General features: G+C 37.9%; 4 protein-coding genes and 1 pseudogene across 5 annotated transcripts; 4 read left to right on the top strand and 1 right to left on the bottom strand.

The window, feature by feature from the left end:
• The first annotated feature begins 36,469 nt into the window (after window positions 1-36,469).
• On the top strand, window positions 36,470-48,511 carry LOC110909288 (annotated as a pseudogene).
• A 3,698-nt stretch (window positions 48,512-52,209) lies between these two features.
• Window positions 52,210-53,889, bottom strand: LOC118486549. The gene is made up of 2 exons (XM_035983069.1): window positions 52,881-53,889; window positions 52,210-52,772 (listed from the first exon to the last, which is right to left on the bottom strand). Exons 1-2 carry the CDS (start codon window positions 53,887-53,889, stop codon window positions 52,210-52,212), a joined length of 1,572 nt encoding a protein of 523 aa, XP_035838962.1.
• Window positions 53,890-58,953: 5,064 nt separating this feature from the next.
• On the top strand, window positions 58,954-63,309 carry LOC110909290 (esterase AGAP003155). 2 transcript variants are annotated; one of them, XM_022154321.2, is made up of 5 exons: window positions 58,954-59,252; window positions 59,361-59,459; window positions 61,201-61,387; window positions 62,338-62,439; window positions 63,102-63,309. In XM_022154321.2, the coding sequence occupies exons 1-5, from the start codon at window positions 59,034-59,036 to the stop codon at window positions 63,158-63,160; spliced, it is 666 nt and encodes a 221-aa protein (XP_022010013.1). In that variant the 5' UTR covers window positions 58,954-59,033; the 3' UTR covers window positions 63,161-63,309. The 2 variants fall into 2 exon arrangements, with proteins under 2 accessions (XP_022010013.1, XP_022010014.1); XM_022154322.2 differs by lacking the exon at window positions 59,361-59,459.
• An 853-nt stretch (window positions 63,310-64,162) lies between these two features.
• On the top strand, window positions 64,163-69,173 carry LOC110909292 (GLABRA2 expression modulator). The gene is made up of 4 exons (XM_022154323.2): window positions 64,163-64,698; window positions 64,877-64,978; window positions 67,794-68,065; window positions 68,158-69,173. The coding sequence occupies exons 1-4, from the start codon at window positions 64,356-64,358 to the stop codon at window positions 68,347-68,349; spliced, it is 909 nt and encodes a 302-aa protein (XP_022010015.1). The 5' UTR covers window positions 64,163-64,355; the 3' UTR covers window positions 68,350-69,173.
• A 169-nt stretch (window positions 69,174-69,342) lies between these two features.
• LOC110905844 lies at window positions 69,343-71,292 on the top strand. Its single transcript, XM_022151300.2, has 2 exons — window positions 69,343-70,133; window positions 70,222-71,292. Exons 1-2 carry the CDS (start codon window positions 70,073-70,075, stop codon window positions 71,076-71,078), a joined length of 918 nt encoding a protein of 305 aa, XP_022006992.1. The 5' UTR covers window positions 69,343-70,072; the 3' UTR covers window positions 71,079-71,292.
• Window positions 71,293-72,089: the final 797 nt, after the last annotated feature.

The raw sequence follows: 72,089 nt of genomic DNA, 5'->3' as shown, positions 1-72,089 counted from the left end.
ACACAAGATTCATACATTCGTACCCGTACGCAAGCGTAATCCGAGGGATTCGCTTACGTGGGTCCCATACATACTTAAGCTTGGACTTGTTTATATACTATATTCTTATACGTACGCATCCTTATTTTAAATTATGTATACCCTGATTCATACACAACTAGTACAAGCTATGTGGATCATGCGACGATCAATATAATCGCGGGTGCACACGGGATTATAGTGATAGGCGTATGAAAACCATAGAGTGTACTACTGCGTATGGTGAGACACGGAACGTAAAATGATACCAAATACGAAACGGACGTCACTTGGTCAAAACATGGTGGATACGCCGCTGGTACATCCTATATATAAGTGTTTTCACCATGCTACCAAACTTTCGTAAAACGTGCCATGAGAAATTCAGTGTTTTGCAGACCTTTTAGACCTTTTACTAACTTTAAACAACTCACAAACGCGTTATATCCGATTATCCATGACGAAACTTCATTCTTAGCACGCTACTTTCGTCTACCCAATACTTATGTCATTCTTATACTTGCATACATTAAGAGTTACTCATTCACTTCCATACTCCTATTATGCTCCGTTATTCTGTCTTTATACGAACCCCGTTTACAATCTAGTTCGTTTAAACGTTCGAATCCTAATCTACCTCTAACTTTTGAAACTATCTTTCTATTCTTTATTCTTGTGCAAACACCCGTAGTTGGTCGTTACCTCCAAAACCATTTTTATACTAAACATTCCCTCTTAAATGCGCTACATTTTTAATACATATCCAATTGGGTTACTCTAAACTATTTAAGCTCACTTTGTCTTACATACATACGTATGCGTTTAAATATCTCAATCTTTTTAGGCAAGCGGAATCTTTTACAAATCTAGCTTTTCTTTCTTCAGATTTCTTACTTTTCAAAACGTCTCAAACTTCAAAGCCCCAATTTGTTTTGCCAAAACCCTTTCGAGCCTTCCTTCTGAATAAATTTCGGGACGAAATTTCCTAAAGGAGGGGAGACTGTAACGCCCTGCTTTTTCGTACTATTCAAATGAGAAAGTCATGTCTTGTATTTCTATTTTTGGAAGCTTGTTCCTTTTGTATTTCGTATTAGTTTCAAACCATTGTAAATCCGAGACTTCGATCGCAATGAAATTATTTTTTCTTATGTACATGCTTATACGTGTTGCAACACTTGAATTATACGTTACCAATCTCAAATGCATACGCGCAACCAATACCCGACATACTGGTACTCATAACTTATACGTGCTTGTTAGCTATTAAATACGTGGTTAAATAATAATAATAAATCTAGTAATAATATAATAATAATAATAATTTTAATAATAAGATAATAATAATATTTCTTTGATAAAAAGAAAAAAAAATACTTTAAGAACTCCTAAAGGCAGCGAACAAAACAAATGAATGTTATAGTTTGCTGCAATTAAAAGAAATCCCTCTTTTCCAAGGTTGCCGCCCAAAATCGATTATATCAATTCCAGATCCCACCTCGACCTCCACACGATCCCACAGCCATCTCGATTTCTTTTCTTCTTTCTTTGAACCGCCACAAACATCACGACAACAGCATCCTTCACAGAAGTCTGACACCCTTGCCGGAGAGGAGATAGTCGCCGGAGAGAACTCGCAAGTCGCCGGAGAAGAAGCCGACGTCGCCGGAGATCGAGATGGCGACCGGAATTCTAACATCAGATCCTCGTTTGTTATTTCGTTTCGGTATACATTCCTCCCACTGGTTCCATTCCATTTTTTTTTTCGTATTATTTATAAACTGATGTTGATGATGATCGGCGGACCGGCGGTGCTGCGGCTCGGTTCAGTTCTGACAGGTGGTTCAGGTTCGCGTCCGGCTCCGACGTCAGTGATGGTGATTAACGGTTTGAGTAGACTCGGGTTTGGGTTCCGTCACGGTACGGGTCAGATTCAGGGTGCGAGTCAACGTTGAGTTTCGGTTCAGTCAGACTTCGACCCGGGATTCCCGTCGAAGATTAACTCGCCCGTTCGGTATACTTTCAATCCAACAAATCCTTTTATTCGTTTTTTTTTATATAACTAAAATAGAGATCATGAACTGAACGTTAAAATAAATGTATATAGTGTCAGTTGATGTAATGTTCTATTAATTGAAGATGAGGAACACAGTGGGTTATGTTCATCTTTTTGGTGAAGATGATGGCCTCATGCTTCTGTTAATGTATATTGTTTTATATATATATATATATATATATATAATCATAACAAGACAAGTTGCTTAAATAAACTATTTAAACATTTGCTTTAAATAAGAATTTCATGATACATACTGTACACATTTCTAAAGTTTTGTGCAAGATTCTATATGTGATATATAAATTCACAAAACTACATGCGTTTTATATAAAAAAAAAGAAGAAAAGAAATATTATACAATTAACCATTATAATATGGCTGAACTCAAATAACTAGCAAATTATTTTAAACCCTTTTAAGTTTCTTTATTTTTTTTTATAACAATAAAATCAATCATGAGTTAATTATAAAAGCAATTATTACGTAAATCCTAATTATTAGGATTACTTATTTAATCCATAAATAATAATGATCTCTTTATGTGCCATTTTAAGCATCTAGGCTAACCTCTCTCGTTCGTTCTTCTAGAATTCCATTCACTCATGCACCATCGTTTGCCCTTATGAGGTGACCTCGGTGTTCCATTCTCCTAATTTCATACGCTCGTCAACACTTGGATAATCGGAAAGCATATGCAAATTAGTGAGTATACTCGTACTTCCCCTTTTTTTTACTTTTACCACTTTTGGGGTGTAACATGTTTACCTATTGAAAAACTTACACATGAACACTTTGTTAAACACATGAACGTTCCTATAACATGCTTGTATACGTGATGACTTGATACTTTAAACTTGGGTTATTCTTATGTGTTGAACTTATCATTAACTTCGTACGAGCCAAACCTTGACATATGTAGCGCTATAGGATTAACGACCCGCCCGTAAACTTGAGGTTATGTCTTGAGCATATTGCGTTTTCTTGGTTTGATATGTTAGACACATGCCATATTTAATGTTTATCTTGAATCATATGCTTGCCATGAGGAATTGTTCACACTTTTTATCTTATGCTATGTACGTACCAAACTTGTATACTCGCCTTTGCTTTTGCATTGAATTGTATTTTAAACATGTTACAGGTTGATGATGATGCTATAAAAGAAGTAGCGTTGATGCCTAGATACACATATAGACGTTAGGGTTGAATATGTTGTATCAAATTTTGTTATGTTATCATGTTGTATTGGTTAAACTTGTTGTATTTGGAATTTCTTGTAATGTTGACTAGTTGAAGTTATGAAATGAAACTTGGATTATTAAATTATTGTCACAAATAGTGTTATGATGTCTCGAGCAATCTTCACACTTCGTCTCATCCCGATGTTTCCGCCATTGGTTGGGGTGTGACAGTTAGGGTTTTAGGGCTAAATTGATACATGTCACACCCCAACCGATGGCGGAAACATCGAGATGAGACGTACAAACTGTTCAAAGACATCATAACACTAGTTGTGACAATAATTAAAGTTTATTTCATTGATATTCATAAGTTTCATACAATACATGGAAATGAAAAAGTACATAACATAGATTGTAAATTTAAATAGTTGATGGGTTTCTAAGCCATCCTAGCCTTTTCTTGTTTTTCTTGGATCCTCAACCTGCAGTATGCATTTAAAATACAATCAACAAATAATTGCTGGCGAGTATACAGGTTTGATATAGCATAATAGAGTTAATAGTTTATCAAATCTAATCCATGTGAACAACTGATATTCAATTAGCTGTCATACTCGTAACGATGAAATCCACATGTCCAAACCATAGTTACGCAATTAACATAGCCTAACCCCCGAAAGGGTGGTAATAGAGTTAATAGATTAAACCTAACAATACCCGTATATACGGGAGGGGCGTTACAACCTACAGCTCTAAAATTGGCGGATGTTACAGTCTCCCCTACTTTAGGAGATTTCGTCCTCGAAATCTAAGATTAACGTATTTCATAAAAATTTAGAACAATCCACATGCCATACTTAGTTAACAAGATTAACGTATCCCTGGCATGTGAATACACAGGTCAACCCATCGAGTATGTTAAGGTGTGGCTTCTTACGAAGTTAATGACAAGTTTATCACATAAAGTTTAACCCAAGTAACACGAATCCAGTATATCGTATTAGCATGCACGTGAAATAAATTCTAAAATTTTTGAAAAGGAACGTTCAATCATAAAATTTCATTGAGAACGAATAAAAGTTGGTAACTACCTCCGAGGTAAGAGAATCACCTCTAGCTCGTTGGTGAAGTTAGAAAGTGAGTGGAGCTAATCATCAAGGTTTGGGAATCACCCCTATCTTGATGATAAGTTTCCATTTTTTTTTTTTTGGGAATATGAGTATTAACAAGCATCAAGATGTATCAAAGTATTCATATATAATGTATTATTTTGTGCATTGCATAAGAAAATGTTCATGTTTAAATGGATAGATTGTGCAATGAAAGTGTTTATCATTGTGTTTTTGATAAGGAAATGCATACTACACCCAAACGTGTAAAAAGAAAATGGGTCAAGTATACTCACCTTAGGTTGCGTTGCGTATATTGGAAAAAGATAATAGAATCAGGGATTTTCCAAGAAGATCGTGCACAAGAGAATTACCCTATTAATTTGAGGATTGGGTTAATTATTTGGGAATTTGTAGAATTAAATACATGCATAAATAAAATAAATGAACAATATAAATTTCCAAGGTGTTAAATAAATAAAATACAACAAAAGGAAATTTAAATAGGTGCATAATTATTTAACAATCTAAATAATTATCCAACATTTTATAAACAACCTATTTATAAAATTTCTAGTTTATAAAATTAAATAAATAAATCTGAAAATAAATTAAATAAAAATTCTGATATTTAATTATATAATTCAGAAAATAATTAATTCTGAATTAATAATATACCTGATTTTTTATAAATAATTCTGTTTTTTAATAAATAGATAATAATTATAAATCTGATTATTTTAAACAAATAAATCTGTTTTATAAATTTCTGATTTTAAATTAAAACAGAAATAAAAATTCTGCTTAAAATAATATTCTGAATATAAATAATCTTATAAATAATTCTGATTTAATATTATTTCAGAAAAATAATTCTGATTTAAAAATATAAATTCTGAATATTATTAAATAATAATTCTGATTTATAAATTCTGGAATAAATAAATAAATAATTTCTGATTTTATAAAATAAATATAAATTCTGTTTTTATTTAATTTCAGAAATAAATTCTGAAATAAATAAATAAATAAAATGTAAATTCTGTTTTATTAAATCTGAAATAATAATAACATAAATCTGATTTTAATATAGATAAATCTGATATATATATGTATATATATATATATATGTATTTTATAAAACTGTTTTTAAATAAATAATATTGATAAATCTGATTTTAAAATAAATAAATCTGATTTTTAAATAAATTCTGGAATTACAAATCTGATTATATAATATTTACATATAACTAATTCTGATTATATTTATAATATAATAATACTAATAATAATAATAATAATGATAATAATAATAATATAACAATAATAATAATATATATATAACAGTTATATATAATCGGAGAACAAGAATCGGGTCGAAACGTTTACCGGGTCGGAACAAGACGGTGGTGACCGACAATGGTGGCGGTGGCAGCGGCGGAGATGGCGGCGGCGGTGTCCGTGCTGGTCCACAGCGAGGTTCCGGCGACGAGATGATAACAGTGTAACGGGTTTGCGTTTGGTTTCGGGTTTGATTCGTTTGAAAGGAACGATAAGATGAAGTTTGATTGGGTTTTATAAGGACACGGAGGTCGGTTACACGAATGATGAACAGTCGGAGACGAAGCAGAAGGGTCGGGAAGACGATCAGCTTCATTGGCGGTTCTTTGATTTAAATTAACGTATTTAATGCGAGCTTAAATACAAAACAATCTCAAATCACTCACATGTTGCATGGTAGTCCAGTTGGTTGTGTTGCTGTTTGATTCGTCGTTGGTCGCGGGTTCGAATCCGGGATGAAGCCCTTTTTATTTGAATTAATTTTATAAGCATTTAATGCGAGTATAAAACGAATTAGGTTACTGGTTTGTTTGGATGTGGCATGCCCGGCCGAGTGGTTAGTGTGTTGCTTGTAAACCGTGAGGTCACGAGTTCTAGTCCCGGCATGCGCATAAAAATCCCATTTTTTTTTTGAGAGTTAGTTTTGACTAACTGGGTTAGTCACCAACTAAGTTTTCTAACTCAGTTAGTGCTGCCCTTTAATAAAATTAACCAGGTTAGGCTGATTTAACCTGGTTTTCACTAACGGGGTTAGATTCGCGAACGGATTTGCTTAAAAATCAATAAAAATTTAGAAAATGATTATTTATTTAATTTAAAATGTTATTTTACTCATTTAAAATAATAATAAAATAATATATTAATCAAATTTAACCCAAATTTCAATATTTTTACCGAATTAGCGTATAAATTCCCAATTTTGTACGGTTTAGGGTAATCTCTTGGCAACGATGAATTAAAGAGTCGAAATTAAGATGGAGTTCCTCTGTTTTTACGTGTTTAACATAGTTTCAACGTGTTTAACATAGTTTCAACGTGTTTAACATAGTTTCAACGTGTTTAACATAGTTTCATAGTTTCAATGATTCATAGTATTCAAACACAAAATATGGATAAAATCATGCAATTTTATTATGATTTCAAGTCTCGAGTAAAATTTTGGAATTTGAATCAAGTACAACATAGGTACAACTTACAAAAGTAGAAAGTACAAGTAGACTTTCCAAAAATGGAAAGTTTGAAAATACGAAATGTTACAGTCTCCCCTACTTTAGGAGATTTCGTCCTCGAAATCTAAGAGGAAGACTGTTGAAAAGATGGCATCCAAGGATTCCACAGAGGGAATAGATGAAACTTGATTGTGAATGGGAGTCATATCAAAGACATGGAATAATAGAGAATAGTGGGAGTATGGAAGTGAACGATTGACTCTAAGTGGATGCAAGTATAAGAATGGCATAAGTATTGGATATACAAAAGTTGCGTAGTAAGAATGGAGTTTCGTCTTGGATAATCGGACATAATGCGTTTGTAAGTTGTTTAAAGTTTGCATTAGGTCCAAAAAGGTGTGCAAAACACTGAATTTCTCATGGCACGTTTCACGAAAGTTTGGTAACGTGGTGAAAACACTTATATATAGGATGTACCAGCGGTGTATCCACCATGTTTTGACCATGTTACGTCCGTTTCGTTATTCGTGTCATGTTACGTTCCATGTCTTACCATACACAGTAGTACACTCTATGGTTCTCATGCGCTTATTACTATAATCCCGTGTGCACCCGCGATTATACCAACCGTCGCATGATCCGCATAGCTTGTACTAATTTGCGTATGAATCAAGGTATACATAAATTTTGAAAATAAGATTGTGTGCGTATAAAAATGTAACATGTAAGCATGTTCGCGTTCCAAATAGTATAAGACTAACGTAAACGAATCCTTCGGGTTTCGCCCGTGTACATGTGCGAATGTATAAATTTTGAGTAAAAAGCATGAGCATAGTATAAGTTTAAATTTGAACACGCACGTGAGCATAAACATAAAACGCATGCCAGGAGTGTGAGCAAAAGTATAAGCATAACGTGTATTAAAATGAGCATAAATGTGAGCACAATTTGAGCACAAACGAATGACGTGAGTATGGACAAAATTCGTATAAATGAGAGTACAACAAAAGTACGTGTATAACATAAATCGTATAAATGAGAGTATGAACACAAGTATGAGTGTGAATACGAGTATAAATATGAGTATAAACATAAGATGCATGAGTATGGTTGTAAATGTGAAAATTAAGTGTAAAACATGAATGTTTAAGTACGAATGGAATGTATGAGTGTATATATATATATATATATATATATATATATATATATATATATATGAGTGTAAACGTGATCGTATAAGTACAAGTACAAGTATGTTGTTGTGACTATGAGTATAAATATGAGTACAAGTGTAAGCATACGAACGTATTGTGGGGAGTAGGTGTGTAAATATGAGTCAAAGTATAGACACGAAACGTGTCGTGGTAGTTATGAGTATATAAATACGAGGATCATAACAGACGTGAGAATGTGTCTGAATATAAATACAAGTATAAACATAGCGGTATAAGCGTATACGCAAATTGCATACGTATGAATGTGTATATGATTATAAGTAAAACGAAGGTGTATGAATATGAATTTAAGTATCACGTAAATGTATAATTGTGAGTGTGTGTATAAACGTAAAACGTATGAGTTTTGAATCGTGAGTATAACATAAATGCGTAAGTGTGAACATAAGTGAAAGCATAAAATGTATAAGTATGGACGTAGGGATTAATGATTTTGTTTATAATATAAAATTAAAATACATGAGTTTATGCGCATAAAAGGTTTAAAGTTTTGAATATGAAAGGAAAAAGAGAACGAGTGACACGCGTGAGATTGTTGTGAGATATTGACTAAAACGTGTAAAATGATATACATATATAGTTGTTTGTGCAAAACGTGAAGTTAAATTAGATTGAGTTGTCAGGAATGTAGAATCAAGTTTGTGAATTGTAAAGAGAATATAAAGGAAAACATCTTTTGATTATGCGAAAGGATACTTTGTAAAAGAATGGAAGTGCTATTATGGTTTTAAAAAAAAAAATTTCATAGCTGAAAATTTGTCGTCCTTATAAAGTTTCCTTGCCCACGTGTTTTGAATTTAATTAACGTATCAAGCGAGGTTTTGAAAAGTTCTTCGAATTAAAAAGTTTGCATCGTTTTAAGAAGTTTTTTTTTTTTTTTTTTTTTTTTTTTTTTTTTTTTTTGTATTACTAACTTCGAAGTTTACAGATTCTAGTGAAAAGGTTTAACCTTAGGAAAAGGAATTTTGGTATATGAACCTGGTGATCGTGAAAGGTGTCCTTAATAAAATGTTTTTGTTGATCTTGAAAAGAGTTTTGATAACTGATCGGATAATATTTGTAATATTCTGTATGAAAAGTTGGTTTGATTCTCAATTGGAAATTTAGAATTCTTTAGTATAGTGATGCGAGATGAGTGCGTTTTAGTAATTACGTGGAATACGAAATTTTGTGGGCAATAGATTTATTAAACTGATTAGGGTGACAGTAGTATTTTGTGAAATTTTTGAAATCGAGGAATACGCGTTTTTGGTAACATTGAAAATTTTTGTGTATGCGAGCGATGTGAAAATAGATTATAGAATAGGAGATACGTCTAAATAAATGAAGCATTTTGAAATACATGATAAATGATTTAGGTATAAACATGATCGTGTTTACGCAATATAATCTATTAAAGAAAGTATTGGTAACGATCACCTAGGTAAGGGAATCACCCCAAATCCGTTGGTGAGGTCGTTGTAAGATGAGAAAAGAAGCGAAGTTAATCGTCAAGGTAAGGAAATCACTCCTATCTCGATGATATGTCTTCACTCGTTGTTACGAAAGTGTAATTAAAATTAAGTGAAATTATGCATGCTAATGATGTATAATCGTATGATGTATGCGCAAAAGTGAAATCCTAAAAATGGTTCAAAATTGACAAGGAAGAGTTTCATCATAAAAGATCGAAGATAATAAAGTGTACATCTGATAAAAAGGAACTTGGATTTTCTGGGAGAGTGAGAGTACTGACGAGATGATGACATCTAGAAATTCAAAACAAGAAATGGATGAGACTTTTAATCATAATGTTTTTGTTTAGGAAAATTGATTTCATGTATGCATCACATAGCACATAGTTTCTCACATGGATCACCAAATAGTTTCACATAGTTTAACATAGTATTACACATAGAATGATGTTTCACATAGAATAATGAAAGCAATATAAATTTAGTTTGTTCACGAAAGAGAGTAGTTATTAATTGTTTTGGATTGCGATAATAACGTGCTTCGTGTTCCCAAATTTGAATTGAAGATAACGCTCAAATATAAATCACATGATAATTGAGATATAGCATAAAAAGAGATTTTATCAATAAATATGGAGTGTCACGGAACGTAACATAGACTATTCCAAAGTGAATCGAAGTCCTTTTCGAATTAAGGAAACGTGCTTTGGCCTAATAGACAAACATTCTCATCGAGGAGCGACTAACGATGTTTGTCCTTCCAGTTACTACACGTCCTTAATCGATTGGGTAAATCGAAACTTTGGCGAGATCGAAAATCAAGGAATGGGACTAGTTAACAAGATGCGAGTTTCACCTCTAACTTGATAACATCGTACCCTAACGTGGTTAGTACCCATCCAAAGATGAGGGTCCACTAGATTAGGAAATGGAAAACTCCCATCAAGATTTGGATATCACTCCTAACTTGAGGGTAGATTTCGTGCAAAATCAAAGTATAGCTGAGTGAAAATCATCACCAAGTGTGGGAATCACCCCTATCTTGATGAATCATTTCGATTGTGCTATAAGAGTGTCTTCAAAGCTTCCAAGTGTGTATTGTGTTAGCCTTAGGAAAGGCTTGTATATTAGAAGTCCAAAAGAATAGAGAGAAGCAAAGGAGAAAGCAAAGGATAATGTCTTTAACAGCAAGTAAGTGAGAAAGCTCTTAAACTATAGACTAGGTAAAGCAAGGCAATCCTAATTCCCTATAGTTATGGCTCTGATACCAATCTGTCACACCCCAACCGATGGCGGAAACATCGAGATGAGACGTACAAACTGTTCAAAGACATCATAACACTAGTTGTGACAATAATTAAAGTTTATTTCATTGATATTCATAAGTTTCATACAATACATGGAAATGAAAAAGTACATAACATAGATTGTAAATTTAAATAGTTGATGGGTTTCTAAGCCATCCTAGCCTTTTCTTGTTTTTCTTGGATCCTCAACCTGCAGTATGCATTTAAAATACAATCAACAAATAATTGCTGGCGAGTATACAGGTTTGATATAGCATAATAGAGTTAATAGTTTATCAAATCTAATCCATGTGAACAACTGATATTCAATTAGCTGTCATACTCGTAACGATGAAATCCACATGTCCAAACCATAGTTACGCAATTAACATAGCCTAACCCCCGAAAGGGTGGTAATAGAGTTAATAGATTAAACCTAACAATACCCGTATATACGGGAGGGGCGTTACAACCTACAGCTCTAAAATTGGCGGATGTTACAATACATGTGCGTATGTTTTGTGTCTGATGTGGTCTAAATAGTTGATGTTTTAAATGGTGTTTAATGTTATGTTTGTCTGGTATAAAACACACTTGAATCCAATTTAAAACAATCACCGGAAATAACTTAGAATTGACCACCGGAATATCGCCGATGAACAGTGTTGCCGGAAGTCAGCACGAAGGATGTTGACTCTCAACCTCGATAGATGTGCTGCACAACATCTTTCGAACTGAGACTCGAAAGATGTTAGATTTCTCGAAGGATCATCCTTCGATTGATCAAGCCTTCGAATGATCAAGATATCTTTCAAAATTTTTGATCTCCCGAAAGATGATCTTTCGATAAGGTTGTCATCCTTCAAGGAAAGTGACATCTTTCGAACAATCTGTCATCCTTCGAGCCATGTTTCAATCCTTCGATGGATAAAAGGCATCCTTCGAGGATTCAACACTTAGTAATTTTTCAAGAAATTGAAAATTTTCTAAGTGTGAAATCCTGTTGACTATTTGACTTTTTCTTATTACGTGTCTATGTTTCATGAACAGAAATGGCACCGAAAGTGAGAAAGGAACGGGCAAAGCCAACAAAGAAGGAGAAATCTGAGGTTGAATCTATGTCTGAATCTAGACATAACATGGCTGCTTATTTACAACCTGAAGGCAAGATCAGTCCGGAATTCACGGGAATTATGGAGTATCTTCATCGCTCTCGTATCAATTATGCTATCACAACACAGCACATTGCCTATCAATCTCACATCAAGGAGTTCTGGAATTCGGCTGCGATTGAAACAGTGGAGAACAAGGAAGTGATTAGGGGATCAGTTGCTGAAAAACCCGTGGTTATTACAGAAAACACTATCAGAGCACGTCTACAGCTTGGAGATCAACCAGAAGATCATACTTCTATTGATTTACAATGTCAACGGGGTTTACTGATGAGGCTACGGTACAGCGACAACGTTCTTGCAAATCAGATCAACAAGAAGTACATGCCGCTTCGATACAAGTTCTTGTTGCATATCCTTATTCAATGCCTGAGCAACAAGCGTTCTGGATATGATCTGTCGCCGATTGATTTAACTGGTTTGTTTACGGCTTTGATTCTGAACAAGCTGTTCAACATATCTCGCTATATCTTCGACAACCTGAAGGAAAATGCTCAAAGGCCACTCCCATCAGCAACACAGCGAACATCTACCAAATTCTGGCTATATCCCAGATTTCTGCAGATGATGATTGATGATCAGATTCCTGATCTTCCAAAGGCTGAAGCAGATGTTCTACCTGTCAATCCAATGAATGAGCGTACACTGCTGATATTCAAGTCCATGTCCGCCTATAAGGAATCGGATCCAATTAGAAAGATGATTGGTCATCTTGATATTCCTAACTACGAGGCACCGCAGAACAATAAATGGCGTCGAGACGCGAGTGATTCTGATAATGAAGAGCCAAAGTTAATCGCTTTGGCTGACACGCAGCTCGGGGCTAAACATGGAATCAAAGCAACAAGGAAGTCTGCTGGCAGTTCTAGTGCTGCAGCACGTGTTGAGGTTGATGTTAATGTTGCTGCTGAAGAAGTTCAGGGAGAGTTTGTAGATCCTGATGCTCGTATTGGTGCAGGTGGTGATGGTGGTGCTGTAGTTGTTGAAACAGGGGGTAGTGCAGGTGGAGATGGTGATCCTGCGAGTCAGTCAGGTACTGTTGCGACTGACAAAGGCAAAGGAAAGGTAGATGAGCCGAGGAGACAAGCGGATGATAGTAGTTCGTCTTCTGAAGAGGAAGGAGGTTCTGGTGACGATGGTTCGTCTTCTGAGGATGATAATCCTCCTCCTCCAGGGATGAAAAAGGTCTATGATAGTCGCGGGAATCCTCGTTTTGAGCGAATAGAGAAGACGGTTAGAACTGGAGAATCTGACAAGGATGAGGATTATATCCTTACTTCTCCGGGTTTTGTTAGAAAGAGGAAAGCAAAAAGACAGGGTGTTCGTTCATCAAAGAAAACTGCTGGTGATTCCTCTATTCCAGTTTCTATTCAGCCTTCATCTGCTCCTGAGCAACAGCTTCCTCCTGTTAGTGATCAACTAACTGCATCAGAGACGCTGGAGCTGATGTCTTCTCCTCAGAGGTCTTCTGGGACGCGCACGGTGACTGTTGATCAACAGCCGCCTGCAACTCCCGCCTCAGGTACACATGTCCGACCCCCTCTCGTTATTGCTGGTCCTACAGGTGCTCCTGGTCAGGCTTGTCAGTCCGGCTCCTCAGGACCTGAGCCTTCACGGCCGACTCTGGCAGAAACTTTGTCGGGATTTTCTGAAGCTGACAAGATTCAATTCCTGATTGAACAAGTCAGTGAATTGGGTTCGATAATCGGTCGGCATACAAAAATAATTGAAGAGTATCGCGCTCAGCGAAAACAGGACGTGGTGGCACACAACACGCTGTGTTCAATTGTTAACGCTCAGAATATCAAGATTAAGGAACAGGCCGAGGAAATTGAAAGGTTAAAGGAAGCGAACAGGGCTCGAGACAGGGAGGTTGAAATAATGAAAAGGCATAGTACTGTGTTGGAGAATGAGGCAAAAGCACTAAGGCAGAAGCATGAAGAGCTGTCAGAGCGCTATAAAAATCGTGATGATCGATTAATAGAAAGCTTCAAGCCTGTGTTCGCAAACTTCAAGAAGACTAATCAGAAAGTGGGTACGCTGTGGAATGAAAGATGCAATGCATTAGGCATTGTACCCTCAAGGCGTGAGGATGACAAGGATGATGATGCAGCAAATCCGGATCAACCAGCTGCCTCAGGTTCCGGTGCAACTGTATCCGGGGCTGCAGGTGGGTCTGGTACATCTCAAGATGCTCCTACTGCTCCTTCCACAGCTACTACTGGCCCATCTGAGTAGACAGAAACACTGGGAACTTCTACAGGGCTTGAGCATGTTAGTCTGGAAGCAGAAATGTTTGCAGATCTCCCTGAATCCTCAGGTGTTCTTCAGTATCATCCAGTCACGGGTGAACTGTTAGAAGAGGGAGAACATGTTACCGAAATGTCTGATGAACAGGTACTGGCTCTGACGGAATTGGATGAGGTTGCTGTGAGCATGATTGATGCTACTCCGCTGGTTCAGGACCAAACCGATTTCTCTACAATTGATGAAATCTTCATCGGTTCGGATCCTGAACGTCCTGTCTATGTTGGGCAAGATAATACAGAGGTTAACGCTCTTGATGATGAGCATGTGGCAGAAAAGACAGCAGAATTTGCCAATCTTTCTTCCGATTCTCTGACAGCTCAAGAAAACCGTGAGAAAACAGTGAATGAATGGCGAGCGGATTTCCTAGCTAGGAATCCTCCTCCGCTCGCTCCGTTAGATCAGGTTAATTACATGAGTCTGGAGAAGAATAAAGCTCAGGGTCGCATTATTAGTTGGATGTTTGTTAAGGAACTTCACTGCATGGTCGTGAAACGAGAAAATGGTCTTCAGTATTTCAGAACTCTTCTCAGTATTCTCTCACTTCCGTACTATGATGTTGCAATGTTAGCTCAACTAGATGTTATCAATCGAGACGAAGAAAAGATGGTGGATCTGTTTGCAAAGAAGATCAGATTGGAAAGAAGAAGGGGTTGGAAGGATCCGTTATACAAGCCTCAATTTCCTAGATACAAGCAGATAAGGTTTACACTTGATCCAGAAACAAACACTGCTCGCTATCGTTTGGTTTATGATCCTCCAAAAGTGATGAAGAAGATACCTTTGTTGAAAATGAAGACTGACTTTCTAGGAAACTTTCGTTGCTGGGTCTACGATGCGGATACTGGAGAAGCCGTGATCCTATTCAGAGATAGTCAAGAGAACTTTAGAATAATAGATCCGATGTGGATTACTAACATGTCCAGATCGGATATTATTGTTCTGAAGGATCATGAGATAAACTACTTGGTTCGGGATCGGGAACAGGCAATGAAGTTTCAAAAGATGGCCTTGTACTGCTTCAATCTCCTGGTCAACGCAGGAAGTGCATGGTTATCGCATCATTTGACAGTGGAAAGGACGTCCGAGACTTAAAGACACGAAGACCGAGACAAAGCTACAGCCAAGGGGGAGTTTGTTGGTGCACTTGTGTCTGTACTTTGTCTGTATTTTGTAATGTTATAAACGATGTCTTTTGTTAGTCTTGTTTACGTTTTGTGTTTGATTTGTATATGTGTTTGACTGTATGTTTGACCAAGTCAACCATCCTCCTGGTTTGACTTGGCCAAACAGTCAACACTTAGTGTGTAAGTTTACTTGTGTTCGAAGGATGTCATCGAAGGATGGTTTGTATCCTTCGATGACCTCGAAGGATAACCTTCGAAGGAAACATATGGACCTCGAAGGATATATCATCCTTCGAGGTATGTATGGATCCTTCGGAGTGTTTGTGGTCGATAGATGATCCTTCGACAGTCTTTCTGATCCTTCGACACATGTTATCTGTTATGGGTATATATATCCCATGTTGGTTTCACTTCACAGTAAGTCTTTCAAGTGTTGTTGATAGTGCATGTGAGTGAACCAAGGTCTTGTAGAGAGCATTTCAGTTTGGTCAAGGGCTGTAACCGTGTCCACTGAAATACAAGAGAAAACTTTGATATATTGCGTGTCTACTCTTTCTCTTTGTAACTTGTGCTTTCATCTAAACTATCGGTTTGCATTCTAGCTTGGATTCCGCACTTGCTAGAGTGTTAAACATAACAAGGATAAGGTTTAACCTCAACCTCTGAGGGACCTACAATGTGTTTGGTGGTAGAATGGGAAACTGGATTTTTGATGATATTTTCTGCTGCCTGGCTATCCAGCATAAGTGGTGTCTTTAAGGCAGTGATACCAAAATCCAGTAACTGATTTTGAAGCCACAGGAGTTGGGCTGTACAGCTTGCAACAGCAATGTATTCAGCCTCAGCAGTAGATGTTGAAACTGCTGCTTGCTTTTTGCTTTGCCAAGAAACTAAGCAATCACCTAGAAACTGGCACCCTCCTGAAGTGGACTTCCTTGTTGTGTGGCAACCAGCAAAGTCACTGTCTGAGAAACCTGAAAGCTTGATATTCCCATTAGCTGGATACCAGATACCAAGTGTGGGAGCACCTTTTATGTATCTGAGAATCCTTTTTACAGCAATGAGATTAGATTTTCTGGGAGCTGATTGACTTCTTGCACAGACACATGTTGCAAACATGATGTCTGGTCTAGATGCAGTTAGGTACAGTAAAGACCCAATCATGCTTCTATAAAGTGTTTGGTCAATCAGCTCATCCTTTTTATCAGACATGACCAGCTTATTTGTGGCCATGGGTGTGCTGCATGGTTTACAATCATTCATATCAAATTTGGTTAAAAGTTCTTTAGCATATTTGCTTTGATGAATGAAAGTTCCATTTTGCATTTGCTGTACTTGGAGACCAAGAAAGCATTGCAGCTCACCCATTGCACTCATTTCAAACTCAGCTGTCATGAGTTCTCTAAACTCTTCATACATTTTGGTACATGTGCTTCCAAAAATAATGTCATCCACATAAATTTGGACAATCATTAAATCTTTCCCTCTCCATTTAAGAAACAGTGTTTTATTAATGGTACCTCTTTTGAAACCATTTGAGAGTAGAAAGTTGGAAAGAGTTTCATACCAGGCCCTTGGTGCTTGTTTCAGGCCATACAAGGCTTTGTTTAGCCTGTAGACATGATCAGGATAAAATGGATCCTCAAAGCCTGGAGGTTGACATACATATACCTCTTCTTGCAATGTACCATAGAGGAAAGCACTTTTGATATCCATCTGAAACACCTTCATGTTGTGGTTGACAGCAAAGGCCAGGAACAGTCTGATAGCTTCCAATCTTGCAACAGGGGTGAATGTTTCATCATAGTCAATCCCCTCTTCCTGTCTGTAACCTTGAACCACAAGCCTGGCTTTGTTCTTGACAACAATGCCCCTTTCATCTGTTTTGTTCTTGAAGACCCACTTTGTGCCAATGGGACTGACCTCTTTTGGCAGTGGTACAAGCTCCCATACTTGTTGTCTCTTGAACTGTTGGAGCTCCTCTTGCATGGCTTCTACCCAGCTGTTGTCTTTCAGTGCCTCTTGGTACTTGACTGGCTGGTGGAGTAATAGAAAGCCAGCAAAAAGACAAATGTTTTGGGTTTGGCTTCTTGTGAGCACCCCTTCATTGATGTTGCCAATGATTTGATCAGGTGGATGAGATCTCAAGAAGATTAAATCTCCTTGATATGGTATGATGGCATTTGTTGGTGAAGGCTGCAAATGTGTATCATCTGAGCTAACCACTGCTGGTGACTTTGATGACCCAGCAGTGGCTTCAAAAGGTGGTGGAATGGGTGGTAATGGAGTGGACCACTGCTGACTTTTATCCACTGTTTGAGGACTTTTGTCAGCAGTAGTTGAGGATATGGAAGCAGTGGTGGATGGGCTACTTTGATCAACAACTGTTGATGCAGCAGTGGTTGAGCTTTGACAGTTGTTTTGAACAACTGATGCTTTCCCTTTTGTGTCAGACCTTTGAGGGATGATGACTTCATACCCATAGTCTGGTGTTGTATCCTCTGATGGACCTGCACTGTTAGTCTTGACAGCAGTATTTTCAAAAGTGAATTTTTCAAGATCAAACAGTTCAGCAGGATTTGCTGGGATGTTCATTGATGAAAGTTCATTGAACTTTACATCCAAAGTCTCCTCCACTACCTTGGTCCGTGCATTGAACACTTTGTAGGCCTTGGCAGTGGTTGAGTATCCCAGAAAATAACCACAATCAATTTTGGCTGCAAATTTTGAAATGGAATCTTTTAAATTCAAAATAAAGCATGGGCAGCCAAATACCTTGAAGTATGAGATCAGTGGTTTGATTTTATACAGAATTTCATAGGCAGTCTTTTTGTGCCTGGGGTTGATTAAAACTCTGTTCTGGAAATAGCAAGCAGTGTTTACTGCCTCTGCCCAGAAAGTTAATGGCAAACCTGAATCTGCAAGCATGGTTCTGGCAGCCTCAATCAAAGTTCTGTTCTTTCTTTCAACAACCCCATTTTGCTCTGGTGTTCTAGGGATGCTGTACTGCCTTACAATCCCTTTCTTCACACAGAAGGCATCCAACTCCCTATTTTTAAATTTTGTGCCATTGTCACTCCTAAAGCTTTTCACTGGAAGATCAAATTGCTTTTCAACCTGTGTCACAAAGTCTTGCAAAATGCCTGCAGTTTCATCTTTACAGTGCAAAAAGAAAGTCCACGTAAACCTAGAAAAGTCATCAACTATAACTAAACAATATCTTTTCTTTTTGAGGCTCATGACTTGAAATGGGCCAAACAAATCCATGTGCAGCATTTGCAAGCACTGGGTTATTTTGGACTCCTCAATGGACTTGTAGGAACTTTTATGCTGTTTTCCTTTTAAACAGGAAATGCAATGTTCAGGACATGAAAACAATTTTTGTGGTAGGCCTCTCACCAAACCATTTTTTGAAATTTCTGTTATTGTCTTAAGATTTGTGTGTCCCAGTCTTTTGTGCCAAAGTTCTGTCTCTTTGTTAGAGGCAGCTGAGAACAGACAGGCATCAGCTCTGGGACACTCTTTAGACATGTCAACAACATAAACATTGCCACTTCTTTGAGCAACAAGTTTTGTTTGACCATTTTTAATTATTGCTTCAATCTTTTTGACCATTTCTGGTCCAACAATCCTACAACAATCTTTTGTGAAGAATGACCCAAACCCTTTGTCACTCATTTGAGACACACTCAGAAGGTTGAATTTTAGATTGTCTATTAGATTGACATTTTCAAATTTTACATTGCCAGATTGCACTGTTCCAGACCCCAGAACTTTCCCTTTACTATTATTTCCAAAGGATATATCACCCCCACCATGGATTTTAAAGTCTTTGAGGAGGGCTTTACATCCTGTCATGTGCCTGGAGCCTCCACTATCTACATACCATAGACTATCAAAGCATGCAGAAGCTCCCTGCATATGAAGTAAAAGGATTAGTTCATTAAGGACTCCAAAGCCAACAGGGCTTTGGATGGGGTCTCAACAGTGTCTGGTATGGATGCAGTGTGATGGGCAGTGGTTAAGTCAGGGGTTTGGACAGTTTTAGTACTGTTTCTTGCTAACCACTGTTGGGGGTCTTGCCCAATCAACTGCTGGTAACCGAAAGGATGCCTATTCACTCTGGGTTTAGAGGGCTTTTTGTAGACCTCATAAACGTGTGGAATCCTTTGGTAAGACTGTTTTTCCTTGCCCTTTCTGAATTGATTGGCAGGAGGTGCATCAGTAACCTGAACATCTCTTTTGACAGATGTTTGGTTCAGCTGTTTTGTGACAGCTGTTTGAACTGGCACAAACAGTGGTTGTTTCTTTGTGAACATGACAGATGGTGAAGATGCTGATGAACTCAAGGATGTTTTAGCCATGCACTCATTCTTCTTTTCATTGAAGTTTTTGAGGTACACACATGCCTGAGTTTTATGGTTTGTTTTACCATAAACACTGCAACTTTCAGCTGAAGTAGTGACACTTGTTTTGGTTAAGTCATAAGCTTTTAGATGGAAACAATCTTTTGTTAGATGGTTCCTCTTCTCACAGAATTCACAAAACAAGTTATCAATTTTCTCTTTCTTCTTCCTCTTTTCAGACTCCTTTATAGCAGAGGTTTTGACCACTGCTGGAATATTCTTAAGAGGAAGGACTTTAGCTTTTGGAGCCTTAACACCATCAATTGATGTAAAGTCCATTGGCTTGAAATTTTCAAGGATATCACACTCATCAGACCATCTTGGTTTAAATTGATGATTTTCAATCTCCTCAAATGCAGAGGGACCCACTGGTCTATCAAGTGTGATTTTGTTACCAAGTTTGTCAGTGATTTTCACTTCTTGGCCATCCTTGTTTGTTGGGATGAACTCAGTAGTTTCATCAGTGGTTGAAACAGATTTTCCAAAAGCAGTGTTTTCATCATCGTGTTTTCTATAACCAACCCCAAATTTTACATTGCTTTTTATCTGTTTCTCAAGCATAACCTCATACCCTTTGCATAATTCCACCCATTTTTCACAAGTGATCTGGGTGGATTCTAACTCCTTTTTGCAAACTTGGTATTTTTCTACCATAGTTTGGAGTTAGGTTTTGGTTATGCTTTGCTCTTCTTTCAAACTGCTAATCTCTTTTTCCTTTTCAGTCAACTTGTTTTTAAGTTCTTTTAAAGATCTTTCAAATTTGACTTCATCAGTTAAGATTTTGTTCCTAAGGTTTTCATTCACCTCTTTGATGTTAGCAAAAGCAATAATGCAATTGTCAGAACATAGTTTTTCAAGAACTTGAGGTGATACCTTGGCAGCAGCCATCATTGCACAATCACATTTAGGATTCTCTTCCTCATCAGCTCTCTCTTCTTCCTCACCAGCCTTTTCATCTTTCTTGTCTTCTTCAGACCATAGATCTATCATTGGTTCAATAAGGGCACCTGAACTTTCTCCCAGCAGTATTTCATCAGTCACGGCAGTAACCACTGCTTCAGTCACCTCTTCCACTGTTTCAACCTTCAGCTGTTCCTCCTCAGATTCAACCCCCTCCTGTATTGACTCTAATGCCATCAAACAAAATTCATTGTGAGAAGAATCATTTGAAGCATATAGTGCAAAATTTTCATCATTAAGATTTTCAGGCATACTGCTCCAGTCAACAAACTCTCGACTAAAGAAACTTTGTTGTTCAGGTTGTGTAACTACTGGAGCAGTAGTTTGAGGTGCAGATTGCACTTGTGCCTGGGGAGCAGGGGTTTGAACAACTTGGATTTGTGGAGCAGCTGTTTGAACATAATGCACTGGCATAGGGGCAACAGCATAGTGAGCAGTGTTTACATGTGCTGCTGGGGCATATTGGGCATAGTGCACAGTGTTTTGAGTTTGAGGTCTATGATTTGAACTAGGGTGAGTAACTATGGGACCAGTTGTTTGACTCCTACATTCCCTAGCAAAGTGTCCCAACCTGTTACACTTGTAACACTTGATTTTCGATTTATCCAACCCAACTCTTAGGTTCCCATGAAGACCTGGAAATTTTCTCCCAGTTCTCTTATAAAACTTGCTAGTTCTAACACTTAGCAAGGCCAGTTGGTGCAGGATGTCCATTTCTTCAAGGTCAGTGGGGTCGAAATGTTGTAAATCATTGAGTTCAAAGCTTAAATTGTCTGACATCTGGTTTTCATTTGCAGTGAATGTATAACCTGTAGAGTGAGGATCAGGGTTGTTGAAGTTTGCACCGGCAGTTATGTCAATGAAGTGATCATAACCCTGATCTTTACCACTACCACCAGATTCTTCTTGACCAAGAAGAGCAGTGTTACCGAATGAATAATCATCAACGGTTTTCCCTGACTCTTGTAACTTCCTTTTCTGGTTCAACTCCCTCTCAAAGGTCAGGAGTCGACCATGGAGTTGGGTCAAGGTCAGATCCTTGAACTCAGGTGCAGTTCTGGTGACAATAGCTATTGTGTCCCATTTTTTCTGGCAGTGATCTGAGGAACCTGCTATTTTGAGTCGAGTTTGAAAACGTGACCTTAACAAGCCTCAGTTCACTGATGAGACAACTGAAACGCTCAAATTGTTGAGTCAGTGATTCACCTTTAACATGACAAAATGTTTCATACTGTTGGTTCAGGATTTCCCTATTGTTTTCTATGACCTCTTCGGTACCTCCAAACTGTTCCTTAAGTGCGTCCCACAACTCTTTGGCACTGTTACAATGTAACAGTCCAGCATATATTTTGTTGGGGAGCGCTGATGCAACAATACTAAATGCTTTAGCATCTAGTTCAAATTTTTGATAATCCGTTTCAGTATAATTTTCAACTGGTTTAGGAACAAATTTTTTAGCATCTTCAGCGCTTGGCACTGTAGGAACATGAGGACCAAAGATAACAGACTTCCAACAACCTGTGGTTTGTTGAGCAAGGATGTGACCCATCCTCCTCTTCCAGATGTTGTACTCATTTCTTTGTAGCATAGGTGGTTTAAAGAGCGAGCCAATGTTGTTTTTATCGTCCTGAGATTGTGACGTCATTCTTGTTGTTTTACAGGTACTGAAAAATCAACTATAATGGTGATTAATCCTTACTCTGTTTTTCAACGACGAACAAACGATCAGTATCAACTGTTTTGAGCTAAACTATTTACGTCAAAATAATTGTTAAATCAAATTTGACTGTTCTAGCTCTGATACCAATTGTTGGATCTGAGTTTCCTTTTGATTGTACTTTTGTTTGTAAAATAAGATGGAAATGAATGAGTGTGCAGCGGAAATTAAGATGAACACAAACTTTGTATACAATCAAATGAGAGTAATACTTTTAATCACACATCTTTACACAAAGAACCGAATGACTGAATTTATTTCAAACACGATTACAATGATGATGTATGAATGCAAACTCCCCCTCAGCCCGAGCTCAGTAATTTGTTCGTGCAAAGAAGACGAATGATGTGAAGAGCTAATCGAACAGTACAAAGTACTGTACTATTTATAAGCACTTGCAAACTACTGAGCATCTTTAGCTGACGTCACCATGAAAGTGACATCTAACCTCCTAACAAACTCTAACCTCTGATCTATACAGACACTGCTTGTGTTAACTATTGCTATTACATTCTATTACATAACAGACTATAGAACAACTGCTGCAACCTTCTACTGCTGTGAACCCAGCAGCACTTGTCCGGATCAGCAGTGCTTGACTCAAGGCAGTAGATTGAATCAGCAGGTCTTGAGTCTTCATCAGATCTTTAAGTGAGCAGCAGTTATTGGTCAGCAGTTAGTAAGATCAGCAGATAGGAGGTCATCAGTTGTTGTAATCACTTTCAAGGGGAGAGATATGTATATCAGCATCTGCTTATTCTGAATCCACTGAGCTGACCCAGTTTTGGCTTTACATTATCTGTTCCTCTGATAGGGTTCAATCCCAACAGAGTGGGATTCATAGCACATTCTACGTGTCATATCTCCGAAAATGTTTGGCCGACGAAACTGCTCATATCCACTACGATGATGTCGAGGTGGATAACAGCCTCAACTATGCAGTAAAACCAATTGCGATTTTAGATCGTAACGAGAAAAGTTTGAGGAACAAGGTGATTAATCAAGTCAAGGTCAAATGGGAGCATAGAAAAGGTTCAGACACTACGTGGGAGTCCGAATAGGAGATGCGACGTCTCCACCCAACATTATTTGGTACGTACTTCGGTTTCGGGGACGAAACCCTTTTAAGGGGGGGTGGACTTGTAACACCCCGAAAATATAAAACTTTATATTAGAGTTATAAAGTATAAACAAACAAGAATTTACTAACTAGAAATTTTAATCTAGTTAGTTACAAGTTTAGAAATAACTGATAGTAGGGTTAAATGCAATTAAATTTAATATTGATTAAGGTGGAGGGGCTTGAGTTGTAAAAATTGAAACTTAATTTTAATTAAGTAAATAAAACAAACCCAACACCCCCAAAAGGAGGTGTCTGGTCGAACAAGCACACCAGGGGCGATCCCCACTCTTCCAAAACCCTCAAACTTCATTAAACTTGCAAATTGAAGGCTTAATCCAAGTTGAAATCGAAATTAAAGCATAGATTACTGATCCTCATCACAAGAGGATTACAAGGTATGTAAAATTTCATGAAAACCCTCAACTTGAATTTCTCATGTAATTGGGAAAATCTGAATTGTTAGTTGCATTGTGTCTTATGATGATCTAGGAACAACTATAGTGTCTAGGGACAAACTCCAGGCAAATACAAGTTGAAATTATGTTAAATTTTAGTGAAGATTATGAACACCATTGTAGGTGATTAACGGGTTATGTGTAAATTGATGAACACTAGGATATTGGGTGTTGTTCTAGTGTAATTTGATAATTTTGAAGTGATTTCAGAAATTTAGAAGCTAACAATCATGTAAAATGGTTGATTAATGTGTAATTTGGACTAAGTAATAAACTAGGGATTTGATGTTCAATCATGTAAAAATCTGCCCTTGAAGTGTTTGTTGAAATGCCTCTAAGAAGGCTTAAAACTGAAATTCCAAGTTTAAACGCATAATTAGAGTAATTCGGTGTATTATGCGAATTATGATTTAAAAGAGAGTTCTAAACATATCATAAATGAACTCTATAGGGAAGGATACCGGAACGTCAAGTGGACAAGCCGGTGGTGATTTGCGGTTGAAGGGCGTGCACTAAGGTATGTAACTTGACCCGTTACATTAAGTAGATTTTGATAGTCATATAATGCGTAATTGAATTTTTAGAGTAAGAGTTGTTTGAATTAAAGCGGAGATGTCGCTACATTGAATAATAAGTCAAAGTTGGTTAGAACTCGTTGGTAGTCGTCACAAAGGAGGATTCCTTAGACGAGCCAAACGGGTCGAATAATCAAAATAAGGCATGGTTGATGCTTCGGAATATGATGGATTGATCTTTGATATTGGTTGATTGATAACATATTAGAAATACGAGAATTTAAAATAATAGTATGCTAGAAAAGCGAAATCCGGGATTTGGGGTTGAGTGTAACGAACAAATTAAATGAGATATGGATTTCCAAGGACTAGCGTAAGTTACGGTAGTACCGTAACTTACGGTAGAGGTCAGATGCTTACGGTGGTTTGCCCCTGTCTTACGGCAGACCAAAAGTTTCCAGGACCTACCGTAACTTACGGTGACACCGTAAGTTACGGTGGAACCAGAAAAACTTGTAATTTATTATTCATAATCAGATGTTGATCTCGTGTTTATATACTATATAATAATGTCAAAACTAATGTTTTAACGGTTTTGACCATAGGTGACGAAGTGGATCTTACGGATGGCGGTCGAGCGAATGATGAAGAACCGAACACTACATTTTGAAGCTTCCGCAATGTTTTAAAACTCTAATAGACTTTGTGTATGGATTGTAAACAATTTCTAAACAGCTTTTGAAACATTTTAACTTAGTCGTAGTTGACTAAGGTTGGTACTACTTATGACCTTCTTTAATGAAAGTTGTGTTACTTATGAAGTATTTTAATAAAATTGGCATAATCTATTATTAAAATTTAGAAAATTAGACGGGTGTTACAGGTTATGAGATAACCAATCCTTACCCAAAACTATGTCGAAACCAGCTAACTTCAAAGGAAGTAGGGACAACGGAAAAGGTACCTGTGATCACGTTATCATGTTGCACTGCTTCCTTTGCATCCATCCTGAAGACTCTAGCATTAGTCTTCTTTCCTTCGTCCGCTTTCTTTGCATACTTTGGGTAGTTTGTCTTAATGTGCCCCTTCTCATTGCAATTGTAACACGTTGCATCCTTCAGTTTCTTGCACTCCAGGGTCTTATGTTCAGTGGATTTGCAAATCCCACAACGTCCCGCCTGAGACTGGGATTTGGAGTCAAGTCTGCATTTCCCATAATGGTATTTCTGGCAAGTCTTACACTTGGGCTTATCCCCAGACTGATGCCCATCCTTCCTTGAACCAGATCCTTTCTTGTGGTCATTGCTTCCACGGTGCTTCTTATTCAATCGACGCGAGTTGTCGTCATCATCATGCTTTCTCTTCTCGGCATCCTTGTTCCTCAGCGATCTCAGCCTGACTGCATCCAGCGTGAGGGATAAGGATATATCAGCTACTGACCTGAATGTAGCTGGCCGAGAGGCTTTCACACTAGCCTTGATCTCCGGAGCTAAGCCCCCTATGAAACGAGCTATTCTTTTAGGTTCCGGGGTCACCAGATAAGGAACCAATCTTGACATTGTGTTAAAGCTCGTGAGGTAAGCTTGGCAATCCAGATTCTTCATCACTAACGACAGAAAATCTGACTCAATCTTCTCAACCTCATGCTGACGGCAGTAGTTTTCTCGAATGAGGGCAACAAATTGTTCCCATGACATGCTATACAGTGGAACCTTCCCAGTGGCCTGAATCAATGATCTCCACCAGGCCAAGGCCTCACTCTTGAATGATTGAGATACAAACTTCACTATATCCTTTTCAGCGCACCCGCTGATATCAACCACCGTGTCCATCTCATCTAACCACGTCATGCAGTCTATCGCTCCTTTCTCCCCTGTAAAATCCCGGGGCTTGCATGAAACGAAGTACTTGTATGAGCAACCCTTATCACGGGGCCCTTGGTTCAGCACAACTTTTTGAGACGGGACACTATGATGGTTTGAAGAGTGACGATCGTCATCATCTTTCTTTGGTTCTTCCTTCTTGGAGGGAGGCTTGCTATGTGCCTCGGAATGAGTCTTGGGCTTTGAATGCGGTGCGGATCGGGTCCTACTCCGAGTCCCGCTCGACTCACTGTATTGCCTATCCAAGGCTTTCATAACAGCATTGTCAATCAATGCTTGCAGTTCCGCACCCGCTATATTAATACGAACTTCATTCTCATTCTCCTTTGGATGGCTATTTATTTCATCCGAGTCAGCTATTTTATCTTGAACTGCTACATAAGATAATGACAAAAGTTTTATTCGGGAGTTTATTATGGAATTGCCCTTTCTGGCAATTCATTAACCATGGTAAACATAGACCATATTTGGTTAATTTGTTACTCACATTTATTTAGGATTTTAATATAACTTATCCTAATTAACAATACTGTTAGTGGCACAAAAGCCTAGTCACAGGGATATTTTATATTATAAGCCAGGATTTCAGAGAATCAAGGCATGCAGGTTTGAGCATAGTTCTTTTACCTTTTCTGGACAGGGAGTCATAGACTACTACTGTCTTTTGTCTTATATGACAATGAATATGGCCCGTAGGCACTACATCACTAATGGATGTTTGATAAGTGATCATCTTACTTGATGAGTTAACCCATGATTTATAAATCATTAATTTAGGTTTTGGAATCCTTAGAAGGATCCTTGTGTAAAATGACACGCGTGATTTTAACGAATCACGTCTGTCAGGAGTGTTAACATGTTTACAGAGGTTAACCGGAATCTGAATCTTTTAATCAGGTCTTACCATCTTGGCCGGGTCTTATAATGACACAAGGCTAGGTTACACCATTAAGATTCTTTATTTAATAACTGGTAGGCAGATTAATTTAAAAGGAATGATTTTTGATTTATTTATTTCATATATAATGCATATAATGACAAAAATGAACTTTATAAACTTAACATTTCAATACATATTAAAAGATTACACACTGCCCTAAACGGGACTTTTACAAGACGAAATACCTACGCAGAGGTTATACAGAAAACAAGTCCTCGCAGGGACCAAATACTAGGGTAGATGTCCACACAGGGACTGAAAGATAAGTCCACGCAGGGACTAAACACACAATAAATGTCCACGCAGGGACTAAAACAAGTCCACACAGGGACTAAATACTAAGACAAATGTCCACGCAGGGACTTGATTGAAATAGGGAATACAATAGTACATATAGAGACTAATGATCTCGTTTCTTCTTCCCTTTTAACAGGTTTGCTAGGCCTTTAAGGAAGCCACAGTTGTTCTTACGTTCTTGCTCAAAATCTCGTTCTACCCTGTTTAAACGGTGGAGGATTTCTTCCTGTTCCGGTGGGGAAAAACGTGGCTGCTGCGATAGGTGCTGAGCCGGAGGTCTAGCAGGTATTGGATACCCATGAGTTGAGTATCCCATTCCCCAAGGTGTTTCATAAGGTACCTCAGGATGAAGGGCGTGGTAGTTTGCCGCCGCTTCTACGTAAGGGTCGACACCAATATAGTTGTAGTGAGTGTGAGATGGCTGCTCAAACGGGTTGTACGCTGAGGAACCGGCGTATGTAGGTATCGGGTTATCATAGCCGAATGGCGGCGGAGGTGGTGCAACTGGTGCAGAATTCACCTCTGCAGGGTGGTTCGAAGGTCCACCCATTTGTGGGTCTTCAGGCAGTGGCGGAAAATGACTTCCACTTGAGTGGAGAGGGGTGCTAAAGTGAAAATCCCCTCATTGCGTGGACATCCGTGCGCCTGCTCTCCTACGCCTTGGTGGATCCGGAGGTGCTTGATGAACTGATGGCGGTGGAGGCGGTGGCGTGACTGCCACGAAACGCAAATCCTCGGAGGGATCCTGCTGCTGCTGTTGTTGCTGCTCATGAGGCGATAAATGGTGAGAGGGTGTAAAGTACCACTCGTACTGGTTGAACCTCGCCTGATAACTGTCGGGACCCTGATAGGGTGTTCCATGGAAGGATGATCCATCAGAGATCTCGATAGGATGGTTGGGGGTCCCTCTTGCATGCTCGACGGGATCCGTGTCCTCGTCCATATCCATCGCATTGTCTTCTGAGAAATGGTCCTCTGGTCCTAAAGGGTTAAAACCTATTGGTTCCTGGACAAAGTTTGCCGGATTGAATCGGCCCTGAAAGACAGGAGTAGGGTCGCCAAAAGAACGGTGCGAAACGGAACGCTGGAGAGGTATAAATGAAGGTTGAGGGTTATCGGGCTCGTTTTCCGAGTTCGGCCCAAAAGAATGACGGTAAGAAGGTGTTGAACTGTGTGAGGTAGACCGTCTAGCGGGCTCAAAGAGGTTCCTCCTGTTCCTCTGAGATTCGGCACTCCTTGTGCTAGAAGGAGCTCGCATGCGTGAAGGTCCGACATCGTGATCATTGTGGGTAGTGATTGGCCCTTTGCCTCTTCCTCCTCTTCTGATTGCTGGTGGCATTTTTCCTGCTTAAATAATTTTAAATCAACAACAACAATAAAGGACAAACTAGAACAACAATTCGAATTCGTCCTATGTTCTTGTCTAGACTCGAGTATGTGCAATTGTGTCTTTGAGATTAAACACAAAAGGCTAGTGTTTAATTCACTCAACGTTGGCTCTGATACCAACCTGTCACACCCCGATTTCCACACGTTTCACCGGTGGGCCTGGTGGGGGATTACCGTGACGTAGTTGGCAACAATACAATCAAACAACACAATATATAAGTGCACAGCGGAAGCAAAAGATAGATATATTTCAACAGAATGGTATTGTAATATCATGTATCACAAATAGTTGAAAATAATCCACAGGGGATCAAAAATATAAATAGGAACATTGTTCAACAGCTTGACGTCCAAGCTTGCGAGACTTATTGTGGACGCTAGGAGAAAGCCAGCCTAGTTCGTTTAGTACCTGCAGTTAACCTTTTTGGAAAAATACGTCAGTTTACACTGGTAAATACATTCAACCGACACTTTTGAAAAAGGTTTAATAAAATAGGTTTGAATGCACGTGGCACAAACTTTTATAACTTGGGATAATTATCTTAATATAATACTTGTAAACGAATTACATGTTTCTTTGCGTTCAGTAGCCCGTTCCGTAGACTGGGTTAAATACTAATAGACACACCACAGGTATAATACTCACAAGGTTAATCCTTAAGTGAGATACCATTTTTCATATGCAGCTGTCAGGTGTACGCCTACACCCCGTGCTTAGGTCGTGGCCATCTCGTAAGATGATGCCAGGGATATCCGGGACATGGTCATTAACCCCCCAAAGGCTTTGAACAAACAAATCAAATTTTTAACGGGTCATCTTGACAATACTTAACCATTAATCGATTAAGGTCAAATGCCCGACCAAGCGGTATTCTATATACCGTACCCCAAGCCCGTATAGGGAAATAAGTTAAAAGTATTTACCTTTGCAAGTATAATTCACAACAGCTAATGCAAGTAGCTTTTACCGGGTCTCCTATTCTGGAACGAAGGTTCATAATAGCCTATTAGAATCCTAACGGGTCTTTGATTAAGCTTAAGCTTAGACCGGTTAGTTTTAACGAAAGATACGGTTCGAACGCACGATTAAGCATAGACCGGAATAAAATGTGATTTAGACCCAACAAGTTTGAAGACTTGTTTAATCCGGGTAATTCAATCACATTCTGGATTTTGAGATAAAAATGACAAGGTTTGACCCGTTTCGGCTAATTTATGTAAACTAGTTACATAAACCGAACCGAACGCGTAAATGGCGTAACGGGTAACCGTAAGAGTCCTACAAAGGTTTCCTAAGTTAATATTCTCTAAGGAGGTTGTGATATCAGTAGGATACCTTCCATTATGCCCAAAACGAGTTTAATCCCAATATACGCCCCGAAGGGGTATTTTGGTCATTTTAAAGATTATAAAAGAGATTTCCGGATTATACAGGAAATCTGAGTTTTTCTGTCCAGGTTATAAAGTTCAAAATACTTTATTTATTATATGAAATCAGTAGCAATTGGATTCGGGTTAAAATACCATGTAGAACTCATTTTATGTCCGAAAAGGGTATATTCGGTATTCACCGAATCAACACCATAACCGCAGGTTATGAGCAGGTTAAAAATAATTAAAAATCTTTAAAAATCCCAAAATATTATTTTACATCAGTGTGTAAAAGGGTTGGTGTCGAAATTTCGGGTTTAGACAGGCTTTATGCTAATTGCGCTGTTTAATTACTAAAGTTTTCTTAATTACGCTATTTAGCATAACTCCTATTCTAGACCTCGGATTGACATGAAATTTTTGGGACATGTTTAGAAATCAGTAACTAAGGTTATTGTCCTTTCACATATCCAAAATTCTCGTTTTAAGATCAAAAGGGCATTATGGTCAGCTTTTAAGCATATAACGGAAATGTGCAAACGACTTGGACAAACAACGAACCAGCCACAGAGGGTTATACCATCATGTAACCCCGTCCTAAGAGAGTCCTAAGGCATATCTAAATCATACCAAATCGGGTCAGAACTGAAGTCAAAGCAAAAGTCAAAGTTTTGCGACTTTCGGTTCCGAACCGGGTCAAAACAGAAAATGGTCGGATCAAACAAGCTTAGACCAGTTATAATACTTATTATCAAGTTATATGAGTGATAAAATAGGTTACATGCCATCTACATTGTTAATTATGCATTAAATCGAAAATTAGCATTCTGTTGACTTTTTCTAAGCAACTTTGACCCGACATTTGGACTAGTTAAATTGGGAATCATAGGGTGCCCTTTTAAGGGTTTAATGCCCACATAATTACCAACATATAACTACCCTTGGTTCGACTAATCACTGGACCATTAGTGATTAATCGTTAAGTCAACCGTTAATTACGACGGTTAGACTTCTAAGCTATAACTGTGCAAAAACTTAACTAAGAAGGGTTAAGCACACTTACAGAAGTCTAGTACACGACCAGAGGTGCTTAGAGAGGATTCTTGAGCTCTAGAAATGATCAAGAATGCAGAATGAAGGGTGTGGATACAATGGTTGTACATGAGGGCCTTTTATAGTGATCTTGGATGCTTAGGATCATTACAACTAAGTCTACAATGGATCCCAGATCACCAACAAGTGTCCCTGAGTCCTAGGGGTCGTTTAGGGGGCGCCCATGCTGTTAATAATGGCTCTAAGGCGGTTAAAACACCAAACAGTGCTGCTGCCAACTTTTTCTGTATCTGGGAGGCTGACGCGGCCCGTGTAAGGTTCTTTTAACCTTTACGCAGCCCGTCTGAATCTTTCTGACAGAACCCATATCTTTCTACTGTCCACGCGGCCCGCATAAAACTCTTGACAACCTTTACGCGGCCCGCCTGAGACCTGCTGTAAGATTTTTCAAATCTTTTACAATTATTGCAGTTGGCCCTTGGTTTTACGGAGGGGTAACCTTGCATTTTGGGGCCTTTCTTATTTACGTATAAGGGCCTCGTAACTTTTACCCATTCTATTAATCCTTGGTTAGTTTGTTACTACCCGAAAAGTCATAACTTTCAATGTTGACGCTTTTAACCCCTCGCGTACGAATTCGATCATAACTTTCTCATTTTATAACGGAACTTGATGAAATTTATATCGTGCATTCTAGTGAGCATATTTTACCGTTACAAAGCCTCGGGTTTGTTAAAGGGTCACTCAGAGGTATAACTTAAACATGTTGACACATTTAACCCCTGTAGCTTGTAATCTCTCACTTTCTTCCACATTTCGTTCCGTATGATCCATGACTCATTCGTTCGAAGGCACGAGCATCATGTAGGGTTACTGTAAAGTATACTTATCCCTTATTGACATTTTGAACCCTTGAATTCACATACTTTCTATGTTTGTCAACTTTAGTCCCTCTATAGTATTCATTAACACGTTCCGGCTTATGACACGTGTCAATACGTTATAGGACGCAAAAATTTCGAGGTGTTACATATGCATAATCATATGATGGCCTAGTCATTTAATCTAGTTTGGTCACTTCTTCTTTGAAATTCCTATTGTTGTCCTAATCATATGCCTAACGCTCCCATCAAATTTCATATTTGATAAATCTATAGATTTTTTTAGAAAATGATAAATTACACACAAAATATATAAGTAAAATTTATTTACTACTCTCGAAGGAGGTGTTCATTAAAATTGCTTAGGTGCTTGATACCTTTAAGAATAAGCAAAATCTAACTGCTCATTCAAATAGGGGTGAGCAAATTAACCATCATAATCGATAACCGAACCATAGCCGACATAACCGAACCACTAATAACCGATAACCAATATAACCAATGGTTATGGTTATGAAACTTTGTATAACCGCTCAATTGGTTATGGTTATGGTTATGAAGCTTTGGTTAACCGAATATAACCGAAACCGAACCGAAGTTGTGATGTTAACTTTATATAACGGATTTGTGTTTTACAAAACCATATAGAGGGTTTTCACTAATATAAAAGTATGCTAGTAACAAAATGATCTTGATGTAGATGTCATTTATTTTGATAAAGAACTAAGGTGTTATGGCCATAACTGTTTTTGATTGAGAATTACCTTATTAAAAAGAACTCTAAATCGGTAGTTTAACCAAAAAGTTTAGTCTTCATTATCTTATAAAATAGGCTCAAGCTAAGTTCAAATCGTGCACAACCCTATTTATTTCAAACCTTGCTTGGTTACGTAACCGAAATTAACCAAAACCGAACCATAACCGACTTCATAACCGATTAACCATAACCGAAGTTTGGTTATGGTTATGGTTACAAAAACTCCATAACCGAACTAGCGGTTATGGTTATGGTTAATAGTAAAAACCGACCCAAACCGACCCATGCACACCCCTACATTCAAGATAGCTTATTTCAAAGTTCAAACACGAGTAATCAGATCAGCAACTTCAATAAGCAATCCTAAGCACCCCGCAAAACAGTTTATCCCAGTTGCAAAAAACTCTAATTACTATATGTGTGCATTTGACAATGTGATGAAATTGATAAGGATACTGTTTTTTAACCCGATCCTATCAGCCTTATTTAGTCAAATGCATACCCTTAAACCGAACAACTCAAACATTTTTTATTACTTATTAAATTACGTAATATTTAGACCTCGTTACCAAATATTCCTCAACAGTCAATCCATCCGAAATAATATCAAACCAAACCTAGAAAGTTGCAATTATCATATTGTTTGTGCTGCAGGAACTGACACCTTAGATCCGGAGTGCTTCTCACATAAAATGTGCTTATGATCCCATCACCCTACTGTCATTTTCCTAGATGACAGTTAGTTAATTACATTTATGTTTTCAATGATTGGATTAATTAAATAGATTAATTCAGCGATGAATAATAATTTATAACATACCAGTCACCAGGAATGGCGTAAACAGCATGTACGTCCCAAATTAGTTTGCAACACAACAATACTATGTGGCTCAGATCTCCGAGAAATCATGGCTGCAAGGTGGGTTTGTAGGTTAAAACCTACCATCCGCCATCCTTGCCACGACATCATCAACTATAAAAAGACTTTTGAAATTGTCATAGCCAAGTGACATAACCCATTACCACAGCCAACCAACACAATACCGTAATTAGATCACAAAAATGCTAAAAAACATCGATTTAGTAGGCTCACATATAGATCACAGCCAAGCAACAAAAAGCCCCAAAAAGAACCTACCCTTTTTTTACCATTCATTGGTGCACCTTTTCCCTTAAAGATGAGTAAGGTGTAAAGCTGGAAGAGAAGCGTCTCAAAGGGGATGACCGCCCAAATAGGTCTATTGGAACAAATCACGAACTAAAAGATTATTAAAACCCTAACAAAAAGATTACGAAAACCCTATTAAAACCCGAACAAACAGATTACGAAAACCCTGTATTTTAGAAGTGATGTTACCTGGAAGCAGATGATGGAAACTATGGTGTCGTCTAGTTAATTTCGCCTCCACGAAGACTTCACAACTGATCAGAATTTGATGTAGCAAAATCAGTTGTTGAGTTTCAGAATCTAAAATGTAAAAGCGACGCCGCGTGGCGGAGGAAGTGGTCCGATCTCTCTCTCTCTCTAGATTCTGCACCGAACCACCGCCACTTTCTTCCCGTTCTCTCTCTACCCGGGTGCACCTTTTCTCTTTTAGGGGGCAAGGTGTAAGCTGGAAGACACGCGCCTGAAGGAGGAATGACCTCCCAAATAGGTCAATCGAAATAAACCACCAAGACAAACACTATTCATTTCCATGGCTCTACTAATATTTATTAATTTAACCTTGAATTAGTTAAATGTTTGTTAATTGATGTTTTGCAGGTCCTCTGTTAAAAGGATGGAATTCCAAATGGAAGTGTGACTTTCGTCAAAATCCAGCTAAACCTATTGCTGGTAGCATTTCGCTTTCAATAGTTATTAAAAGGCTAAATTGCACTTTTCGTCCTTTATGTTTCAAGGTTTCTGCAGGCGCTGTCCTTTAAGTTTAAAAATTACACTCTATGTCCTTTATGTTTGCAACCAATAACGGGCGGTGTCCTTTCTCATAAACCCAGTTATCTTTTAATGTTAAAACCCCTTGTCTCTCTCAACTTCAAACATGAGGGACCTTTTATGTAAAAAAGTGAAACATTCAAAAACCCCTCTCTACCCCATTCTCTCCTGCCGATTGATGAATTCTGCCCTTCTTCAACCACTGAATCCATCAATTTGATCTTGTTTTCTCGTAAATGATGCCTTCAAGCGGTGGTTCGTTACCACCGGATCCCCCTAACCTCTCGTCCCCGTACAATTTGGTGGATAAACCCCCCCCCCCCCCACCAAGCGTATTTCAACCAGATCGTCTGGTAGTATCCAAATCCCTAAGGACCAATTGCCACTCAAATCTCCTGGTACGCTGAATCAGAGTAGTAAGGGTACTCAAAAATCTTCAAAACCTGCTGGTATTCGACAACCCCTGTCTTCCATAAGTGTGAATGACCTTTCTCATGCCCCTTTGATGCTGCGGTTCACTCCCTTAATCATGGTAAGTCCAACTTGTCTAATCCCCTAACTCCATCGAAATCCCCCTGTATTGTTAACTCTGTTGCTGCTGAGGTTCTTTCCCCTTTGAAATATCCGGATTTGTTCCACAAAATATGTCGGATGTGGAAGGAGGTTGGGACACTCAAAGTGACGATGATGAAGATCTAGATGGAAAACGGGTTGAAACAACTCAAAGACGAAGTTCCGGGTTCACCGGAATTGGTAGTGCTAACCGGATTACCATCGAAGTAACGAGATGGATGCTGAAACTTCGTTGTTAAGTTGTTATAAGATGGAGATGATGTTTATCGCGAAAGAAACGGACCGAAAAAGTGTAGAAATGGGGTTCTGGAGTTGCCGGAATCCGGCGAAATTGCCGGCCGGATAAACGTAGAAGATGGCGGCTGATGCTTTTGTTTTGTTTTTGAATGTTTCACCTTTTTACATAAAAGGTCCCTCATGTTTGAAGTTGAGAGAGACAAGGGGTTTTAACATTAAAAGATAACTGGGTTTATGAGAAAGGACACCACCCGTTATAGGTTGCAAACATAAAGGACATAGAGTGTAATTTTTAAACTTAAAGAACAACGTATGCAGAAACCTTGAAACATAAAGGACGAAAAGTGCAATTTATCCTTATTAAAAAGAATCTACTTTAAGAAAAAAAAAACTTTTGTTCATGAGTCACATATTTCAAAACCACGTGCCCATATCGAATCATTAACTCTTGGACTTCAATGCTCAAACTTTTGTAGTTGGAGCCACCATTGGCTACTCTACACCACTGACTGTAATTAACTATGAAACGATACAAGAAGCTTTTAGGATCGAAACTACTAGTAATGGAGAATGAGAAGCAAAACAAGAAACTCAAAATTTTGTGTCTTCATGGGTTCAGAACAAGTGCTGCTATACTTCAAAAACTAGTAGAAAGATGGCCCCAACCACTGTTGCAGAAGCTGGACCTGGTTTTCATGGATGGTCCGTACCCGGCTCAAGGCAAGTCCAGTGTTGATGGAATCTTTGAACCTCCTTTTTACGAATGGTTCCAAGCTGAAGAGGTGTTTATATATTTTTTAATTTTCTTTCAGTACTAGAAAACTGTTATGTTCCCAACCAATTTTTTTTCATTGGAAAATTTCCTAGGAAAGTTAACAGTTTTCTAGTCAGGGGCGAAGGATAGTTGGTGCCCGGGGGTGCACCCGCTCCACAATGTTTCGGTTAGAAGTGTATAAGTTCCGATTTTTCGTTCGATATATAGGATCGCCTCCCGATTATTTTTCCTAAATTGTATATAAATGATAGGTAGTTTGGTAAATATATTTTAACTCTTATTTGTTGAACGAATCAAATAGCCGACCCGTTTAACGATAGGAAAAAAATTTGGGTCCCATCACTTTACGCACCTCGAAGCTTTTGGTTAAGCTCCGCCACTGTTTCTAGTAGTGTTTTACTTTTACTTTATTTCCAGTTAACTATTAGGGTAAATTACTTTTTGAGTCCTTGTGTTTTATGAGTTTTATCCACTTGAGTCCAAAAGCAAAAAGTTTAACGACCTGAGTCCCCATAAGCATTTTCTTTAACCATTTGAGTCCAAATTTCTAACTCCATCCACCAACTCTGTTAACTATGAGGGTAATTTGGTCATTTACACACAAAGTACAAGTCTTATATGCACATCAGTACAAGTCTCTTCTCTCTTTCTAAACACCACCGCACAACCACCATCCCCACCATCGCCCCACCATCATCCCCACCACTGCTACCACCATCGCACTACCGCCACCTCCAAACACCCACCACCACCGTCTCACCCCCACCACCGGAGTCCTCCAAAAGAGATACAGAATACCATGAAGCTGGAAGTACTCGGCCCATTTCAGTCTGCAAATGAAGCCAAAAGATAGCTAGTTACAAGAACAGAAGATACGTTATACCATTTGAGGGCGTTTAGATGTGTGTTTTGAACGTGATATGATGTAATGGTTTGGTAAATCCAAATTTAAATGTTTAACAAATAAAATGGCCAAAAATATATTGTTACAAATGAGATTCTTTTAACGAGTAGATTATTTCATATGAACAGAGATAATATGCTATATAACAGTGACCTCACGGAATATGGCAAAAGATCCGCCTTGTTAATCAGGAGCAGTGTCCTTTTATGCTCATCTATCTCTCTAGCGTATGCCTGCATTTTTACAATCCAATTCTTACAATAGTGCACAAAATATTATGCCCTGTCCATCAGGTCGATTCGTAAATTTGTTTTACTCAAGATTAGAAAATCATGATAACATCAAGCTTCCTAAACTGCTCTACCATTGCACAAAATATTACACTTTCACTCTGCAGGTATACTCAAAAAATAATTTACCCAAGGAGTGAGTTAACAGTGTGATCAAAGGAAGAAAAGTGGCTGGAGAATAGATCGGCCGGAGAGAAAACTTACCGGTAGCCGGAGTGAATTAATCACCGTCCTACACACCTTTTAGTAACCTTCAATCTATCGGTGGTCGTCAGGGAACTCATCAGTCACCGGATTTCATATCTTCTGTCGTCGGAACCATCGTGATTTGTCAATCATCGTCGCCGTTCATCTTCACCGTCAAATTAACAATCCCTACTATCACCATTTACCTCCATAACCGGAATCATTGGAAACACCATCATCTCCGTTAACCTAAACAACTGACGCTAACTCCAACGCCCACAATCTTCACCACCTTCTCCGATCATCTCTCTGTTCCGATCTCACTCTCTCTGAATCTCTCTCTAAACTGTTTCTCTCTCTAAATTTTTCTGTAAATTGAAAGTGTGTGTGAGTTTTCTTATGGAAGAAGAAAAGGAAAGAAAATGGAAGAGAGAGAAAGAAAGACCAGATAGATAAGGTGAAGAAAGAGACAAGGTTTTTTATTTTTAAATATAAGGGTATTTTAGTCATTTAATAATACTTAACCAAAAAATTCTAACAGTGTTAGAAATTTGGACTCAAATGGTTAATGAAAATGCTTATAGGGACTCAGGTCGTTAAACTTTTTGATTTTGGACTCAAGTGGTTAAAACCCATAAAACACAGGGACTCAAAAAGTAATTTACCCTAACTATTATATATGTTAATTAATACCATAATTGGTAATTAAATATTGTCGTAGGAATTCAAAGAGTTCTATAACTTTGAAGAATGTCTTGAAAAGATTCAAGAGTTTATGTTGGCTCATGGACCTTGTCGAATCCCCAAATCCCTGAAGTCGTTCAGAGGGTTTGGCGGTACTAACCTTAGATTCGGTGAGCTCCGGTTCAGGTTCGTCATCTTGTCGTCATGGTGACGGTTCCTCTTGCGGGATGTCGGGTCTTGAATTGCAGCCACATGAAACTCTAGTTAGAGGGCCCGAGGGGGTTCACCCCGAGGGCACTCCGACGCTCAAGTCAGTATCTTGTATGGTAAAGATAGTTATAAGTGCAAGTAAAATGTATAATCTAGAGAGGGAGCAAATGTATTATGTGAGAAGGAAGAGAAGTAACCTTCTTTTTTGTAGGGAAAGTGTAATCTGGCTCTTAAGGAAGGTGAGCTTCCTTTTTATAATAAGACACTTGGGCCATAACCCTAATGGGCTGGTCCAAGAGCGGGCTTATCAGGTCATGGCCCACTCAAACCAACTAAACATACCGAGAAAGACACAAGTGGGCTCGAGCCCAGCCACCAATCTAGGGCGATGAGCCCGGACGAGGAGCCCAAGCGGGGATCCTCGTCGTCAAGTCATCCTTAGTCCAAGTCTATTTACTCATGAATGGGCGCAGGACTTGTTCCAGTCCCTGACAATGTAGGCGGGTTGTTATCCGCCCTTCAGCCGTTCCCTCTATCCGTTGGGTAAGCATAGCCTAAGGCACGTCATGCCAAACCAATCTACTTTGTTGTCCTTGGGGTGACCTTGCATTTAGTACTTAAAATAGCCAGGTGACCCCTTAAGTAGGGTAGCCCAATACCTTACTTCAATTTATGCCTCCTTGAAGGCATTTTTTCCAATGCACTTGTTCGATAGTGCTTTTTTGTAGCGTTTATGCTATTTAGATCATCTTTGCATATACTTTTTAGATGCATTTCAATCAAAGTACTCGTTCGAGAGTAATTTCCCAAAGGGCATCGACCGGGATGCCTTATTTACCGTGTTGTACTCTTTGTACTGTGTTCCTCTAATGAGGGTTTTTGTATTGCTTGAGCTGTTAAAACTTATGAGTTTTCTTTGTACCATGTTTAAGCCGTTAAGACTTTCTATGGGTCGCTTTGTAACTTTTTGAGTTGTTAAAGCTTTGTACAAGTTTGCTTTGTCACTCGTTTGAGTTGTTAAAGCTTTATATAAGTTTGCTTTGTCACTCGTTTGAGTTGTTAAAGCTTTATATAAGTTTGCTTCGTAACTTTCTTGAGTTGTTAAAGCTTTGTACAAGTTTGCTTTGTAACCTGCTTGGGTTGTTAAAGCTTTGTACAAGTTTGCTTCGTAACCTGCTTGGGTTGTTAAAGCTTTCTATAGTTTGTTCGTAACTCGCTCAAGTTGTAAAGACTTTTCCTAGGCCCGCTTTGTAACTTGTTTTAAGTTGTTAAAGCTTCTGTTGGGCCTGTTGTCCAATGGCGTTTGGGCCACTTGGACTTTCATATGCCTGCTTCGGCATTTTTTTGGACGTAGTCGACTTAGTCCTAGCCCCACGGCCGGGCTTTGCCTTGTTTTGATTAAGGCGGCATGTCTGTATGCCTATGTACATGTTCATTTTATTGTAGGATCGTTTGGCACGTCTACCTAGATGATCCTGTTTAACCCGTTAGCAAGGTCCTCAAACCGTTCAGGTTTTTGTTCTTCAAGAAGGGGTGGCATCTTCTCCTTTTGGAGGGGTTTTATGAGGCCTTTAAAAACACTTGTTATGTAAAGGGAAACTTCCTATGCGAGTCCTTGTTAAGGGCTCTTTCCTCCCCTGAGGGGTGTTGTAATTCTCTAAAAATGGGTGCCCATGGAATGTGCAACCCTCTCCTCTTGGAGAGACTTCTTCATACGTATGTGACCCCGAGATGGGGCTCCTCTTCTTTGGAGAGATACTTTCTAAAACACAGACCTGTGGTAGAGATCTTTTCTTTTCAAGGAAGGGATACTTCAGATTCGAAGTCCCTTGTCAAGGGGGCTCCCCCCCCCCCTTTTTGAAATAAGTTGTTCGGGTGCGAGATCTCAATAATGATTTTTCTCAGATATCAAATCCCAGGGACTGGAGTACTTTCCCGTCCTTAGAAGGAACTTTACCAATATTTGATCCCGTAGCTGGGTGCACTTCTGTTTGTTGAATAGACTTCTGCAATACTTAATCCCATGGGAGGGGATACCCTCCTTTTCCTTGGGAGAAACTTGTTCCTGTTCGTTGAAGAGACTTGCGAGACCCCTAATCACATGGGGGGACATCCTCATTTTTTCGGAGGCGGCTCCTCCAAGACTTAATCCTCAGAGATACTGATCCCTATCGTGAAACTCCCACTTTAATTACCTCCCACATTTAAGTTTCAAATAATGACACATTGGATCCCCAACTCATTTACTCCCACTTTAATTACCTCCCACATTCTTCTTGTATTTTCATTCAATTCAACTTTTGATTAATGACCGAACGGCCCCTGTACTTCCTTATTTCATATTCTTGGAAGGAATTTCTTCAAGGCTGATTCTCGAGTGAGGGATATGTTCCTTCCTATTCTTGGAAGGAGCTTCTTTAAGATTGGATCCCGCTGAAGGGATATGTTCTTTCCTATTCTTGGAAGGAGTTTCTTCAAGACTTAGTCCCTAGGTAGGGGTATGTTCCTGTTTACGAAAGGGACTTCTAAAATACTTGATCCCAGACAATGGGATATTCTTCATATTCTTGGAAGGAACTTTTCCTGTAAGTAATTCCATGGAAAGTATACGTTCCTGTTCTTGCAAGCGACTGCTGAGGTACCTTATCCACAAGAGAAGGGATTTTCTTGTTGATGGAAGGGACTTCCAAAATGCTTTAGGCTTTAGGAGGGAATATCGTTTTGTTTCAGCAGATAAGGGTTTCTTGAGCACGACAGTCTGTAGGAGGATTTCACTTTTCCCTTAAAGCGAAAATGCTCTTATTAAGGTTTTCCTTTCTTTCTTTTTCCCTGTAGAATCTCTCGTATTGTCCTGCTCAGGTTCTTTCCTTCTTCAAGAGAGGGACTAATAATGTAGCTCAAGGGTTCTTCCTTTTTCAAGGAAGGACTGTCCAGGGTTTCCTCGAGGACTAACAGCGTAGTCCAAGGAGTCTTCTGTCTTCAAGGAGAGCGTCTGGATTCTCCTTAAGGACTAATAACATAGTCCGACGATTCTTTCCCCTTCAGGAGGGGAGTCAGCTGCGTAGCCCAGACTACTCGTTTCTTCAAATGGAGGGTTGATAACGTGATCCTCTGATTCTTTTTTCTTCAGGGAAGGAGCTAAGTACACAACCCAGGCTTTTCTTTACTTCCAGTGGAGGAGTTAGTAAGGCAGTTCATGCCCATTCCCCCTCCCTCCCCTTTTTTTTTTGTTTTTGAGATCTTCGAACATGAGAACTTATGGAGGTGCTTAATCCTTTTCGGAGGAGGTAATACAAAAATAAAGATCCTTTCAAGAAGTCTTCAATGTAGGACCCAATGGTGTTATACCATGCTAGCTCCCTAGTTCAGTGTTGTCAAGCGTAGTTGGTAATACTGAACTTATAAAATAGGCTGTCCCTGAGCCCGTCTGTCTAGACCATCGGTTATGAATAAAGAATATAGTTACTTTCGTTGAGTATCGAAAGTCTTCTAAATCATAATCACTTCTAATGAGCGACGTATTTATCCGAGACACGATAGCACGCCAGGATATAGCTGATAGATGTATTCGGCTGATTAGCATATGATTCTTTGTTGAATGAGAGTAGCCCGAGGTTAGCAAAAACTCTGCCCCACAATATCCCCCTAGACATACTAGTCCCTCAGTTCAATGTTGCACAAAGGTATTTCTTGCTTTTACTAATGTTGTGTCACTTTCCACCTACCCGAAGCTATATCCTTGTTTAAGGATGTTTAAGGTGATCGCTATTTTTCAATGTCTGTTCAAAAGATCATGCCTTGTTTCTCTGGTACATATCATCCAGTCCAATATTAGCCTTTGTCGACCTATCCCGTAGGTCGTGACTAATAGCTTTTTGTGTTGCTCATGTTCATGCTTCGATACTTGCCACGAAAACACTTTCAAAGAGGTAAGTCATACCAAAGATCAGTTTACTTATGTATTAAACATGTTGTGTTGTGTGTACAAGTGCTTGTGCTTGTGCCTTTTTGTGAAGACGTGATGCCATCATATCATTAAGGGGGTAGCCTACGTACCCTAACAACGTTGTAATGGGAACAATAAATTTGTGTCTAGAAGTGGTGTACGATGCAAGACTTCGGAGAAAGGCCTTGCGTAAATGTTTTGTGTTAAGGTCTAGAAAAGGACCTGGTAGAAGGGCTTGAGGCAAGACCTTGTGAAGAGACCTGAGGAAGGGGCTAATGGAAGGGACCCCATGAAAGGACCTGGAGAAGGACCGTGTAGAAAGGACCTGAGGAAGGATAGGTGGAAGGGCCTGAGGAAGGACCCTGCTAAAGGACCTGAGGAAAGGCCAGGTGGAAGGGCCTAAGGAAGGACCCGGGGAAGGACCCTGTGGAAGGACCTGGGGAAAGACCAGGTGGAAGGGCCTGAGGAAGGACCCGGGGAAGGACCTTGTGGAAGGACCTAGGAAAGGTCCGGAGGAAGGACCAGGTGAAAGGGCCTGAGGGAGGACTCGGGGAAGGACCCTGTGGAAGGACCTGGAAAGGTCCTGAGGAAGGACCGGGTGGAAGGGCCTGAGGGAGGACCCGGGGAAGGATCCTGTGGAAGGACCTGGGAAAGGTCCTGAGGAAGGACCAAGTGAAAGGGCCTGAGGGAGGGCCCGGGGAAGGACCATGTGGAAGGACCTTGTACTAGTAAAATATTATTATTTTTCCATAAGAAAGTCAAACTAACTTTCTTTTCATAGGGAAACTTTACCACATTGGTAAGAGTGAGGCATCACATGTTTCCAAGAAAAAAGGTCACATCCTGTCAAAATAGTGTCTTTTCCACAAAAAGAGGGTTGTGCCATGTGCAATATGACTTGTACCTTTTCCCTTTTTTTTTATAAATAAAAATTCAAGTATTACTTGCAAGTGAAGGTTATGAAAAGTTCCTATTTTCATTTTCCTCAAAATATACGTATCGATATATTTTATTATATTGAATGTTTAGAAGTGTTAGCATGTGCTTGTACTTTTGAGATACATGTAGGTGCTCAACCATATTCCTAACTGAGAAAGTTATACTTGAACCATATTCCTGTTCCTTTACCCTTCTCTTTTTTAGTTGTCAGGATCCAAAAGTCAAATGAATCTAAGGTAATTAATACCTTTCTTATCAAGTGTATATTTTAATTTGTATAAAAAATTAAAAGTGTTGTTGACAGCTCATGTCAACAAAGTCACGTGCTCTATGACAGAAAAGCTTGTTAGATAAGCTTGTTGACTTCTTTTCCTAAAGATACACCTTTATTTTATTTATTTATTTATTTATTTTTCTTCCTTTCTAACAAAGAAATTGACTAAGTTGGTAAGTAAATACCCATCATACAATACAATGTTATACATTAGTTAAACCATATTATCATCCAAAAGATAGAGTAAATAACCCAGTCTTCTTTGGGTAGTGTTTCATGAGCAGAGCTCATTTTTCTGCATGATCTTGGTTCCACAATTTACTTGTTCTAAAAAATGTAGAATTTTGGTAAGAACAAGTCGTAAAGCTTTTTTCGAAAAATAAAGATCCAAAAATTTATTTCAAGATGTGTTTGTACATTTTTGATGGGCACCAACTGTTTGTAATTTATGCGGTAGTTCATGTACCGTATATTTAATGCACTAAGCAAAAGGTTATTACAAACCTTCATATGTATTTGACTTTTCAACCTTGTGAAGTACAAGACACCACATCTGCACTTGTGAAAAACCAATACTTATCCTTCTTTTAATGGTATATCCTTTGTCTCGACACGTGTGCTATACCATTTAATCATTTTTTTTTTATGTTGAGCAAGTCAAATAGCCCTACTTTTTGATGGTAGTCAATCAACTGAAACGCAAGGTTTTTCAGTTCACTTTTACCATTTGAAGGATTAAAAACAAGATGTTATGCTCGGGGCATATTTATACCTACATGGACTACAGATCTCAGTTCTGAGTGTGTAAGCATAGTTTTTTTTTAAGGTATGGTGATTGCACGTAATTTTCTAGATATTCAAGGGTTATCTATATTGAGCATGTTATGAGGTGAGGAGATGAAACCTGTTGACCGGAGATGGATGCAGATCTGGGAAGCGTGTCGAGCACACAAGAATCACAGATCCGACCGTTCATATGAAGAGACCGAGACACGCTTGTACTCGGTCCCACGAATAGCGTCAATGTCGAATCCCCAAATCCTTGAAGTCGTTCAGAGGGTTTGGCGGTACTAACCTTAGATTCGGTGAGCTCCGGTTCAGGTTCGTCATCTTGTCGTCATGGTGACGGTTCCTCTTGCGGGATGTCGGGTCTTGAACTGCAGCCACATGAAACTCTAGTTAGAGGGCCCGAGGGGGTTCACCCCAAGGGCACTCCGACGCTCAAGTCAGTATCTTGTATGGTAAAGATAGTTATAAGTGCAAGTAAAATGTATAATCTAGAGAGGGAGCAGATGTATTATGTGAGAAGGAAGAGAAGTAACCTTCTTTTTTGTAGGGAAAGTGTAATCTGGCTCTTAAGGAAGGTGAGCTTCCTTTTTATAATAAGACACTTGGGCCATAACCCTAATGGGCTGGTCCAAGAGCGGGCTTATCAGGTCATGGCCCACTCAAACCAATTAAACATACCGAGAAAGACACAAGTGGGCTCGAGCCCAGCCACCAATCTAGGGCGATGAGCCCGGACGAGGAGCCCAAGCGGGGATCCTCGTCGTCAGACCTTTTGATGGTGTTCTTGGTTTTTCCCAGGTTTGTACAGTTCCCATATTTCTAGAAGTTAGTTTTTATACTATTAACTAGGATTACAACCCGCCGCAATGCGGCGGGGATTCTTTAGTTATAAATAAGTCGGTCTAGGACCCGCACATTATGTTAACCCTGTCAAACGGGGAATAAATAGACGATGAAAAACGTTCACCCACACACGCATGTTGCATCGTGTTAACTCGCAAAATTTAGAACGAAACGTAAAAACGTTAAGCCAAAGACACACGTTGCGATGTGTTATGTCACAAAATTTAGAACCAAGCATAAAGCGAATAATTTGCGGAAAATGAAAACTATAAAGAAACAAAGTTGAAAGTAAAAAACTTATGAGAATAAATTGCAAAAGATAAAAAGTGTTGGGTTAAAAGTAAAAAACAAATAGTTTTGGTTTAAAAGTAATTTATAAAATACTTTTGGGTGAAAAGTAAAAAAAAATCATTTTTTTTTGGAAAACCCCGAAAGCCAACGTTACGACAACCATATGCATAACCAATTTTTCTTTGAAAAACCCACAAAGTACACATCGCGTTGCAGCGGGGCGTAAAACGGTGTCAAATAGTACTAATGTCACACAACCGTTATCGACCACCAACACTGACTCGACCTAGGATATGCGTGTTGCGAAACCTTTCAAACATGGAAAATAGAGGCAAAAACGTTGAACCACACATGTACGTTACGTCGTATTAACTCGAAAAATTTAGAACTATACGTAAAACGGAAATTTGCGAAAGATGAAAAGTATAACTGACAAAAGTTGTGAAGCTAAATTGCAAATAATGAAAAGTTTTGGGTTAAAGTTAAAAAAACAAATTATATAGGGTTAAAAATGCAAAAGGTAAAAACCTTTGGGTTAAAAGTAAAAAAGTCAAGTTTTTTTTTTGAATAATGTGCAAAGCATAATGTACAAGTTGATATGCACCAAGAGTTTGCTTCTTTATAAGGGTATAATTGTGAAATTATTGTAGTTTTTTTTTTCTTACAGTATAAGTAGTTGATTTTGTTTTATTGTTGTGTGAAATTTAATTAAACAAAACAAGGGGGCGATATTATCAGCAGCAATACCAGGGATGCAAAGAGAGGGGGTGGCCCTACAAAGGTTCCAAAGGAGAAGTTTGTAATGATAATATCTGGGGCTAAATTTGGTGGTTCAATGTTTGGGGTGCCAAAACTTGCAGCTGCTTCCTTTTCAGCTCCCATCACTACTCCATCTCTACATCTTATTGGTATACATATCATATCATCTCTATTTTTTTTTTATAGTTCAATCTTGAGTAAATAATTTAACTACTCTTACATAGATCTGGGTAGATAAGCTTATTAGATCCATTTACTTATGAATAGGGGAGGCCCAACCATTTTGGGGCCCAAAGCACCCAAAGTTGGGTCATTTGGACCACCAAGGAAAACTGGATTTTTTGGGCATGTCCCCCCATACTTAATTTGCAGTTGGATCTGCCATATCTTTTGTCAAATTTGTGTCAAAAGGATCAAAGTAAACCTGATATACATTTTATATAGAAAGAAGAAAAAAAATAAATGGGTGCCCTAAACGATCACTTAGGTTTATATTAGAAGTAGGGCCGTAAACGAACCGAATGTTTAGCGAATAGTTTGTGAACCGTTCGGCGGGAAGTTCGTTTATGTTTGGTCGTTTAATAAATGAACGAACATGGACAAGAAATTTTGTTCGTTAAGTTTAACGAACGAACATGAACAGAGGTTGCGTTCGTTCGTTTATGTTCGTGACCGTTCGGTAATGTGTTCATTTATGTTCGTGAGCGTTCGGTAATGAGTTCATTTATGTCCGCTTGTTAATGTTTATTTGTGTTCGTTTGTTTAAAGGTTTTTATATGTTGTATTTTGTTTTACGGTTTGTAGTTTTCTAAATTTTGAAACCCTGATTATCTTATATGCCTCTCACAACATCCCTTATTTCACTATTTCAATTTAGTTTGTGTTAAAGCTTGACAAACTCTTAATTTTATGTTCATCATGTCAACTGTGTTCGGATAATTATGTTAAGTGTTTATTTATTTTTGTGGATTCTTTGTAATGTTTGTGATGAAAATGCAGATTTTATTCTAGAATATTGTATTCATTTGTGTTCATAAACGTCATTTGTGTTCATAAACGTCGTTTGTATTCATTTATGTTCATAAACATTTGATAGAGTTCATTCGCGCATGGCAACTGTTCGCGAACAGTTCACGAACAAGAAATCTTGTTCGTGAACAGTTCGTGAACAAGCTTGTTCCTTAACGAACGAACATGAACAAAGTCTTGTTCGTGTTCGTTCGGTTCGTTTACAACCCTAATTAGAAGTAACTACATAGTGTACTCTCTTACAAACTAATAAATAAAAGTTAATAACAGCTTAAAAATTCTAATCGTTCAAATAGACTTTGTGTGACTTTCTCATATTTGAAACATACATGATATGATCATAAATATATATAACCGACTAATTGTAAGTAAATAGATTGAAAATATAATTATACCTTGGCGTTTTTTCAGTCTAAATAAATAATAATAACGTCCCTAACTAAAAGTGTTTACTTCTTACGAAAACATGTACAGGAGAGGCAGATTTCATGAAGGATGAGAGCATTAGTTTACTAGAATCCTTCGTGGATCCTGTTGTCATCCATCATCCCAAGGGACTGATCGGAGTGTCGCGCTCCGGTCAAATATAATATTTATAAGCCCAAATTACCCTTAACAATGTGTTAGTGGTAGTAAGGGGTCGAACCACGAAGAGTATGTGGTTTGTGTGTGGATTCGAATGAATTAAAACAATTGTCACAATTTATGAAGCTTGCTAGAGTATTTTTGTGTTTTCGTTTAATTGAGAGATATGATTTTTAACTAAATGGATTACTGAGAATGATTGACAAATACTACTTAACGATTGCAATAAAAACGGTTACTAGAACAATAATAATAAAAATGAATCACGCCCGGCTTCGGTAATTGTTAACCTAGGGTTTCTACAAGTTTTAGTTTCAACTCAAATGCATTCGATTAACGGATTTAGTGTACCGTGACTTAGGTGCTACTAACTATCAACGTCCCGAAGAACGGACAAAAAGACACTTTGTAATCAACACAAGTAAATCCTAACAACGACAACGTACAATTACATATCACCGTTTCACGAAGTCATAACTTTTAACATCGTTCGACAATTCATGAATTCGTAACAAATGTAATACTATTGTCAAAAGTTTCAAAAACCAAACACAAATTGTCACTAAGATGAAACAAGAACAATTCGAAACACTTGAATTAACAACTACCTACGCCGGGGTGGAACCGAGATGATTAGCCGCTCATGGTAGATGCAACTTGATCACCGGATGCTTGGAATGCGGATGGAGTCATCTTGAAGCTTGTAGGATGAAGGAATGATGGAGAACTAGGGTTTATGGAATGATGATGGTGAGAAGGATGATGGAATGGATGAATTAGGGTTTTGATGGTGAATTGGGGATGAATGATGATGATTCGGGTTGTTGTGATGATAGTTAATGGAATGGTTGGTGAATGATTTTGTGATTGTGGCTCCAAGAACAAGATTCAAACCTTCCAAGGAGTGTAACCCCCGAGTTGAATGCCCCAAGACCAATTAGAATCGTTCATATATCAAAGATACCCAATTTTTCGCGTTTCAGGAAACCACAACCCGTCGCCGACGGCCTGGGACCCGTCGGCGACGGCCTCCCCATTTGCTGAAATCACCGACGGCTTGTTTGGCTGTTTACGGGCATTTTTTCACGACGGAACTTTCTAGAGCCCGTCGGCGACGGCCTAGAGCCCGTCCCCGACGCCCTCTAGTTTTTCCTGTTTCGTCCGAAACTGTTTTCTTCATAACTTCTTCGTTATAGCTCCGTTTTACTCACCGTTTTCTCCCACGTACTCGTAATTCAGCCCTCTATCATGCCATCTTCCAATATATTCATTTTAAATCCATTAACATTCCCAAAACACATCCAATCTTCGTGATTAACCCGGTTTTGTTCATTTCACATCCCCGGTTGATCCGATTCACGTCCCGGTGCTCCGTTTAGCTCCCGATTAGCTCCTTAAACTCTTTTAGACCTGTAAAACACAAATCCTATTAAAAGTAGGCTATTCAAGATTAAAAGCTATATAAAAACATCAACTTAAGCACAAACGATAACAAGTTTTCGACCACGTATCACATCCCCACACTTGTCTTTTGCTTGCCCTCAAGCAAATTTGTTTTTTCACTTTCACGTGGGTCGAACAACGAATACACTCTCCATTCCCAAGACGAAGGTTAAGGTCAATTGTCATACTAAAGTTCAAACTGTTTACAATTTTCAACCTATTTAACGGTGAAGTGACTAATCACAAAAAAAAATGGTTATCCAAGATTAACCCGCCCATAAAACTAACAAGTCATGCACATCCCTCACAATGTTCACTCCACTCGGCTTATAACTTGGCTAATGTGTATAATGTATTAGCACTTTAATTAATCGCTCAAAACCGATTAGAAAACGTACCCGCATAGGCTTGCAACTCAATCATTCTCCACCACTGAGCACGAATATCAAGCACAAATCATAAGGTCTTTGAACGGGTTGTAACAGGGCTAGGCTAAGGGTAGGAAGTAGGATATTTTAAAGTGGCTAAGGTGATGCAAATTCGATTTTTATTACAAAACAACTAATCTACGCACAACTAACTACCAATATCAAACTAGAAGGCAACAAGCTTTCGCCTTTTATTTCTCAACTAAGAACAAATATTTTTGTTCTTTTCTCAACAATTTTCTCGTCTTTTTCATAACATTTTCCGATTTTTCTCTTTTTTTTTATATGCAAACAAACAAACAACTATACAAACTTGACTCCTATAATCGAATTTCCATCACACGGGTTAAAAACAAGAAGGTTTAAGGTTATGGGCTAAAGGGTGGTCAAACGAAAGGGTTAGGCTCAAAATTGGCTACTAAGGGATAATTTTTTTTTTGGGTAAGGATATATAAATGGTGTAAACGGAAAAGGTTTACCTAATGCCTTAATCATTCTCGTGCTTGTATTCGGTCTATGGTCTCAAACGTATCAAAAGTCGCAAGTTCTACAATACGTGGCTAATGGTCCACTCAAACAAAGAAACATGTATATGTAAATCTATGATATAAAAGTGGCTCAAAACCTCACGTATAAGGGTATGGTATGTGATATGCATAAAATGCTAGTTCTTTAGGCGAATTATTCCCAAATAACCACCCGCTAAATACCCGTCATGCTATTAATTTGAGCTTGACCATGACAAAAGACCAAATGGGTTGTGCCATCCCCTGTTAACTTAGTTACTTGTGCTTTTAAGATCGCTTTTGAAACAAGAAATTTTTGAAAAATTTTTGAAATTTTCCCCCATCCCCACACTTGAGGTAAACATTGTCCTCAATGTGTAGTGTTTAAATGAACGGGTCAAAATCGAAAACTTTTACTACTCCCCCATCCCCACACTTGAGGTAAACATTGTCCTCAATGTGTAAGAACTAGAGTTTTAAAATGCACAAGGGATGTGACACGGCTAACCTTCCCAAAATTTCACCCCGGAAAAATAAAATACAAAATACAATCCACTTATTACTAAACTAAGAATCAAGGTAAAAAGGAAACGCATGCACCTGATTTTTGTCGCTTGATGCTCATATCTTCTTCTTCTCTTCATAAAACGGTTGTCCCGCGAACATAATGTACCTACAAATTTTAACCCTTGTGTAGAAGCATGCTTCTCACAACCATTGAAATTTGTTAGCTACTTAGTTCTACCATTTTTATGAAAGTGTTACCAAATCATGCGTTAAATTACCTTGATTTTTGTGGAAAAAATGTACAACAATAACAGCCCTAACTCACTTTCGTAAGAATCACGGTTGCATTTAGCGTATGCAACAAGCCCTTTTAAACCTCCCAATAGCTTGGGAGGACGAGTAGGTCTCGTGAGGGTTATATAGGGAACACACCCACAACGTTCATTTAACTACTAAAACGAAAAAACAAAATTATACAACAACAACAATACTAACTAAACTACGGACAACAACTAAAACGAAATGCGAAATAAAATATACAACAACAATTAACTTACCACCTCATGGTGGTCGAATGGCATGCTTGCCGCCTACAAACTCCTCGAAATCACCCACCGGTGATTCATACCATTTGTTGCCAAACGGTCCAAATTTCCTCACCTCATCTTCCTTCTTCTTTTCTAGAGGTGACTTTTTCGCCTTCTTTTTCTTGACTGTTTTCTTCCTTGTTTCTTCAAACCTACCAACCATAGCACACACCTTTTTGTTTGGATTCATGTCCTTTTTAGGACACTTATCCTCACCGAGCGGGTTAGTGAAATTTGGAAAAACATTTAAATTTAATTCCCGGTCCCCAAACTTCATGCTTACCGTTCACGTTGCACAATTTATTATGGCATTAGCAGTTGCCAAGAACGGTCTACCCAAGATAACTATCGGTTGGGTATCCTCAACACACCCAACATAGTCTACTACCAAAAAGTCAACTGGGTAGTAGCAATCATCCACCTTAACAATCACATCCTCCACCATCCCCCTTGGATGCGTGGGAGTCTGATCGGCCAATACCACGGGAGTATCAAAATTTTTTAATGGACCAAAATCGTATTGGTCATACAAACTCCCGGGTAAAATGCTCACACAAGCTCCAAGATCGAGGAGCGCCCTCTCAATTTTGAAGGTTCCAATTTGAATTGGAATAAGAGGATCTCCCGGATCTTGAGCTTTTTGAGGAATAGCACTCGATAGAACGGCACTAACATGTGATATCAAATCAACCGGTTCGGGTAATTTGTTGTGCCGTTTTTCGATGCTTAAATCCTTTAAGCATTCCACATGAGCCGGAACCTTTTTAATGTCATCAAGTAACGGTAAATTAATTTTTGCTTGTTTAAAATTTTCCCACCTCTCATCCTTCGGTGGGTACCGTTCCTCAACTTTTGGTGCATTAATCGGTTTAATTTGATTTAAACAATTTTCACAAAAAGAATTTTTATTCATTTTTTCAATTTTAATTTGTGAAATCGTTTCTTGTTCATTTTTACTTTCCAACTCATCTCTTGTATTTCCCACTACACCATCAACGCATTGTGGTGGAATGCTTTCAACACTACTACAAACCTCATCATTTGAAAGAAGAATTACCGCGCTAATGTGTACATTCCTCACATTGCCCGTGCTTGAACTTTGATGCTTAGGGTTCACCGTGGTGTCACTTGGGAGCTTTCCCATGCTCCCCCTCATTTGTGCCATTTCCTCCGCAAGTTGGCCCACTTGTTTTGCTAATGCTTCATGCGATTTGTCCCGAATTTCATTCTCTTTCTTGGACTCTTGCATCATCGAAAGCATTGCATCCATCTTTGCATTCAAATCACCACCACCTCCTTGATTATTCGTCAACCCGTGACCATCTTGGTTGTAACCTCTTTGGCGAGTTTGGTGCGAATACCCGCCTTGATTTCCAGATTGGAAATTCGGATTCATTTGGTTAGAGGCATTACCATACCTAAAGTTAGGATGGTTCCTCAACCCGGGGTGGTAAGTGTTAGAGTTCATATCATATTGCCTTCGGTCCCCATACACTTGATTCACCTCCACGGTGGCTTGACAATTCTCGGTCCGGTGACCGATGTCACCACATTCTTCACATACGCTATATTGTACCGCACCCACTTCCTTCTTCTTCATGCGGGCCAATTCCCGCTCCAACGTATCAATCCGATCCTTAGAACTTGCATCACGATCGGGCCATGACCTTGAGGTAGGGTGCTTTTTGGCTCGGTCGGCCGATTCCTTTTCCTTTGATCGTTTGCTCATCCGCTCCAAAAACTCCCAATCATCCTCTTCATGGTTGCTTAGAAGGGTCCCATTGCTCGTTGATTCAAGTCGGTTCCATGTGTTGTCGCCCAAACCCCGTACAAAGCATTTGACCAATTCCCACTTTTCTATTTGATGATGTGGGCACTTTCGCATCAACTCCCTAAATCTTGTGAAGGCTTCATGCAACGGTTCGCCCGAAAATTGGCGAAAAAGACCTAATTTCATCACGAGCATCGTCGGTCTTTGCCATTGAATAATACTCATCCAGAAAAGCTTGTTGCCTTTCTCCCCATGTGCGAATGCTATTGGCCGGAAGTGTAAGGAACCATTGTTTCGCTTTGTCTTTCAATGAAAATTGGAACAAGCGAAGTTTGACCTCCTCTAGTGCGAAGTTATGCCCCCCAATAGTGTTGCAAATGGAAGAAAACTCCGCCAAATGTGTGTACGGTTCGTCGTTAGACCTTCCATTAAAATGAGGAAGTATGTTGATGTAATGTGGTTTACAATCAAACATCCTCCTCTCACAAACGATTGGTGAATCATTTTCGGTGACCACCGGCCTAAAACGATCATTCACTCCCCGTGGAGGTTGTTGACGACGATAGGGACCGTTAACTTCTTGATCACCCACTCTTCGGTTATCCCTTCTATCATCTCTTCTTTCATTCCTTCTATCATCCCTTCTCTCATCCCTTCCTTGATTCCTACCTTGGGTACCTCTTTGATTGCCACCCCCCACAAAACGAGGGATCCGGTTATGGTGAGCATTGTTGTTATTGTTGCGACCCCCACCATTCCAGTTTCGTTGATAATCATTTCGTGGTTGACGGTTGTTCTCGTAACCATCATTTCTTCCGTCCCCATAACCATAATCGTCATCCCCAACATAGTTGGCATTTTGATAGCCAAATTCTTTATCTTCATATCTTCTTGCATTATGGCCATTACCCCGATTTATGTATCCCCAATCTTCATCATCGTCCACTCGATCATCATAGTAACCCCCATCATCCGAGTTTTCTGTATGAATGATTACATGTTCCGGCGATTGATAACCGGGAACACTATAAGGTTCGTCATCGGGGATTGCATTCCTCAAGTCATCAATATTGAAAAATGGGCCTTCATCCGCGGGATTGCCGCGATCACGATTACCTCTACGATCGGAATTGACATACCCATCATCAAGGTTGATGGGTAAAGAAGCTTGTCGATGAAGGTTTTGTTGTTGGGGTGTTCGTTGGTTGTTATTAGGATTTTGGTTTCTGAAAGGTGGTGTGGGTGGTCTAGAGTTGACGTTACCACCCGGTTGCTCTTGAGGTATAGGTTGGGCGTTTTGAGCGGGATTGAAGTTACTTCGGTATTGATATTGGTTCTGGTTTTGGTTTTGGTTGGAGTTTTGGTTTGCCATTGAATCGGTTTCAATGGTTGGTGTGAGTTGTGGTGTTTGGTTGGTTTGATTAGAAGCAAGGGTTGCTTCTAACCGGCTTGTTCGGTTTCTTCTTGCTACTCTTTCGATTTCCGGTTCGTAGACTAAAGGTGAAGTCCTCCCGGAGTTTCGCGTATGCATGCACTACCTGTAACCTGCACAAGTAACACACCCCGCGTAACAAAGAAAAAGACAAGTACAAAAAGAAAGCTAAACAAATTAAACAGTTAATCACAAAAAATTCAAACAATATCCAAACACAAAGCGCACGCACTCCCCGGCAACGGCGCCAAAATTTGATCGGAGTGTCGCGCTCCGGTCAAAGATAATATTTATAAGCCCAAATTACCCTTAACAATGTGTTAGTGGTAGTAAGGGGTCGAACCACGAAGAGTATGTGGTTTGTGTGTGGATTCGAATGAATTAAAACAATTGTCACAATTTATGAAGCTTGCTAGAGTATTTTTGTGTTTTCGTTTAATTGAGAGATATGATTTTTAACTAAATGGATTGCTGAGAATGATTGACAAATACTACTTAACGATTGCAATAAAAACGGTTACTAGAACAATAATAATAAAAAGGAATCACGCCCGGCTTCGGTAATTGTTAACATAGGGTTTCTACAAGTTTTAGTTTCAACTCAAATGCATTCGATTAACGGATTTAGTATACCGTGACTTAGGTGCTACTAACTATCAACGTCCCGAAGAACGGACAAAAAGACACTTTGTAATCAACACAAGTAAATCCTAACAACGACAACGTACAATTACATATCACCGTTTCACGAAGTCATAACTTTTAACATCGTTCGACAATTCATGAATTCGTAACAAATGTAATACTATTGTCAAAAGTTTCAAAAACCAAACACAAATTGTCACTAAGATGAAACAAGAACAATTCGAAACACTTGAATTAACAACTACCTACGCCGGGGTGAAACCGAGATGATTAGCCGCTCATGGTAGATGCAACTTGATCACCGGATGCTTGGAATGCGGATGGAGTCATCTTGAAGCTTGTAGGATGAAGGAATGATGGAGAATTAGGGTTTATGGAATGATGATGGTGAGAAGGATGATGGAATGGATGAATTAGGGTTTTGATGGTGAATTCGGGATGAATGATGATGATTCGGGTTGTTGTGATGATAGTTAATGGAATGGTTGGTGAATGATTTTGTGATTGTGGCTCCAAGAACAAGATTCAAACCTTCCAAGGAGTGTAACCCCCGAGTTGAATACCCCAAGACCAATTAGAATCGTTCCTATATCAAAGATACCCAATTTTTCGCGTTTTAGGAAACCACAACCCGTCGCCGACGGCCTGGGACCCGTCGGCGACGGCCTCCCCATTTGCTGAAATCACCTGACGGCTTGTTTGGCTGTTTACGGGCATTTTTTCACGACGGAACTTTCTAGAGCCCGTCGGCGACGGCCTAAAGCCCGTCCCCGACGCCCTCTAGTTTTTCCTGTTTCGTCCGAAACTGTTTTCTTCATAACTTCTTCGTTATAGCTCCGTTTTACTCACCGTTTTCGCCCATGTACTCGTAATTCAGCCCTCTATCACGCCATCTTCCAATATATTCATTTTAAATCCATTAACATTCCCAAAACACATCCAATCTTCGTGATTAACCCGGTTTTGTTCATTTCACATCCCCGGTTGATCCGATTCACGTCCCGGTGCTCCGTTTAGCTCCCGATTAGCTCCTTAAACTCTTTTAGACCTGTAAAACACAAATCCTATTAAAAGTAGGCTATTCAAGATTAAAAGTTATGTAAAAACATCAACTTAAGCACAAACGATAACAAGTTTTCGACCACGTATCAGGGACACACCATACCAAGGCTAGGTATGTAAATTAGTTAATACCTATATATGTTCACATTCAGATCTTTACTTTCATCAATCATATTTTCCTACATACGAGTTATATTCTTTTAAACCCATATAAAATGAGCAAGAGTTTTATAATCTATATATTTCCACCTTCTGGGAATCACATTCACATGGCTAAATGACTAAATATGTGAGCTTTTTTCACTTCTTGGTTTTCGGATGAATTTATGATTTGATAACTCAAGTATATTGATTATCCCACAGATGATAAAAGTCTGGAGATCTTCTTCACCTTCATTGACAAAGTTCAAGATCTGCCTTAACGCCTTCAGATTAAATAAGAAAACAGGTGTTCTTGTTGTTTAATAATGCTACCTCATATAGCTGATCTTGTTACAAAACCATAGTCACAAGTAAGCATGGTAAAAAAACTAATGTCACATTAACGTTTTCTTTCAATCATTGACTTGTGGATGTTCTATAAAACTAAAATTCGGGTCTTTATTCATAGGTTTATAAATCTTTATGCGTTTTCCTATACATGTGTAGGTAATATAACTTACGCACTATATAGATTATATAAATAAAACGACATTTGTTTGTATATATTTCCAGAAATTTATGAGAGGCGAATAAACATTGTATTGTAACATTTTTTATCATTAAAAGTTGTGACTGAAAATATGTTGGTTTCAACTTTCAAACCTGAGAGAAATTAATTAGGACAGTGACGGATCTATGTGGACGCCACGGAGGCAACTGCCCCCTATGGAAAAAAAAATAGTGTTATTTATACGCTAAAATCCCGATCGTTCCTTATTTGAGAAAAATTGGGTCAGCCACTGGAGATATTAGTTCTAAGTTCAACTTTTCAAATGATTTTTGTTACTACAATTCTTCAAGACTTCAATTCTTCCCTTTTATCGTTTTATCGTCAGTTATGAGAAATGATTTCTATGGGGGTGTTTGGGGTTGAGTTTTGAAGGAGATTTTTAGATTATTGAGTTTTGAAATCGTGAATAATCAGTTTTGAGTGTTTGGGTAAAAAAATAAAAAAAAATTGATTATTTGCGTTTAGAAAGTTACAAACACAGTTTTCCAAAAGCACCCCCCCCCCACTGCAACAAAACACAGTTTTCCAAAAATTGATTATTTGCGTTTAGAAAAAGATTTTCACTTATTTATTTTCCAAAAATGTATATTTGCCAAACACTCAAATAGTTGATTATCTGATTATTGTGATATCAAGCAACATAATCAAATCCAAACACTATCTTTCAACATCACGTTTTGTTACAGTTAATTATCTGATTCTGATTATTCAAAACGTATAATCTATTTTCAAAACTCAACCCCAAACATCCTCTATATAGATCTGCAAACGATTTTTGTAACTTCAGTTTCCCTATGACCCCACCATCCTACATAAGAAAATTTGAAGAAAAAAAAAGACTTCTGTGTTGATCAGTCAACGACGTTGGTTTAACGAAAGACTTTTTTGTTCATCAGTCAACGACGTTGATTTAACGGTTTATATAATTTATTATTTTGTACACGTGCCAGTGTAGAAATCATCAACTCTTGAACTTTGTTAGACGGACACCATCTTTGAAGTTTGAACTACTCAAACACATTTTAATTTGATTATAATGGAGAATGAGAAGCAAAACAAGAAAATTTGAAAAAAAAGACTTTTTTGTTCATTAGTCAATGACGTTGGTTAAGAGTTTATATAATTTATTATTTTGTACACGTGCGAGTGTAGAAATCATCAACTCTTGAACTTTGTTAGACGGACACCAACTTTGAAGTTTGAACTACTCAACACATTTTAATTTGATTATAATGGAGAATGAGAAGCAAAACAAGAAAATTTGAAAAAAAAAGACTTTTTTGTTCATTAGTCAATGACGTTGGTTTAACGGTTTATATAATTTATTATTTTGTACACGTGCGAGTGTAGAAATCATCAACTCTTTAACTTTGTTAGACGGACACCATCTTTGAAGTTTGAAGTTTGAACTACTCAACACATTTTAGTTTGATTATAATTCAACTTTGAAAACGATACAAGAAGCTTTTAGGATCGAAACTACTAGTAATGGAGAATGAGAAGCAAAACAAGAAACTCAAAATCTTGTGTCTTCATGGGTTCAGAACAAGTGGTGCCATACTTCAAAAAGAAGTAGAAAAATGGCCACAACCACTATTGCAGAAGCTGGACCTGGTTTTCATGGATGGCCCGTACCCGGCTCAAGGCAAGTCTGGAGTTGATGGTATCTTTGAACCTCCTTTTTACGAATGGTTCCAAGCTGATGAGGTTATCATAATTATCTTTTCTTTTACTTTTTGTGTTCAGTTTAGTTGTTATTCTATCATAATTATCTGTTACTTAATAATATATATCAATGGTTGAATATTGCTGTAGGAATATAAAGAATTCTATAACTTTGAAGAATGTCTTGCTAAAATTGAAAAGTTTATGTTGACTCATGGACCTTTTGATGGTATTCTTGGTTTTTCCCAGGTTTATTCTGTTCCAAGATTTCTGGAAGTTGTTTTATGTTCTTTAATGTGTTATTGTTGTTTCTTTTTATCGAACTAATTTTTTTATCGAACTAGTTTTCTTTATCAGGCCAATAGACTATAGCTTAATTGGCATAGGTGAGGGGAAATGAAGATTTGGGTTTGAGGCTATAAGTAGGGGTGTTCATCGGCTTGGTTTATTGTTTATTTGGTTTATTCGGTTCGGTTTATTCGGTTTTCAAAATTTTGTACCCCAAACCAAATAAGGAATATGCAAACCGATCCAAACCAAACCAAATTCAATTCGGTTTGGTTTCGGTTAGAAACCAAATCTAACCAAATTGTACCTAAGTACTTTTTTTTTCCTAATTTATATTTATGTTTTGTTCCAACTTTTGAACATCGCAACTAATTTATACCTAACAATATATGAATACAAGAAAGTTTCATTGTGAAATAAAATAAAAACATTCATAAAGTAGTCATAGACACAACCACAAAGTTAAAGCTTCAAAATATAAATCATAGAATAAATTGTTAACAAGTCTAATGGCACAAAATATAAATAATCTTCAAACAAAAGTCTTTCTCCAAAAAAATGTAGAAATCCTAAACCCTAGTTTCTATAGGTCCGAAGTTCTATTATTATAGAAATCAGTGGGTTTGAGTTGCGCTTAGATTTACATTTGATATTTTGGGATGCATAAAAAAAACTATTTTGGGCTAATAAATTGTATATGATTTATAAAATATTATTATTTTTATTTAATAATTAATTAAGTTAAATGGTTTATTCGGTTATCCAAATAAACCGAATAAACCAAATGAAATAAAATATGGATCCATGAACCGAACCAAAAACCATATTCACAATTCAGTTTCGGTTAGAAACCAAACCAAAAACCGAATTCGTTATTCGGATTGGTTTATTGGGTTACAGTTACGGTTTGATTTACGGTTTTTATTTGGTTACGGTTTTTTCTGAACACCCCTAGCCATAAGTCTTCAAATCTGATCCCAACAGGTTTTTACCACAATGGGCCTTTGGGTGACGGGTTTTACTCGTAACTGGAAATGATGGGCTTGGGCTACTCAGCGTTGTCTGCGGTCGCGGACGTATAGAGTCGCCTTTTGTCATTGAGTTGCCTTCAGGCTTTTATTTCGTTGGTCGTTTAAAAAAAGTTTTTTTTTAATCAAACTACATAAAAAGTGGTTTTTCTATGTTTAAGTATAGGAAGTGATTTAAACCGCTGATCTTATGTCAATTGTGAAAATTGAAGCACTGACATAACTCGGACTTGGGTTCAATCCCAAACAAAATGATAATTCGGTGTAATTTAGTAGTGATCAAGAGTTGTGTACCATTACCCGTTAAAAAAACATAGCTCGGACAAAATAGGAAGTTATAAACTATTAAAATACCCTCGTTATTTTTTTTTTCAAACATAGATTACACTAAAAATTTTATATCAACTTTTTTGTATATAGTTCATTTTTTAAATTTATATAAATCGAATATTTTATCATCTTTAATTTCAAGCATAGTATTCTTATATTTAACCGAACGACGTATTTTTGTATTTTTATATGCATACACACTTTAAACAAACTACACCGATGCGAAGAATGTTTAGATATGCATATGTCCTAAAATACATGTGTCCGTCTAGGATTCTTGGCACACTTCGCACCAATATAAGTATTAATAAATCTTTAATGTTATTGTTGTTTAAAAAAACAAGGGGGCCATGTTAGCGGCAACAATACCAGGCATGCAAAGAGAAGGGGTGGCCCTAACAAAGGTTCCAAAGGTGAAGTTTCTAATAATAGCATCTGGGGCTAAATTTGGTAGTTCAAAGTTTGGGATCCCTAAACTTGCATCTGCTTCCTTCTCTACTCCCATCACTACTCCATCTCTACACATTATTGGTACATAAATCATGCCATCTCTATTTTTTTTTTATAATTCAATCTTAATCTGCTTAACTAGTGTTACACAAATACATACAAACGAGTTAATTGGACTCGTTTATAAGTAAACGTGTAATAGGGGTGTTGATTGCATTTGTTATTCGGGTTTCGGGTAATTTGGGTCAGATTATTCAGGTAGTTCGGGTCCAGTTATTTGGGTTCTTGTGTATTATATTATATCTGATACCCGACCCTAATAGTTATCGGGTTCGTCAGGTACGTGTTGTTTGGTTATCGGGTCGAGTAGTATGGGTTTGGAAATATTTGTTAATTTTTAAAAACTTTAGTTTATATACTACACTTTTGGTCCTTAAAAGATCCAACTTTCATGTTGTTTGGAAAGTTAATATAATTCAAGACAAGAACATAAATTTGGAAAGTTAGTGTATTCACAAATTCTAGATAACACGCCAAAAGTTGAGCCGATGTAGTTCGGGTTAATTGGGTTTCGGTTTATTTAGGTTTTTGATGTTTAAGGGTCTAACAGATACCCGACCCTAATAATAATTGGTTTAGGTATTCGGGTAACATGTTTGTTTAGGCTGGGATAATCGGGTACGCTTAAAATCAAAATACCTAGATCATATCATCCTCAAAAGTAGTATTTTCTGGTAAACTACATTGAAGATCTAAAAATAGTTACTTTAATAAGAATAATTACAAAATACTTGTTATTAAATGACTAGATTAATGATATCTTTTTAATAAAACAATTTAAGATTTAAAAACATTTGAGATGCATTTGTGTGACTTCTCATATGTTTCATATTTATCAGAATCATAACTGACTCATTTTAAGTGAATAGGTTGAAACATGACACCATTGTATTTACAAAGGCTAAATCAATTATAATATCTCCAAACTTATAAAAAAAAGTAAATATATAATTTTTTTTATGAAAACACAGGAGAGACAGATATTGTAAAGGAGGAGGGCATTGGTTTACTAGAGTCCTTCGTCGACCCTCTGATCATCCATCATCCCAATGGACACACCATACCAATGCTAGGTGTGTAAATAAGTAAATTACTTAACCATGCATGTTCATTTTCAGATTTTTTGTTCTCAATGAATATATTTTCTTACATATTACATATGGGTTATTTTTTACATAAATCCATATAAATGTGTAAGGAACTAGAATCCATAAAGGGAGTTGAAATTTCATGGAATTGGAATTAATTCCAATAGAATTTCGTATTGTGTTTCGTTTATAAATCAGTAATTGGAATTGAAACAGTTAAAAAACTAAAAAGACAAATTTGTCTTCATCTCTTTTATTTGAAAAAGTAAAGAATGGAAATATGACGTATTTTGGTAATTGAAAAAACTTCAATGCAAAATTATAATTTCCTCTTAAATAGGAGGATTGTTAAATTTGATTGATGGAATGTTTTCTACTTCCATTTTTATTAAAAACCAACCAAACATGATCTTGATAGAATGTTTTCAATTGCAATTCTAATTCCTTTGAAATCTATGAACCAAACGACCTTAAGGGTTTTATATCTTCCCACCAATAAAGTAGGGGAAGAGGATAACATGGTTTTTATAATATTTTGATTTTCAGACTATCAAAGAGATATTCTTTTTCAGTTTTCATATAGGATTTAGATCGTTTTTGTGACGATAGGCTTTGATAAGTAACTCGAGTTATTGGTTATGGCACAGATGATAAAAGCTTGGAGATCTTCTACAACTTCATTGCCAAAATTCAAGATCTGCCTTAATGCTTATACTATGGGCTCGCCGATAAAAATAAATAAAATAGTTATCTTTTTGATTAAACATAAATAAAATTCGAGGTGTTTATATTAAGCAAATTATGTATATAATTCGGACTAGTGTTCATATTGTTTAGAAGTGCTACTTCATATAACTTTTTTTGTGGTAAAACCATAATTAAGTGAAAAATAATTATATACGAGTTACATTCACAAGTGAGCATGGAAGAAAATGTCTAACGTTTTCTTTCAAATGTTGGATCTTGTGATTTTACTATGGACGTTATATTTAACTGAAATCCGAGTCCTATACTGTTTAATTTTTGTTAGACCTACAAACCTAACCTTTTTAACAAATAACTTTGACTAACATATCACAATAACAACAAATTCTTGAAATTCTAGAAAACATGATAGTCAAGGATGAGGTGCAAGTCTACAACCAACAAAAAATCATTTTTCCATATAGACAAAATTGCATAAAATAACTTTTTCGTACTTCCAAAACTGCACGTGATACCTTTCAGTTTGAAAATCGTCCAGATCAACCTTTAACTTGACATTTTCTTACGAGAATCACCATTTTAGACTAACACTGTTAAATTTCTTGGCAACAGTACCATATTTTTAAGCTTATCTTATGAATTTGTTGTTTTTTTAATACAAAATAACATGTGTTGATGGATGACAATAACATTAGTTTCTACGTTACTTTCATAAACCATAAACTACTCTCGCTTTTGTCTATCATTATAAATTTGTGACTATCCATATTTCATTATTGACAGCTATTCAAACCTAAGTTCATATCAACATCACTTTCCATATGTTAGGTGGTTGGCCTAAATTCGTTATGAACAATCTTCTTGCATTTCTTAACCAAGTTTCTACAAGTTTAGTCAGAATAAAATAAAGGGTTAGAATCGAAAAAAGTTATAAATTAAAGGGTCAAATTTGCCATTAATCACCAACTCAAGATCGAATCTCTTTTCCCAAGAGAAAAAAAAGGTAGGAATCCGTTTCATCTCCCCTGCAAAATATAACCAAAATGTCGGACCTAAAAACCCAAACACAGACCCGCTTTATTCCACCTCACGCGCCGAAACCCGATACTTAACGCGCCACCTCACGCGCCGCCCCTACCCTTCCCCTTCCTTGCAATCACAACTAAATAACTTCCTCAATCCAAAAACCTGTTCAGATGATGGAATCACCTAACAGTTCCACCGTACAAGTCAACTCGACGAATAAATCGAACAACTCATCGGATCTCGATCACTCGGATCCGAATCCAAAACCGAAAGTTGTTATCGCTTCCGTTGAAACGGGCAATGCTGACGTCACTGACGATCGGTTTTCGTCAACAACGCCGGCGGTTAACTCGCCGGCTAATCGATCGAAGAAGTCGGTGCGGTGGAGTGAGGATTTGGTGGAGGAACGGACGTTGCCGCCGTTAGAGAAGAGTGATGATGATTACGGATCGTCGAATCGTTACGTTAATCGTTCTCGTGAATCGAGTGATTCTCCTGCATTTAATATGAACAGTTAGGGCTTGTTCATACCTTACTTGTTATGCACGCATACACTTTGCTATCTAATTGCAGTTTTATAAGTTTTTAGTTTACTGTGTGTATGCAATATGTTTGTAGGAATAGAGTTGTAATTGAGCAATAAGAAATGCAATATGTTTATGGATTTTTAAGTCGTGGTTGTGTTTTACAGATTCTATGGCAAATGTTAAAGATACGTTTGGTAGATGGAGAAAGAAGGTTGGAGAAGCTACGAAAAAAGCTGAAGATCTTGCGGGAAATACGTGGCAACATTGTAAGTTTTTAGTCTGTTATCTTGTTGTGAATTTGTTTTGCTGATATTTGTTGTTTTAAACTATATGAATGCATCGTTCTGGTAGATGATCGTGATGCCTTTTAATGAGGTTTAATTGCAAATTAGGTGTAGACGTTAACAGTGTTGTAAGAATCGCTAGGCACTAGTCGGGTGGTGGGGTACCGACTAGCGATTAGTCGGGATTAATCGGATTGAGTTTTTTATATGTAGTTTTTAGTTGCATATATACACACATTTTTACATGTAGTTTTTTAATGCAGACATGTTTTAACCCCTCATTGACCCTTTTTTTAAGTAATTGGAAGGAATTTATAAGGTTGGGTCGAAATTTGGCTGGCGTCTAGCCAAATTTTGGCCAGAATAGGACCGCCATTGACCGCCTAGCAATTAATCGGAGACTAGTCGGGATTTTTTACAACCATGACGTTAGATCTTTTGAAATGTATTTAGGTATTTGTATGTGCTTGAGTTGAAACTTGAGTAGTGTTATATCATCAATGGTAATTCTTAGCTCAGTTTTAACATCTATCTTAGCATTGAGTGGGTTCCAAGTGATGAGTTTCATGCTTATTATAACTTGTATGGTGATCGGCATGAGCTTGGACATGAAGCATAATCCAGAGGCATGAATTAACTTGTGGTTAGCCTGTGATTGTTTCTAGAAACTGAGGGTGGGGGGAGTGCTTGCCTCCCGTGCCACATCAGCGCCACATCAGATTTCACCACTACTTGCCAAATTACAGGAAATACATATGCTTCTCATGCCACAACCCCCTTATAAATTAAAGTAAAAAAACTAACTAAAATGTGATTGGTTAGATTTGATATTGGGCCCACCCCAACCCACCTCTCCCTCTCGGTATAATTGGCAAAACAACACACATTGTCGCTCACCACAAGTCACCGAAAGCCAAGGGATGCAACTCACTGATGTGCCGCATGTTGCCGCAACATGCCAATGAGTTGGTGCCGCTCATTTCGAGCGCCCTGAGAGAAAGAACTTGAAACATTATAGTATGCAAGCTAGTACTGCCTCAGTGCCTCTCTGAGTTATTATTTGAGTTGACTAAATTGCTAGAATGCTAATGATATATTGAGGTTTTACAAGGCAGAGAGACAAGCTTTAAAATAATATGATGGTGTTTAGGGGTTGGAGACTGAATTTAATCCATTCAAGTATTCAACTAGGAAAAAGGACTAACTAAAGAAAACATGTGGAAAAGACTATTGTTCAAAATAATTGGAGTTCTTATATATATGACCTTGTGGTTCTGTAGAAGTGTAGATGGTTGCTTGTCCAATAGCTGAGCATTGGAGAGATATATTTTAAGTCAAGACGTAACTTTTTTTCCTTAGAAATCTATTGTGGAAGGCACCTATGCAGTCAATAGCGTGCTATAGCGGTTAGCGGACATCCGATCGCATAGCGGTCACTTATAGCGGTTCTGCTATTAGCGGTGCTAAGTGCTAACTGCCGCTGTTTTGAATCCCGCATAGTGGTCGTAGCACCGCTTTTCTAGGTTTTTTAATTTTGAGGCCAAAAGTTGGGTAAAGCCCACATAAATCAGTTATTTGTTTGAAATAACCCAAAAGTAAAGGCCCAAACACTAATTAAACCTTGTCCAATCCTAAATCTATTGTGTGTGTACGGTACAACTGAGGTCAAAAGTTCAAACGTCACATTGACACTTTCATGTTTTGAATTTGATACTACTATTAATATTTTGCATGATATTACTATCAATTTTGATATTACTATTAATATTTTTCAAAAGTATTTATATATATAAATACATAAATATAAAAATTATTGATATACCACCGCTATAACCTATATATCATATAGCGGACCTTGACCGCTATTTGATTTTGGACCGCTAGAGTTACCTATAAGCATCATGATGAAAATAAGCATGGACTCTTTAGTGCATTTGAGATTTGTTACTAGCACGGCCAATGATACTGTTTCAACAGTCATCACTTGTACAAATCAAACTCTGTCAGTTGACCTATTAGACCAACTCTTTTTATGAAGATTAGCTATCTTTAGCAAATGTAAACCTAAGATCATATCTAGGAAAACAGATAGGCTCTTAGCCTCTTACTATGCAGCCCTACGGGAAACAGGTTACATACTTGATTAGTTGTTTGGGGATTACAAACTGCATAATATAAACTTCATATAAAAGCATAGTTATAAGTGTATCAATCTAACTTGTGTATGGGATTATTGTTATGAATGCAACCAAACATTAACTGAAAATGAACCAGGCACATGTTATAAACCATTGAAATTTATAGACATAGAGGTTTTTCCTAGGGTTCAAAATTTGTTTCGAACTTTGCACACTCACAGTGTGCACAAACAAGGGAGTTAAGGAATTTCACAAACCCTAATTGATTTTTTGCCCAACAGTTGTGTAAAAAGATACATTTGGCTATGTGTTACCGTATATTTCTTCATATGGCAGGTGATATTATTTTGGTCATCTTCTTTGTCATGATATATTACAGGCCATCAACTGTGTCGTTATTTATATAATTAAGTTGTAATAGTGATGAAAAAAGTTGTTTATAAAGCTTCAAACCGAGTAGTTGTTTATACTGTTTTCTCTTTTTTAATTTATTTTCCCATTAGTTTTAATTTTGTTTTGTCTGTATGCAGCTTTTTTTTTTTCAAATACTTTTACTTGATGGTTGCATATTAAAAGTATATTCGTATAATATCCATCTAAAAATGTAAGCCAGTTATTCACCTCAAAATTAATTAAATTTTTGTGTACGTTTAATTTAGTGAAAACGGCTCCTAGTCTCACGGATGGTGCTTTGGGAAGAATTGCACAGGGAACTAAAATTCTAGCAGAAGGAGGTTACGAGAAGGTTTTCAGACAAACATTTGAGACAGTTCCTGAAGAGCTACTTGTAAATTCATATGCATGCTACCTGTCAACTTCAGCAGGTCCCGTGTTGGGGGTTATATATGTATCTACAGCTAAGCTTGCATTTTGTAGTGACAATCCATTGTCATATAAAACTAATGACAAGACTGAGTGGAGCTATTATAAGGTATGTCTGTTAAGTCAGGGGTATTTCTGTCTTTTTTGCTAACTCAAAGGGCAATTCGGTCTTTTTCACTTAAAGGGGGATTTTGTGTTTAGGTGATCATACCATTACAGCAGCTGAAAGCAGTTAACCCTTCTTTTAGTAGAGCAAAGTCTGGTGAGAAATACATTCAGGTGATATCCGTTGACGGCCATGAATTTTGGTACATGGGTTTTCTAAACTACGATGGTGCCGTCAAGTGTCTACAGGATGCCCTGCAAACACGCATTACATCTTCCATTGTGTGAATTCGGTTTTATTATGTGAAAGATGCTTCTTGATATCTTCGACGGGTGCTTAAAAGCTTTTTCCCGATGAAAGATATTTGAGGTATAAAATTGTTGTAAACGCTCTCATTTATGGTGTAGAAATGATGCACATTCGGTTTTTGCATACAGTTCAGTTGCTTTGTAATTTTATTTCTATTTATATTTGGACATGTTAATTTAAGGAATAATGGATTTTAATAATCCCAACTGTTGCTCGTTGGCCGGCAACGGTCCCAACTTCAAAATTTCTCACTGGCAGTCCCATCTTTTCACATATTGGCCTTCAATGGACCCCGACGAACAGAGCCCTAACACCGTTAGTCTTCGGTCGTCGGAAAAACGTTTTTGGCCGGAAAAAGGTTTCAAAAGGTCCGATCTATGGTTACAAACAGGTTTGGGACGATAACTTTGAGTTTCCCGGCCAAAAGTTGAGTTTTCTGGCCAAAAATAAGTTTTCCGGCGATAAAAGAGTTTTTCCAGCGACCTCAATAATTGGGCTTTTACTAGAAAAAAGGTTACTAAAGGTCCGTAATAAGGTTACAAAGAGGTTTGTGACAAAAAGGTCAAGTTTTCCGGCCAAAAACGTTTTTCCGGCGACCGGATACTAACCGCGTGAGGGTTCTATTAGTCAGGTCCATTGGAGGCCAATATGTTAATAGACGGGACTACCAGTGGGAATTTTTGAAGTTGGGACCGTTGCCGGCCAAAGGGCAATAGTTGGGATTATTAAAATCCGTTATTCCTTAATTTAATAATTTGTAATTCATGCTGTGTTGAGAACTATTGAATTTTGGAGTTTTGAAGCAGTTTGTTTGTGGGTTATTTTGAAGTTTTAAACTAAAAGCTGGGTAGGAATCAATAGCTTATTTATGTTCCTTTTTCTCATTCTTCTAGGGTAAAAATATTTCAAAAAACGTTTGGATTAGATTAATTTTTTTCTTGGTTTTTTGTATGTTTTCTGTTAATGATGGTGTTTGTTTTAGTGAAATGTAAAATTTAAAATCGAAATTTACGTGATAACATACTTTCTCAGAACTCGAAGAGAATGGATTAAGTTCATTCTAGCAAAGAAATTCAACCAAAAGAATTTGAATGTCATATTTATGCTTAGAAATTAGAATGTTAAAACTTCAAACAACTATGAACAAATGTCTTTGGATTAGTGGAATGAGAATGAATGTTTGGATACGGTTGCGTGTTAGGTGATTGTTTTAGTGAAATTTTCTAATCAAATTAGCATCCGATTTGAATTTAGGATTTCCTATTCCATTTGACAATTCAAATTGAGATTATATACAATCCCTTTGTTTGTAATAAATAATCCTAAAAATGTGTTTTTAATCTTTCTTTATTGGATTTATTTCAATTTGAATAAGCCTCTCAGTTTCTTTTCCATATACCAAGTTACACCATTTGACATTTTAACTAGAGAAAAATACAATTTGCGTCCCTGTAGTATGTCCCAAACATCAACTTGAGCCCCTAAATTAAATTTTTTGTTTTTTGAGCCCCTGACTTTATAAATTCATAACAGTATGAGTCCTTCTGTCAAGCTGCCGTTTGTTTGACTGTTTGAGCTAGGGGTAAGACCGTCTTTTTGCTTTATTTCCCTTCTAAAAACCCCAAAAATCACTATTAAGCCCTAATTTATTCCCGCCAAAACACATAGACGGTTGATTGTGCAAGAGAGAAATCCAAAGCGATGGTCTTTACATGGCGACTTCGTCCTCAAGGTGAATACTACGATCCTGAAGATATATATGGTAAGTTGATTGTGTCTTCTTCTCAGGGGTATAGTTTGTTTTCGGTAAGTTGAATATCATCTGATGGTTTGATCATTTGTGTTAACAGGGGATGAACCCAGACTATTTTCTCTAAAGATTAACCATGGAGGTGAGTTTACTGATTATCCAGGAAGGGAGTATGTCAACGGTAAGGTTAGTTACATTGACTGGGTTGAGTTTGAAAAGTTAAGTGTTGATGTTCTTCGTGAAATGCTGAAAGATATAGGTTACTCTGTAGATGATGTGTTCAATTATTTTGTTAAAGATCCTAATGTGTGTTTGGATTTTGGTCTTAGACACTTTACTGATGATGATGAGTTAGATTATGTGTATGACCAACTTAGAAAAGGATGCAAGTTAGTAGATTTGTATGTTGAAATAGGAGAATCTAGAATCAAGGATTCAACTGCAATGAGCTTGGCTTTACTAGATAATGTGGGTGAAGATAATGTGGTTGAGGGTGAGTCAGAAAGTAGCGAGGCAGTTTCTGAGGGTGAGTCAGAAAGTAGTGATAAAGAGAACAGTGATGAAGAAGATCCAGATTACACATTTGATCAGGAACCAGATAATCCAGTGTTTGATTATGAAGTAGATATGAGTCAGTTCAGGGCATGTGTTGACTTTGATCCTGATGAAGTCAATGAGACAATTAAGGATGCTAGAAATGAGAATACTGAAGAAGAACTTAGGCAGGAAGATATAACTTGTGATCATGAGGATTTTAGTGATAAAGATGATAACTGTACACTGCTGGACAAGGTTGCCAAGAAGGTAAGGAAGAAGAGAAAAATTACAGGTAATGTTAGTGACTCATACCTCCCATTTTCAATTGGTCAATTAATACCAGATAAAAAACAATTGAATGACATGGTTAAGACATATGATGTTAAGAGTAGAAGGCAAATTTATATATTAAAAAAATGATAAGTTGAGGTTCAGAGTTATTTGTCTTGGGACTAATCCTACTTTGGGTTCTGGTGAGGGGCAGAATAGTAAATTTAGAGGGCTAGGGTTAAAACAAGATAAAAGGCACTTGAAGCCCACTTGTCCTTAGGCGGTTCAGATCTCCAGGAGAACTGAAAAGGAATCTTGGTGTGTGAAAATGTAACACCCCGTGTTTTCCAAAGTCAAAGTCAAAGTCAAGTGTTGACTGTTATTGGAATTAAGGATTAATAAAGATTAATTTCATTTTAGTTTCATTTTGATTTTCGTATTATTTGGAGTAAGTGTTGTATAATCAAACTAATCGACCGATAATCGAGCTGTGAGTCAACGACCGACTGTGAATGATAGGAAGTAACAAAGCAATAAAGCTAGTCAATCAATAATCAAGCTAATCGAATCAATCATCAAACTCAAGTGTGGGGATTTTAGTACTTTTTATACGTGTGCGTGTGCCTTATGTGTTACTTGTGCATGTTTACTTTTATGTTAAAGTGTGTGGTGAATCAATCAAATCAATCAAGACTCAAAGGTGAATCAAACTCAATGGAAATCAAACCCGAAATGGTTGTAAGGATGCTTGTATATTAGATATAGTAGTTGGAACTAAAAGTAATTTGATTAGGAATTCTATCATTCTCAAATCATCGTTCATCGAAGTCGAAATATCAAAAATCGTCGCGAAACACTCAAAACTAGGCAAGCCGTTCGAACAGGGCAACCTGATCGAACAGGCTAGCCGATCGAACAGGGCAACCTGATCGAACAGGCTAGCCGATCGAACAGGCTGTTCGATCGGACAGCTGCTCGATCAGGGATGCTGTTCGATCAACTGACCCTTTCCTCTTTTGGAAGCCTATAAATAGGGCTGTCCTTGTCAAGCTTTCCACTTTTGGAAAAGCTCTGACCGACCAGCCTCTTCTTCTCACTAAATCTCAGATTTCTCTCAAACCGGTAAGTATTTCACTCTAATCCTTGTACGTTTTTGTTCAT

Source organism: Helianthus annuus, chromosome 14 (assembly GCF_002127325.2).
Source record: "Helianthus annuus cultivar XRQ/B chromosome 14, HanXRQr2.0-SUNRISE, whole genome shotgun sequence".
Lineage (NCBI taxonomy): Eukaryota > Viridiplantae > Streptophyta > Magnoliopsida > Asterales > Asteraceae > Helianthus > Helianthus annuus.
Note: the sequence above shows the minus strand (reverse complement) of the source record. Positions and strands in the feature narration are given on the sequence as shown.

What these genes read in the sequence shown, in the direction of transcription:
- LOC118486549 (XM_035983069.1), bottom strand. Translation starts at nt 53,889, where the DNA reads ATGCTCGTGATGAAATTAGGTCTTTTTCGCCAATTTTCGGGCGAACCG. An exon ending in TACAAGAGATGAGTTGGAAA is followed by an intron (nt 52,773 to 52,880) that starts GTAAAAATGAAC and finishes ATGCACCAAAAG; the next exon opens with TTGAGGAACGGTACCCACCG.
- LOC110909290 (XM_022154321.2), top strand. Translation starts at nt 59,034, where the DNA reads ATGGAGAATGAGAAGCAAAACAAGAAACTCAAAATCTTGTGTCTTCAT. An exon ending in GTATTCTTGGTTTTTCCCAG is followed by an intron (nt 59,460 to 61,200) that starts GTTTATTCTGTT and finishes TAAAAAAACAAG; the next exon opens with GGGGCCATGTTAGCGGCAAC. An exon ending in ACACACCATACCAATGCTAG is followed by an intron (nt 62,440 to 63,101) that starts GTGTGTAAATAA and finishes GTTATGGCACAG; the next exon opens with ATGATAAAAGCTTGGAGATC.
- LOC110909292 (XM_022154323.2), top strand. Translation starts at nt 64,356, where the DNA reads ATGATGGAATCACCTAACAGTTCCACCGTACAAGTCAACTCGACGAAT. An exon ending in TCCTGCATTTAATATGAACA is followed by an intron (nt 64,699 to 64,876) that starts GTTAGGGCTTGT and finishes TGTGTTTTACAG; the next exon opens with ATTCTATGGCAAATGTTAAA. An exon ending in GGGAAATACGTGGCAACATT is followed by an intron (nt 64,979 to 67,793) that starts GTAAGTTTTTAG and finishes CGTTTAATTTAG; the next exon opens with TGAAAACGGCTCCTAGTCTC.
- LOC110905844 (XM_022151300.2), top strand. Translation starts at nt 70,073, where the DNA reads ATGGTCTTTACATGGCGACTTCGTCCTCAAGGTGAATACTACGATCCT. An exon ending in CGATCCTGAAGATATATATG is followed by an intron (nt 70,134 to 70,221) that starts GTAAGTTGATTG and finishes TTGTGTTAACAG; the next exon opens with GGGATGAACCCAGACTATTT.